Source organism: Camellia sinensis, chromosome 8, assembly GCF_055761805.1.
Source record: "Camellia sinensis isolate YWXY chromosome 8, ASM5576180v1, whole genome shotgun sequence".
In the NCBI taxonomy this organism is placed as follows: domain Eukaryota; kingdom Viridiplantae; phylum Streptophyta; class Magnoliopsida; order Ericales; family Theaceae; genus Camellia; species Camellia sinensis.
The window spans coordinates 32,295,864-32,367,952 of record NC_138968.1 but is presented as its reverse complement, the minus strand read 5'-3'; the positions used below and the strand labels follow the sequence as shown (position 1 = coordinate 32,367,952).

The 72,089-nt window shown below is 42.4% G+C and overlaps 1 long non-coding RNA gene across 1 annotated transcript; it reads left to right on the top strand.

Moving 5' to 3' along the window:
• The first annotated feature begins 39,462 nt into the window (after window positions 1–39,462).
• On the top strand, window positions 39,463–57,507 carry LOC145796507 (uncharacterized). Its single transcript, XR_014336972.1, has 4 exons — window positions 39,463–39,628; window positions 56,951–57,062; window positions 57,148–57,195; window positions 57,287–57,507. It is a non-coding gene; the product is annotated as an uncharacterized LOC145796507 (long non-coding RNA).
• The last annotated feature ends 14,582 nt before the right edge of the window (window positions 57,508–72,089 follow it).

Below are 72,089 nucleotides of genomic sequence, written 5' to 3'. Positions count from 1 at the left end.
ATTGAGCAGTGTGCTTAAAAAACCGAATACCGTGTTATGGACTGCGTGTTCAGATTGAGCGGTGTGCTATGTTATGAAAAAAAATTGTACTGCGTTATGGACGGCGTGTTGACATTGAGCAGTGTGCTAAAAAACTGAATACCGAGTTATGGACTGCGTGTTCAGATTGAGCGGTGTGCTATGTTATTAAAAACTGTATTGCGTTATGGGCTGTGTGTTCAGATTGAGCAGTATACTAAAAAAACCAAATACCGTTTTATGGATTGCGTGTTCATATTGAGGGGTGTGCTATGTTATGAAAAGAAAGTGTACTACGTTATGGACTGTGTGTTCAGATTGAGCAGTATGCTAAAAAACCGAATACCGTATTATGGGCTGTGTGTTCAGATTGAGCGATGCGCTATGTTATTAAGAAACTGTACTGCGTTATGGATTGTGCATTTAGATTGAGCAGTATGCTAAAAAACTGAATACCGTGTTATGGACTGCGTGTTCAGATTGAGTGGTGTGCTATGTTATTAAAAAAAAAGTGTATTGCGTTATGGACTATGTGCTCAGATTGAGCAATGTGCTAAAAAAAACCGAATACCGTGTTATGGACTGCATGTTCAGATTGAGCGGTGTGCTATGTTATGAAAAAAAATTGTACTGCGTTATGGACGGCGTGTTGAGATTGAGCAGTGTGCTAAAAAACCGAATACCGTGTTATGGACTGCGTGTTCAGATTGAGCAGTGTGCTATGTTATTAAAAAGTGTACTGCGTTATGGACTGTGTGTTCAGATTGAGCAGTATACTAAAAAAATCAAATACCGTGTTACGGACTTCGTGTTCAAATTGAGGGGTGTGCCATGTTATGAAAAAAAGTGTACTGCATTATGGACTGCACGTTCAGATTGAGCAGTGTGCTAAAAAATCGAATACCGTGTTATGGACTGCGTGTTCAAATTGAGCGGTGTGCTATGTTATGAAAAAAGTGTACTGCATTATGGACTGTGAGTTCAGATTGAGCTGTATGCTAAAAAAATTGAATATGGTGTTATGGACTGCTTGTTCAGATTGAGCGGTGTGCTATGTTATGAAAAAAAAGTGTACTGCGTTATGGACTGCATGTTCAGATTGAGCCGTGTGCTTAAAAAACCGAATACCGTGTTATGGACTGCGTGTTGAGATTGAGCGGTGCGCTATGTTATTAAAAAAAATTGTACTGCGTCATAGACGGCGTGTTGAGATTGAGCAGTGTGCTAAAAAACCGAATACCGAGTTATGGACTGTGTGTTCAGATTGAGCGTTGTGTTATGTTATTAAAAAGTGTACTGCGTTATGGACTGTGTGTTCAGATTGAGCAGTATACTAAAAAAACCGAATACTGTGTTATGGACTGCGTGTTCAAATTGAGGGGTGTGCTATGTTATGAAAAGAAAGTGTACTGTGTTATGGACTGCATGTTCAGATTAAGTAGTGTGCTAAAAAACCGAATACCGTGTTATGGACTGCGTGTTCAGATTGAGCGGTGTGCTATGTTATGAAGAAAGTGTACTGTGTTATGGACTGTGTGTTCAGATTGAGCTGTATGCTAAAAAAACTGAATACGGTGTTATGGACTGCTTGTTCAGATTGAGCGGTGTGCTATGTTATGAAAAAAAAGTGTACTGTGTTATGGACTGCATGTTCAGATTGAGCAGTGTGCTTAAAAAACCGAATACCGTGTTATGGACTGCGTGTTCAGATTGAGCGGTGTGCTCTGTTATGAAAAAGAATTGTACTACATTATGGACGGCGTGCTGAGATTGAGTAGTGTGCTAAAAAATCGAATACCGAGTTATGGACTGCGTGTTTAGATTGAGCGGTGTGCTATGTTATTAAAAAGTGTACTGCGTTATGGACTGTGTGTTCAGATTGAACAGTATACAAAAAAAATCGAATACCGTGTTATGGACGGCGTGTGCAAATTGAGGGGTGTGCTATGTTATGAAAATAAAGTGTATTGCGTTATAGACTGGATGTTCAGATTGAGCAGTGTGCTAAAAAACCGAATACCGTGTTATGGACTGTGTGTTCAGATTGAGCGTTGTGCTATGTTATGAGAAAAGTGTATTGCGTTATGGGCTGTGTGTTCACATTGAGCTGTATGCTAAAAAAACCGAATACGGTGTTATGGACTGCTTGTTCAGATTGAGCGGTGTGTTATGTTATGAAAAAGTGTACTACGTTATGGACTGTGCGTTCAGATTGAGTAGTGCACTTAAAAAACCGAATACCGTGTTATGGACTGCATGTTAAGATTGAGCGGTGTGCTATGTTATGAAAAAAAATTGTACTGCGTTATGGACGGCGTGTTGAGATTGAGTAGTGTGCTAAAAAACCGAATACCTTGTTATGGACTGCATGTTCTGATTGAGCGGTGTGCTATGTTTTTAAAAAGTGTACTGCGTTATGGATTGTGTGTTCAGATTGAGCAGTATGCTAACAAACCGAATACCGTGTTATGGACTGCGTGTTTAGATTGAGCGGTATGCTATGTTATGAAAAAAGTGTACTGTGTTATGGACTGGGTGTTCAGATTGAGGAGTATATTAAAAAAACCAAATACCGTCTTACGGACTGCGTGTTCAGATTGAGCGGTGTGCTATGTTGTGAGGAAAAATGTACTGCGTTATGCACTGCGTCTTCAGATTGAGCAGTGTGCTAAAAAATCGAATACCGTGTTATGGACTTCGTATTCAGATTGAACAGTGTGCTATGTTATGAAAAAAAAGTTTACTGCGTTATGGACTGCGTGTTCAGATTGAGCAGTGTGCTAAAAAACCGAATACCGTGTTATGGACTGCGTGTTCAGATTGAGCGGTGTGTTATGTTATGAAAAAAGTGTACTACGTTATGGACTGTGTGTTTAGATTGAGCAGTCTGCTAAAAAACCGAATACCGTGTTATGGACTGCGTGTTCAGATTGAGCGGTGTGCTATGTTATGAAAAAAGTGTACTGCGTTATGGTCTGTATGTTCAGATTGAGCTGCATGCTAAAAAAATGAATACCTTGTTATGAACTGCGTGTTCAGATTGAGTGGTGTGCTATGATATGAAAAAAAAGTGTACTGCGTTATGGACTGCGTGTTCAGATTGAGCAATGCGCTGAAAAACCGAATACCGTGTTATGGATTGCGTGTTCAGATTGAGCGGTGTGCTATGTTATGAAGAAAGTGTACTGCGTTATGGACTGTGTGTTCCGATTGAGCAGTATGGTAAAAAAACAGAATACCGTGTTATGGACTGCGTGTTCAGATTGAGCGATGTGGTATGTTATGAAAAAAAAGTGTACTGCGTTATGGACTGCATGTTCAAATTGAGTAGTGTGCTAAAAAATCAAATACCTTGTGATGGACTGCGTGTTCAGATTTAGCGGTGTGCTATGTTATGAAAAAAGTGTACTGCGTTATGGACTATTTGTTCAGATTGAGTAGTATGCTAAAAAAACCGAATGCCGTGTTATGGACTGCGTGTCCAGATTGAGCAGTGTGCTATGTTATGAAAAGAGAGTGTACTGCGTTACGGACTGCGCGTTCTGATTGAGCAGTGTGCTAAAAAACCGAATACCGGGTTATGGACTGCGTGTTCAGATTGAGCAGTGTGCTATGTTATGAAAAAAAAGTGTACTACGTTGTGGACTGCGTGTTTAGATTGAGCAGTGTGCTAAAGAACTGAACACCGTGTTATGGACTGCGTGTTTAGAATTAGCGGTGTGCTATGTTATAAAAAAAAGTGTACTGCATTGTGGACTTGTGTTCAGATTGTGCAGTGTGCTAAAAAGTCGAATACCGTGTTATGGACTGCGTGTTCAGATTGAGCGGTGTGCTATGTTATGAAAAAAAAGTGTACTGCGTTATGGACTGCGTGTTCAGATTGAGCAGTGTGCTAAAAAATCGAATACCGTGTTATGGACTGCGTGTTCAAATTGAGCGTTGTGCTATGTTATCAAAAAAGTGTACTGCGTTATGGACTGTGTGTTTAGATTGAGCAGTATGCTAAAAAATCGAATATTGTGTTATGGACTGCGTGTTCAGATTGAGCGGTGTACTATGTTATTAAAAAAGTGTACTGCATTATGGAATGTGTGTTCAGATTGAGCAGTATACTAAAAAAAATGAATACCTTGTTATGGACTGCGTGTTCAGATTGAGCGGTGTGCTATGTTATGAAAAAAGTGTACTGCGTTATGGACTGTGTGTTCAGATTGTGAAGTATGCTAAAAAAACTGAATACCGTGTCATGGACTGCGTGTTCAGATTTAGCGGTGTGCTATGTTATGAAAAAGTGTACTGCATTATGGACTGTGTGTTCAGATTGAGCAGTATACTAAAAAACCGAATACCGTGTTATGGGCTGCGTGTTCAGATTGAGCGGTGTGCTATGTTATTAAAAAAGCGTACTGCGTTATGGACTGTGTATTCAGATTGAGCAGTATGCTAAAAAAACCGAATACCGTGTTATGGACTGCGTGTTCAGATTGAGCGGTGTGCTATGTTATTAAAAAAAGTGTACTACGTTATGGACTGTGTGTTCAGATTGAGCAGTGTGCTTAAAAAACCGAATACCGTGTTATGGGCCGCGTGTTCAGATTGAGCGGTGTGCTATGTTATTAAAAAAGCGTACTGCGTTATGGACTGTGTATTCAGATTGAGTAGTATGCTAAAAAAACCGAATACCGTGTTATGGACTGCGTGTTCAGATTGAGCGGTGTGCTATGTTATTAAAAAAAAGTGTACTACGTTATGGACTGTGTGTTCAGATTGAGCAGTGTGCTAAAAAACTGAATACCGCGTTATGGACTACGTGTTCAGATTGAGCGGTGTGCTATGTTATGAAAAAAGTGTACTGCGTTATGGACTGTGTGTTCAGATTGAGCAGTGTGCTAAAAAAACAAAATACTGTGTTATGGACTGCGTGTTCAAATTGAGCGGTGTGCTATGTTATTAAAAAGTGTACTGCGTTATGGACAGTATGTTCAGATTGAACAGTGTGCTAAAAAACTGAATACCGTGTTATGGACTGCGTGTTTAGATTGAGCGGTGTGGTATGTTATGAAAAAAGTGTACTGCGTTATGGACTGTGTGTTTAGATTGAGCAGTGTGCTAAAAAATTGAATACCGTGTTATGGACTGCGTGTTCAGATTGAGCGGTGTGCTATTGTAGACGTCCCCGAACGCCCCGGGAGGAACGAGCTCCCGTTCTGTTCATTTGGGGTCACTACAGCTCAGGACTCTCAAATTGTCACGGTTCTAAATCTGAACCAAAGAGTCCAAATCCTTCAAATCGTTTTGAGAAACAGATTTTTGAAAAGAAGTGCCAAACATGGACTGCTTTGCCAGATACAGAGTCGCCACCTAAATGTTTTTAATGGGAAATTTAGGAAACCCTGACTCGTTGCCTAAGGTCACGTGTCCGTCATCACCAAAGTTGCCTCGGCTCGGGAACTTGGGTACGATTGGGGAAGGTCACTTCGTGAGCACCCCCGCTCGCCCGATCAAAGATCGGCCTCTACTAACCATGATATCTATTTTTGAAAACATTGTATGTTCTTATTCCAGTTATTAGCCTAGGTTACTATGTGATACGCACAGCATACAAGTATAGACTGAGTCGCCTGAATTGGAACAAAACATTTCATGTTTATTTTTTTGAAAATGGTTTGATGGTGCTATCCGCAGGTAGGCTAAGACGCGGATTTGCCACCCTCGGGTGCGCTTAGAAAATAATGGTTTTGCCACTATCTAGTGGGCTTAAAACAAACAGTTAATGATTTATTCCAATCCGGATAACCCAACCTTCACCCACAGGCATTCAGGCAGTTATATCACATAAGCAATTAGCCTCATGGTAAGCATGCTATTTATGGCAGCACTCACACGCATGCAAGGATGCTAAAGCATAAAACTTATCGGGTACTACAAGCCAAAATAGAAACTATATTAGAAATCATGCATGATCCTAAGTATACAGAAATGCCTAATGTAACAAATGCAAAAATGCAACTATAGCAGGCTCGGCTATTCTAAACATGGCATATGGAATGCTACAGCTAACATGTATTCAACTTTGAAATTGAAATACAATGCAGTTAGTATGATGCGCCGAGCCCGGTGCATGCAAAACAGATGAATGATGCAAACATGCTGTCATACTGTATGCTAATTGAAATATGCCATAATCTAACCATCATAAGCAGGTAAATAAAAGGGAAGAAAGACGTGGGGTTGGAAGACATACATCACACTCACGCACACTTATTACAATTATGCCCTCGCGCAGAGGGTCCGAATAAGTATACAGTCCCGAATAAAAGAATATTACAGTCCAAATATTACAGTCCGAATAATATACAAATTCCTAATTAATTACCAAATTAACTAAGAAAACTGTAAAACTGGCGTGCAAGCCAAGGACTGCTTTGCTTCTGATGAATGATGCATGTCTGGGTTTCCTTGCGCGGAAATCCACCGGGATGCCCCAATTAGCCTCTGTTTGGCAGTTATTCTTGGAAAGCGTGCCAGACTCCGAAAAGTTGCTGATTCTTCATTTTGCTGCAACAGAGAGCAGGAAAGGGGCATAGCAATGTATTTTCACAAATATATGCATACCTCGATCCTCGTGCCCCAATTACGCATATCGAGGCATGAGGCCGAGGAGTCGAATTGCACAATTTAATATGGGATGAATGCACATGAAAACACAACAAGACCTAACTCCATCATGGATGATCCGGAGTGTCGGTGACTGGGGAATTGAGATACGTTCCGTCACTCGGAGTACGGAACTTACCTCGTTTCCCGTGCCCGGGCTAAATCCTACCCCGAACACGATGCAATATGCATGACATGCATGAAATGCAACTAAGATACAATCCTAATATACACAATGTTATGGAATGGCATACACGCTATAAGAGGTAATACACAATCGGGCATACACAATGCTATGGATGAAATGGCACACGCCATGCAATAATGGGATGGCATACGCAATGCAATGATGGGCTTACACCAACATGAGAGAGCCTCAGCCACACTCACACAGGAGGCCGATGGATGAAAATGAAGTGCCTTGAAACGCGTGCACACGGGCACGCGAACCGAGGCAATGGCATACGCAATGCAATATGGCTAAAATGACATGTAGAATGCAACATGGACTTATACTAACATGAGAGAGCCTCAGCCGCACTCACATAAGAGGCCGATGGATGAAAATGAAGTGCCTCGAAATGCGTACACACGGGCACGTAAACCGAGGCAATGGCATACGCAATGCAATATGGCTAAAATGGCATATAGAATGCAACATGGACTTATACTAACATGAGAGAGCCTCAGCCACACTCACATAAGAGGCCGATGGATGAAAATGAAGTGCCTCGAAATGCGTACACACGGGCACGCGAGCCGAGGCAATGGCATACGCAATGCAATATGGCTAAAATGGCATGTAGAATGCAACATGGACTTATACTAACATGAGAGAGCCTCAGCCGCACTCACATAAGAGGCCGATGGATGAAAATGAAGTGCCTCGAAATGCGTGCGCACGGGCACGCAAACCGAGGCAATGGCATACGCAACGCAATATGGCTAAAATGCCATATAGAATGCAACATGGACTTATACTAACATGAGAGAGCCTCAGCCACACTCACATAAGAGGCCGATGGATGAAAATGAAGTGCCTCGAAATGCGTGCACACGGGCACGCAAACCGAGACAATGGCATACGCAATGCAATAGCATGGAAAATGATATGCAAACATGCTAATGGAATTTTAGCACTGAAATATGGGGAAAACAGCCCCGAAATGAGGCGAAAGTACACCCGATGCATGGAATAGTCCCGAAACATGGATTTTGGCACCCGAAATGGCCTATAGCTATCCAAACATGCATAATATGGACATGCAATGAATAGACAGTAGCAAGGAAGCCCCAAAATAAGAATTTTTCCAGTTCAAAGCATGGCCAAACAGCAAACATAAATAGGGCAAAACTAGTATGCAAAAATGGCCCTAAATATGAGATTATGAAGCAACTCACAGCTGCTGACTCCAAACAGGTTAGGGCCCTTCAACAACATTGAAGAGGGGCAAAAAATAAGCCACTTTAAAGAACTGTAAAAACCTCAAAAACAAACATAGATATGGCTAAGCTCTTATGCAAGAAAATGGGCCAAAAGGTGGCCAAAGAAGCAAGTGGTATATGCAAAGCCCAAACTGAAAAATGCCCTTCTACAACATTGAAGAGGGACCAAACATATGCATATTTACAGAACTGTAAAAACCCCCAAAACAAACATAGATATGGCTAAGCTCTTATGCAAGAAAATGGGCCAAAAGGTAGCCAAAGAAGCAAGTATACAAAAAATTCATCAAACAGATAGGGACCCTTAATGAAACATGACAAGGGGGTCAAAATATGGCTGTTTTTAGTTCGGACCAAAGTCCAAAAACAGCAACAGCAGGGGCTGCCAAGGCATACAAAAATGGGACAAAAAAGAGGACATAAAGGAAAGTACAACATGGAAGTCCCAAACAGTGTTGAGCCCTTCTTCAATGTTGAAGAGGGGCTTAAAATAAGCCCATTTGCAGTTTACATCAGGCTCCAAAACAGATCACACATAGGCTAGGAAAAGCATGCAAAATAATGGCATTCAAGGAGGATATTGAAGCAAGTGCAATATGGGGGCCTCAAACAGTGTTGAGCCCTTAAGAAAAAGTGAAGAAGAGCTGAAAATAAGGCCACTTTCAGTTAGGGCCGGAGCTCAAAAAAGTAGGCATATATGGCTAAGAAATGGTGCAAAAATGAGCTAGAAAAGAGGAAAAGTGGACTTACCCTTGAAGACCAATGCTTTTGTTGCTTCTTGGGACAACTTTGATGACTCTAAGCTGCTGGAATTCCTCCCCTTGCTGCTGGAATGGAGTGGTGGTGGTGGTGCTTGGTGGTGATGAAGAAATGAGGTTGAACTTAGGAGTTTTTCAAGGAAAATGAGAGAGATGGATGGAGATATGTATGTATATGCTTGAAGCAATTTTTCTAACCCTCAATACAAGAGATGGCAGCTGGTTATATGGACCAAGGAGAGGGGGAGCATGGAAGGAAAGGGTAGGGGAAAAGGACCAAGTCCTCTCCCCAAAAGGTGTCCCCCGGATGTAAATATTTCTGGGGGACAACAGCTATATAGCTGTAAAGTGCAAATTGTGAGGAACATGACCGGCCAATTTTCAAAGCTACAGGTGGCCGGCCGGCCACCCCCCCTAGCCGGCCGGCTAGGGGTCAAAAAGGTCAAGTTGATTTTCTGGCCGGCCACCACAAAAAGGTGTCCCCGAAGGTCCCCTCATCACAACCCTGTGGTTCGAATTTGAAAACTGTAAAACAGAAGAGAGAATAAGCCATTTTTAAGAGGGGTTCAAAAGGGTCAAATGGAATTTCTGGCTGGCCATATGATATTAGGATCCTCCCATGTGTGTACAATACAAATATGTGGTTTGGGGTTGAAGAAAGTGGCCCCAAGGTGTTCAACATTGGCTCGGAAGTGAGAAAAACGGGTGTCGGAGGGCGAAAATGGAATATAATTGGTTTCCAAGATAATTGCTGGCCTCCCACCCTCCAATGACCTTCCTGGTGATAAAACAGAGGTACCTGCCAAAAATGAACGAAAACCGATGCAAAACGAATGCTCGGGGGCCGAAACACGCAGTTCGGGGTCCCGAAAACTGCCTGTTAAGCATCGAAAGTGGCATTCGACCACGAAGTGGGTCTCTCAGACCTCAGTGTCCCTCAAAAGGGAGTAAATAAGATGCATGCCAAAATTTAGAGCAAACGGAGATGGTTAAGCGGTCCCGAACCGAGGCACACGGCCAACGGTCCCGAAAAACCGGAAACCGGGCTCCGAAATGGGCAAAATGACCTACAGCCACAAAATGTAGCCCACGGAAACTGAGAGATGGTCTACGGGACCTCTCCCTCCCCTCAGGAAAAGAAACAGAGAAAATCGAGTCTGGTTCACAAACCGAGGCAAGGCACAGAAGAGGGTTCGGAAATCCGGAGGCAGGGCTCACGGCCGCGATTCTAAGACTTCTGAACGAGCGCGATATGCAACATCACCAAGCGCCCAATTGGTGACGCCTGAGTCTTAAGGTCGGTCAAAAATGGGGTGTCTACAGCTATGTTATGAAAAAGTGTACTGCGTTATGGACTGTGTGTTTAGATTGAGCAGTGTGCTAAAAAAAATCCAATGATGTGTTATGGACTGCGTGTTCAGATTGAGCAGCGTTATGAGCCATGTGCGAACTAATCGAATACCGTGTTATGGACTGCGTGTTCAGATTGAGCAGTGTTATTAGCCGTGTGCCAACTAATCCAATGCTGTGTTATGGACTGAGTGTTCAGATTGAGCTGGGTTATGAGCCGTGTGCCAACTAATCCAATGATGTGTTATGGACTGCCTGTTCGGATTGAGCAACGTTATGAGCCGTGTGCCAACTAATCGAATGCTGTGTTTTGGACTGCGTGTTCAAATTGAGCAGTGTTATGAGCCGTGTGCTAACTTATCCAATGTTGTGTTATGGATTGCATGTTCAGATTGAGCAGCATTATGAGCCATGTGCCAACTAATCGAATACTGTGTTATGGACTGTGTGTTCAGATTGAGCAGTGTTATGAGCTGTGTGCCTGAGGTGTGCTGTGTGCCCAAAATGAGCCGCGTGCCAAGTTAGCAGAGTGTTGTGTATGAACTATGCGTTCGGAACGAGTGAAGTGTTATGTATGTAAATGTGCAAAAAGTGCAAAGTACATTGCAGGAAATGAAAAAGTGAAGTACGTACCTCATGCACATGATGAAATAGATGGGACTCTAGCTCTCGTTGCTGCAGGTCTGCAGGTGCTCGCCGCGCGAAGTCCATGAAGTGGTAGAAGGTGCTAGGAGGAAGGATGTGCTCCTCCGGGTTGTACTCCTCTAGGACGAACGGCCGTATCCTCGGAGGCAGCGGTATGATGTCGGGCTTATCCTCCGCATATGGAGGACCTCGGCCATACGGGATATCGTCAGCCATTTGAAGAAATCTGCAAAAGCTACAAAAACGAGCGAAATGAGCCAAAATTGCAAAAAGTCAACAAAAGTCAACTCTCGGGAAGAGAAAAATTCAACAAAGTCAACGCCCAAGAAAAGGTGCTAAACTTTGAGACAAACATACCTTAAGTGGTGAAAATGGAGAAAAAAGCTCCGAAAACAAATTCTAATCGGTTCAAAACGAAGAGAATTGAAAGTTTTCGCGAAACAACTTCGCGTGGGGCATTGGAAAACGCATATAAAGTGCAGATCTGAGAGAGAAAAGGGTCTGGGAGCAAAGGAGAATGTATTTTGGCCTTGGAGGTGTGATACAAACTGATTTGGAGTTTTGTACGTAAAGAACCGAAGCTAAAAGACCAAACTGCCCCGAAATTCTGCAAACTGGTCGGCCAGCCAGTTTTTCTGGTCGGCCGACCACTTTTATGGGCAACAACTGGTTGACCACCCTCCTGGATGATCCTCAAGGCTCCATTGTTCTCCCTATGCATTTTGGTGAAAATTGGAGTCCTCGGCCCTCGGGAAAGTACAAGAAAAGTACACTTTTCGGCTCAAGAATGTCCCTGTGGGAGCTTTAATTCAAGTCTTTAGTGCATAGCTCATCGTTACTCGTCAAGAGCAAGGTGTATCCTTTTTTAAGTACATATGACCCCTCTGAGAGGTAAATCGGAGGTTATGGTTGAATTATTCTCTTTAAGGCTTGTACTTATTTTTCATTCAAACGTGCTATTTCGTCACACTTTCCTATCCTGCATTGTTATGCCCACCACTTGTAGCATTGTTATGCACGCTACTAGGCGCTTTATTACACGCACTTTTGTTGAATTGTTATACACTTCACTTGCATTGTCCCGCATTTCACTCGCATTGTTATGCTTGTTTTATCCGCATTGTTATACTTCACACCTAGGTTGCACTGTTTTGCATCCCTTCCACATTGTTATGTGTCACACTTAGGTTGCATTGTTTTGCATTCCTCCCGCATTGCTATGTGTCACACTTAGGTTGCATTGTCATGCACCCCTCCACTTGCGTTGTCACGCACTTTTCACTTGCATTGCTATGCATGTTCCTAACGATATTGTACCTGTTGAGTTTCTTTCTTTTTCAGGCATGATATTGTATGTACGGTTTATTCGAAGCTGGCATGACCAGACGAACCCGACGGTATTGTATTCTTTGCGTAAGATGTAGCGAGAATTGTATAATTCTCTTACATCCTTTCTGCATGTAATGTAGTTTGGTTCGTATTCGCTTGCGTAAACTGTTGCATTTATTGTGTATATTTGCTTCGTTACAGCTTTCTTTGCATGATCATAAGTTATGCTCGGCTTTGTGCATATCATTTGCATCTTGCCCCAGCCTGCGGGCACATCTCTTTATTATCTTGCATGTTTGTCTAAGTCTTCGGCCTTGTAAAAAATAGGTCGTCTTTGGGCTTTGACATTCACTCCCGTCACTTGTGGATTTCGAGTTCTATCAAAGAGAGGGAACTGTAGACACTCCATTTTTGACCAACCTTAAGACTCAGACGTCATCGATTGAGCACTCGGTGATGGTGAATGTTGTACTCGTTTAGAGGTTTCGAAGTTTTGGCTGAGGGCCTTGCCTCTGGGCCTCTGAACTCTTTGTGCTTTGGCTCGATTTGTGGACCAAATCTTGTTTTCTCTTCCTGAAGGGAGGGAGAGGTCTTGTAGACCATCTCTTTGTGGTCGTGGACCACTTTTTGTGGTCATAGACCGCATTTCACGTTTGGAGACTAGTTTCCGATTTTTGGAGCCCTTGGTTGCGCGCCTTGTCTCGGGACCGCTTAACATTCTCTGTTTGGCGTGATTTTTGAACCACACCTTGTTGCCTCTGCCTAGAGGAACATTGTGGTCCGAGAGACCACTTTTGTGGTTGCATATCACTTTTGGTGCTCGTCAGCTAGTTTTCGGGGCTTTCGGCCGCGTGCTTTGCCTCCCTATCTCTCGTCTTGCATCCGTTTTGGTTTGTTTTTGGTACGAACCTTGTTTTCCTTGTTTGGAAGGTGGTACAAGGGTGGGAGACCAGTATTTCTCTTGGCCCACCACTTCTTCCTCTGCCAGCCAGTTTTCTAGATGGACAACTGGCTTTCTTGGTCTTTGGGGCATCTTTTCTGGTCGACCACCACACCACTGCATTGTTTTCATGCCTGGACTCTCTCCTACCATGGCCGACCAATTTTTGCTCTCAGAGACCACTTGAAGTGGCCGGCCGACCACTTTAAGTAGCGGGCCGACCACTTCAAGTGGTCGGCTGCGTTTTGACACATTTTTGGAGATATTTTCCTCCAGCTGGCACAGTTGGAGGACATTAGGGCCATCCTCCATACAGGTGTATAGAGGGATTGCCTCGGTGCTTAGCTTCTCCTAGAAGCTTTGCCTTTCCTCTTCTATAAGAGGGAGGCTCCGCCTCCCTCCTCCAGGTTCAGAAACTTGAGGCTAGACAGATAGATATAGTTTTGTATCTATATTGCCTTGTTTGCTTTATTTTTGTGCCTGAAAGTGTTGTTTTGTCTTGCTTTTTTGTACAAACACACACTTAAACACCTTCCTTTTTCTACTGAGGTGCTTAGGGCCTGGTTTTGGTGTTCTTGGGTGGCTTTAAGCTTGAAAAACCTGCTAGAGTTGCAGTTATAAAGAAGGTCTTCAAGGGTGAGTTTCTAACCCTTAAATCTCCATTTCTTGCTTAAGCTTTTAGCCTATCTTGCATGTTGTTTTTAGCTTAACTCTTAACTGATAAAAGTTCTATTTTCGCATGCTTTTGATCTTTGATTCAGGTCACTTTTGTGTTTGGGGTTGTTTACCCCCTCTTAGGCCTTGTTTGGCCTTGTTTTTGTACCCTTTTTGTGAGCTTCGGGACCACCTTATTTTGGCCTTCTCACCATTGAAATCCAGAGGGATTTCAGTGGTGGAGATGGTGTTTTGAGGTCCTAAATGGGAGAGGGTCATCCCCTCTCCTTGTTGTTTTGTTTACTAGCTTCATATGCCTCATGTTTGAGCACCTTTGATAAGCTTGTGTTAGCTTGTTCTTAGCATTTATTTGTCGTTATTTTGCCAAGGCATACCACTATTTTTGCTTAGTTTGGTCACTCCATGCATGGTTGATACACTTGCAGTGTAAATCACACAAACTAGCTTTATGTGCTTCATGAAATAGCATGTCATTCTAGCTTGTTTTCTTTCCATTTTAGCATGTTTTTGGTGATGTTTGGCCATGTCATGACTTTGTTTTGGTTTGGTTTGGTTGGCCCTTGCATGCTCCATGCACTTGTAGTGCATTTCCATGAATTAGCTTAACATGCATCATGTTGTTACATGTGATTTTAGCATGCTTTTGGCTTATCTCTAAGAAGACTTTGTTCATGTTTTAGCATGTTTAAGGTCTGATTTTAGTTGTTTTGGTCATGCATGACTTGCTTTGTATAGCTATGGTTCAACCTAGCTTGTTAGCTTTGTGTGTTGAGTCCTCTAGCATGCATTACTTGGCCTATTTGAATGATTTAGAATCATTCATTATGTGATTTCAGTCCATGTTTTATGGCCATGCATTCACATTTGTCACTTATTCAATGCGTTGGAGGGTTTGCCCCTTTATGTCTTAACATGAGTCATTATGTATGCCTTCATGCCTAAGCTTGCGAGCTATCATTTCAATGTGTTTTTGGGGTTATTTTGCCATGATATAACTCTGATTTTTGTTGGTTAAGTCATCCATCCTTGGTCTTGATAGGTGTAATGTAATCCACCTTATTTGCCTTGCATGCATCATGCCTTATGCCCTTCATGCTAGCACGTTTTGGCTTTCTTCTATGCATGTTTTAGACTCATTTTAACATGTACTAGGACATTTTTGGGTTGCCCTTGCCACATGCGTCATGTTTTGCATACTTGTAGTACAAGTGCTCTTGCTTACTTCAAGCTTTGGGCTCCATACCATGCTCCATTTGTGTCGTGTACATGATTTGGCATCACTTAATACTTTATTTCAGAGCTTATAGCATTGCCATGTTCCCACCTAATTCATCCTTTGAATGCCTTTAAGTGTTGTACATTGTTGTCTCTTTTATGGCCTAGTGTGTATGCTTGCATGCCTAGGTCTTTGAGCCCTCATCTTAGCATGTTTAGGTCCTTGTTTAGACCTATTTGACCTCTGTCCATGCTTAGTTCATGTATATGTGCCATGTATTGCATGCCTCCTTTGTAATCCTCTTTGCTAGCTTTAATGCTTAAAGATCACTGCATGCCATACTTGTGTTAATTAAATGATTTGGCATCATTTCTTGTCCAATTTCAGTACCCTTAGTGTTGTTACACTTCCATGCTTTTCACTCCTTGAACACTCTTGAGAGTTGTGCTCTTAGGTCTAATTGGTGAGCCAATTGGCATGCATGCATTATATTGTGTTTAGAACCTTATGATTGACTTGCATTGTGTATGCCATATAGTTGCATTGCATATTGTTGCATGCTTGTCCCTTGCACTGTGTATGCCATGTAGTTACATTGCATGTTTGCCATGTCATGTGTTGCAGTGTTGTTTGGATTAAGTGTTAATCTGGGTACGAGGAACGAGGGACGTTTCATATTTAAAGTGATGAAACGTGTCTCAATTCTTGGTCGCCGACGCTCTTGATCATGCATGATAGAGTTTTAGGCTTTATGTGTTTACTTGTGCATTCATTTTACATTGAATTGTGCAACTTCGCCTCTCGGCCATCATGCATTGAAATGCGCGATTGGTGGCCCGAGGGTCGAGAACCTACACTCCTTTGAGTTCATGACATGGTAGGGAGGGGGGGTTGTGCACACATATCTTGCAAATACATTGCCATGCCCTTTCTTGCTCTCTGTTGCAGCAAATTGCAGTTCAGCAACAACAACTGGCTGGCCAGCCAGAAAAGCTAGCTGGCTGACCACTTTTCTAGTTTTTCAACAACCAAAAGTGGTCGGCAGGTGTCTGGAGAGACCAAAAGTAGTCAGCCGCCCTCCCACAAGACTGCTAAGGTGAAGTTTCAGCTTTCTGGAGATTGGTGCAAGTTTCTGAGGACAAATGAAAATAGAGGATAATCGGGGCATCGCATTGGATTTCCGAACGAGGCGACCGAGCATGCATTCCTCTCCCTCTGAAGCTCCTGCTTTTACTGCTTTCCTTAGCTGCCATGCTTAGATAGCTAGCTTATGCTTTGGTTTGTACTTTAATTAGTTAACGCGTTAGCTATTTTAATTCATTCTGTAATAATTAGTTAACTAGGATTAGTTAATTAATTTGTTGTGTAATAATTAGTTTAATTAGCTTAGATTTACTAGATAGCTTCTTATTCGGTCTCTTCCTCGAGAGGGACAAGTGTTGTAATAAGCGTGCATGTGTGTGATGCATGTTTTCCAACCCCCATTTCTTTCTCCCTTTTACTTAACCGCTTACGATGGTTAGTTTTAGGGCATGTTTCATTAAGCATACCTTATGCTTGCATGTTTGCATCCATTCATCTGTCTTGCATGCACCGGGCTCGGCGCATCATGCTAACTACATTGTATTTCAATTTCAATTTGAATACATATACCTAGTTGCATTTCACATGACATGATTAGAATAGCTGAGCCTATTTTAATTGCATTTTCGCATGTGCTGCATTAGCCATCTTAACATGAACTAGGATCATGCATGATTTCTAACTCGTTCTTTGTTTTGGCTCGGAGTACACTGTGAGTGTTTACGCTTTAGCATACTGCATGTGTGTTAATGTTGCCATGTTAGCATGTTTGCCATGAGGCTAATTGCTTATGTGATTAACTGCCTGAATGCCTATGGGTGAAGGTTGGATGACTTGAATTGGAACAATTCATTGAAATCCGCATTTTAGCCTACTTACGAGTAGCAAACTTCAAACCATTTTCCAAACAAACGGATATGCGATGCTTCGTTCCAAATTAGGCGATCTAGTCTATACTTGTTTGATGTGCGCATCACGTAGTAAGACTAGCTAATTAATCGTAATAAGAGCACATGTGTTTTGAAAAACAAGATATCATGCTTAATACAGGCCGATCTTTGATCGACCGAGCGGGGGTGCTCATTAAATGACCTTCCCCAATCCTACCCAAGTTCCCGAGCCAAGGCAACTTTGGTGATGACGGACACGTGACCTTAGGCACGAGTCAGGGTTTCCTAAATTCTCCCAAAACAAAATATTTAGGTGGCGACTCTGTATTTGGCAAAGCAGTCCATGTTTGGCACTTTTTTTTATTTATTAAAAATCAGTTTTTCAAAAGGATTTGCCGGATTTGGACTCTTTGGTGATTTATCGGTCTCACATCGCACATTGTGAGATTAGATTCAGAACCGTGACATTTGAGTCCGAACTGTGGTAAGCCCAAATGAACAAAATAGGATCTTCCCGGGACGTTCAGGGCACGTCCACAATATCATGATTAGTAGAGGCCGATCTTCGATCGGGCGAGCAGGGGTGCTCATTTCATGACCTTCCCCTCTCATACCCAAGTTCCCGAGCTGAGGCAACTCTGGTGATGACGGACACGTGGCCTTTGGCACGAGTCAGGGTTTCCTAAATTTCTCAAAAAAACAAAATATTTAGGTGGCGACTCTGTAATCTGTCAAAGCAGTCCAGTTTTGGCATTATTTGATTCAAAATTAATTTTCCAAAATGATTTTCCGAATTGGACTCTTTCGTGTTTATCTGTCTCACATTGCACTTTGTGAGATTAGATTAAAAACGGTGACAGAAATCCGAACTGTAGGACCAATTCGGGCTCTCCGAAAGGGGTCGTGAAAAAGTCGAGCTACAATACCTTATTACAATTCCATTAGAGCAATATAGTCTTATTTACCCTCTTAAGCTCCATAGCTTTTTTAACCCAATCCTACAAAAGTTTGATTTGATCATAATTAAAACACAATTTTAATTAAAATTATTGCGTTTCTGGTTCAGACTGGACCCATTGTATGTTTTAAATCTAAGTTTCATTGTGTTTTATAGTTATTCGTATCTTGTTTCCCCATATACCTCTTTGAGTTTGTAATTGCGTTTGGAACAGGTTGGTAGCTTGTTTTTCAAATTTTTGTTGCCCAGATTTTTGTCGTTTCACTTGAGCAGTCTTTGTGAACCTCCAGTACTTTTGCAAGTCTGTAAAACTACTGGGAGTTTGTATTCTTCGCTCGAGCGAAGCTTCTTGCGCTCGAGCGACAAACTCTGTTTGCAAAACTACTGGGAGTGTGTATTTTACGTTCGAGCAGAACAACTTATTTTGTCTAGTCGCTCGAGCCACAACTCTTGTGCTCAAGCAAACTGTGCGTATATCAGTTCATAAATAGACCATTTTATATCACTTTTTCATCTCTCTCTCTCTCTCTCTAAAACATTTCAAAACCCTAATATCTCTTATTCTCTCTCTAAAACTCATTTTCAACCCTCAAATACACCATCATCCATTTGATCTCTAAACCTAGTCCCTTTGTTAAAAAGGTAGACCTCACCTAGAGCTTCGGTTTTGATCCGAACAAAGTTGGATTTCGGCGTGGTTGGAGTCTCCTCACTCTTTTTCTCGTCTTCTAGCTCGAGGTAGGGATTCTCTACACTCTTTTATGATTTTTAACTTAGCTAATTGTCTTTATAAAACAATCTCATGATTTTGGAGGATTTTGGACAAACCTAGGGTTTTGGTTTAAAATCAAAAGAGGCGTTTTTAAATGGATGTATTGCAAATGGTTGTGGGAGTGGAAATAAGGTTTAGTTGTGACAAAATTGTTGATTTCGATACTTGGAATATGTTTTGGAAGAAAATGAGGCTTTTGCCCTAATTGTCTCAAATGTTTATTTTGTATAAATAAATGGAATTGGTGTTAGAAATGTGAGATTGGGTTGGTATTGATGAGAATGGTAGATTTGGAAATGTATTATCACTCACCTCTTGAGATTTGGAAAGTTTATCTTTATGAAATATAAATTATTTGTTTAGAAATATCTGTTTTGGACTATCGGTGGAGGATAACTATGATTGTTGTAGAGATTGCATGTGAACTAGGAGAATTGCAACTATTTTCTCATTCATTTGCATTTAGCATTATTTCGCATTTATACATTGAAAATGTTTACCGTTTTGAGAAAGATAGTGAATTTGGGAAACATGAATTGTAATGTTGAACTAAGCTGGCCTAAGTATTCAAGGTGAAAGTCCTGAAAACCGCGCGTATACATGGTTGCGAATCCCGTGGATGAAATTTTTTTGAAATGACAATAGTAGTGCTTTTATAGCCTACGTTTATAGGGTCTTGGTTTATGGTTTCCTCCGAATGAAATTTTCAGGAAAGATTATATTGTTTTGAAATTCCCAGAGTGTGATTCACTGCCATATTTTCTACTGCAAAGGAAAGGATTTATGAACTATGATATTAATGTGGCATGACATGATTTTGGAAAGAGACATAAAACGTTTTAGCATGAGCATTGCATATACATTCATCTTATAGCTTTGTTAAGATTCATTTATTATGTTACTAGGCTTTGGCTCATCCTATGTGGGAAAAACATTTTAGGTACTGATGATATGCTGCCGCTAAGGCAGTAGCATGGGAGGATTTAGAACAAGAGCTCTTTTGTTGTATTCATTTTTGTATAGCCAAGGGCTATAAATGTATTGGACCTAAAGTCCACTTTTGTTGTAACCAAGAACTATCTTGGAAAGTTGTAAGCCTGTAGGGCATTTCTTTTGTGTTTAACTTTCATTTTGTTTTGTTTTGTTTTGTTTGTAACATATGCTATAGATTCAAGGCCAGACATTATGAATGTATACTGCATATGTTTCTTTTCGTAAATTCAATGAGATTTATGGAAGATAATTACTTTATTATTGTTGTCGTTTATTGATATTGTGGATGGATTATTGTGATTATTTCGGGGCGTTACAACTTGGTATCAGAGCGTATCGGGTTTGAATACTTCGGGTACGTGGGAAGTGTTTATTACCACAATGGATATGTCTCGCTTGATAGAGATATTTATATGTGTAATATGCTTACACGATAACATGCTTATGTGGCTATCCGGGTAACTGTTAAAAACAAGTACCTAACACCTCGCATAGATGATTTGTTTGACCAGTCAAAGGGGTCTTGAGATTAGGTTATCACCAGTTGATGGTAAGGGAGGAAGATATGTAGAAGACAGTATTCCATACTCGGTATGGCCATTATGAGTTCGTAGTGATGGCTTTTGCGTTGACCAATGCACCAGCCGTGTTTATGGACCTAATGAATCGAATATTCCGTGAGTTTTTAGATCACTTTGTAGTCGTCTTCTTAGGCCAAATGGTATTCGGGGGATGGATGACTGTAGATTCATCCAAGATAAAAGTAGTACAAGATTGGGAGCAACCTAAGAATGCTTTTGAGGTCCGTAGTTTCTTCGGGTTGGCCGAGTATTACCGTCGATTTGTGAAAGATTTCTCTAGGTTAGCCTCACTGTTGAGTAGACTGACGAGGAAGGGAATCAAATTTGTGTGGAATGAGACTTGTGAGAAGTCATTTCAAGAACTTAAGGTTAGACTTACCACTGCTCTAGTGTTAATTATTTCTGAGAGGGGTTTGGGCTATTTGGTGTATTATGATGCTTCACGAGAAGGTTTGGGTTATGTTTTGACGCAAGAGGGAAAGGTAGCAGCCTATGACTCATGTTAGTTAAAAACACATGAAAGAAACTATCCTATCCATGATTTAGAATTAGCAGCTGTGATCTTTGCCCGGAAGTTTTGGAGGCATTACCTTTATTGTGAGAAGTTTGAGATGTTTTCTGATCACAAGAGTCTGAAGTACCTGTTTTCACAGAAAGATCTAAATCTGAGGCAGAAGAGGTGGTTGAAATTTATGGAAGACTATAACATCAAGTTGTACTATCATCCGGGAAAGGCCAATATGGTGGCCGATGCCTTAAGTAGGAAATCTATTAGCAGTGTAGTTTGTATTTCCATCCGAGAATGCGAGATGTTGGGTATTGTTGGTGAGTTTGGCTTGCATCTTGGCAAGTCGGTTGAGTCGGCAGCTTTGATTTCAGTAGTTGTACAACCTACACTTGTGAGCTGAGTTATAGAAGCACAAAGGGGTGACCTTGAGGTAGAATCCCTTCAGGAGAAAATCTATCGTAGAAAGGTAGAGAAGGGCTTGAACGTGTATTCTGACTCGAGAGTTAGATACCTCGATCGTCTTTTCGTGTCAGAGTCTTGTCGAGAGGAAGCACTCTGAGAGTTTCACCATTCACGCCTTGCGGTGCACCCGAGAGGCACGAAGATGTATCGTGACCTTGGTCGCCAGTTTTGGTAGAAAGGAATGGAGAAGGACGTAGCCGTGTTTGTGTTGAGGTGCCTTACTTGTCAGGAAGTGAAGACTGAGCATCAGAGGCCTGCAGGTTTGTTGCAACCCTTGTTTATAGCCGAGAGGAAGTAGGAGCATGTCACGATGGATTTTGTTGTGGTTCTTCCAAGGACATAACGGGGTAATAACGCCATTTGGGTGGCAGTTGATCGATTGACCAAGTTAGCGCACTTTGTACCTATGCACACAAATGACTCAGTAGATTTTCTAGCCAACCTTTACATTAGGGACATTGTTCGGCTCCATGGGGTCTCTGTGACCATCGTTTTGGATAGAGATCCACGTTTTAAGGCTTGGTTGTGGTAGACCCTACAGAATGTCTTAGGCACGAAATTGACTTTTAGAATCGCTGTAGCTTGGTTTTCATGCTCCTTTCGAATACGATAGCCCTATAGTTCGAAGTCCCGTGGTTCTGAATCTGATTTCACAAGTGCAATGTGAAATAGATGAACACAAATGAGTCCAAATCCAGTAATTCTTTTGGAAAATCAGTTTTGAATCAAAATGCCAAAAATGGATTGCTTCGCCAGATTTCAGAGTCGCCACCTAAATATTTTTGGGTAATTTAGGAAACCCATGAATCATGCCAAAAGGCCATTAGTCCGTCATCACTAAAGTGTCTCGGCTTGGGAACTTAGGTATGAAAGGGGAAGGTCATGAATTGAGCACCCCACTCACCCGATCAAAGATCGGCCTCTACTAATCATGATGTGATTTTTATTTACGTTATATGCTCTTGTTCCGATTATTTATGCTATCTTTACTAGGTGATGCATATAAGTATAGACCAAGTCACAAAATTTGGAATGCATTGATTTTATGTTTCTTTTGAAAAACTGTTTTGAATACATGTAACTTGAGAAAACGAGCTCGCATTTACATTTAATCAAATTATTCCAACTTAAGTAGAAAGGCCTTCATCTACCGACATTCAAACAAGAATATAATTTAAGCATTTAGCCTCGTGGAATATGCTTGATATGGCAACACAAACATATACTGCAATATACTAAAGCAAGAAATGCTCACCTAGTACTCTAAGGGAAGGCAAATAAGAGAAAAATAATTAGAAGAAATGCATTCTCCTAAACGATGCAATATGACTAATGCAACGCACACATTATACAAACAAGTTTGGCTACTAGCATGGCATGTAAGTCAAATCAAGGCATGTGACAAAGCACGTATTCGATTAAGGAAGTTGAAATTGACATTTGTTAGAATGATGAGCCGAACCCTTATGCGTGCAAGACAAATGGATGCAAATCATGGAAAATGCTAAGTAAATATGATGCTACCATTATAAGCGGGTAAATAAAAGGGAGAAAGAAATGGGAGTTGAAAGACATACATAAGTATTACATATTTGCCCTCGCGTAGGAGGGTCTGAATGTTCAAGTGTCCGAATTCAAACTAGCTATTACAAATCTGAATTAAATTATGAATAAATAACTAACAATCTAACTTTCTAACTTATTACAACAATGATATTAAAACATCAATAAGTGCAACAATAACATTAAAACAATAATAAGTACAACAATAATGACGACAAGGATTCTAATAACAAGAATATGATAAGTAATTACAACGATAATAATATGAACATTAATTACAAAAACTATGCACAAGGATTGCATGCGCGTCAATGAAAACGGTTTGTAGAAACTGCTTTGTCTGCTCCCTAGGAATTTGCTCTGTTTCACCCTCAGCCACTGCCCTCTGTTTCTGCCAAAAGTACTCTATTTACCAAACATTGGAGCCCTGACCGACCCCTAATGAGCCTCGGCCAGGTCCAAACAAGGCCTTAATTTCATGCAAAAACCTGTTTTTGTGCTTTGAGGTGAAAACAGTGCAGACAGAGCCTTTTTAAGCTCTGTTTGTCCTTTCTGCTCCTCTGTCATGGAGAAACTAAAGAGGAGAACGAATTCGATTCTGAAACCTATGTTAGCAAGTTGAATGCTTGATGATTTCAAGCACGTTTATGAAAGATGACCACTCCTCCCTCCTATCATAAAGTTAGCTTAAAGAGGGAAGTAGACACACCTCAAAATTCTTCAAAATATCACGAATTGATATGTGATGACTCTTGACGCGATGGACACGGCATAATGTCCGGCCGAATCCAACCAATTTTATTCATCTTCTTTATGTCGGTTTCATTGATTTTAAGCTAATTTTATTACTTCTTTTTGACTTACCTTTCCATTCTTTAATCATTTTGTCCCAAAGTGATATTTAAGTCCACTAAATGAAGAGAAATGTCAAGCGAGAAGTGATCCTCAGCATGAAAAAGAGACTATGCCTTGACGAACGACTTCCAAAAAGATTAAGCCATTGAGCATAGGAGGTATCTTTCTCATGCCTTGAGATGGATTTTTTCTTTTGGCCTTTGGGAATCATATAGACTGGACCTTTGCTGAGTGGGTTTTTTTTTTTTTTTTTTTTTTTCTGGGATTAGATGGACTGAGATGGGTTAAGGCTTTCTGGGTCGAATTGGGCTTGGTCTTTGCTGAATTGGGTACTGCTTCTTCTTTGGCTCAAACAAACCTAGCATTAAAAACAAATGCCCCATCAGATCGGGATACCGAGTATGCTGGTCAAAATAAAGCAAGAGACAATTTTGGGCCCTGGTTCTAGTTTTGCTGAAAATTCACCCATATCAAACACAAGCCCTTGGATTTCGACCCAAATTCTTATTCTGATATGACCTCAAGTTTTGAAAAGAATCGCCTCAAGATTAAGACTCTCCAAGGATTGCATCACACACTTCCAATGATTTCACATTTTGCACAAAAGCATTCAAAACACCCCTATGAGATGTTAGGGTTTTCCTGTCTTAGTTTTGGAGTGATCTACAACTTTACTATTCAAACAAACGATATCACAACATCCTAAAAAAATGGGAGAGCATCCTGCCATAGTTTGAATGGTCGCTAGAGCTCACTACATGCACTAGGCCGATTGGTCTAAAAGGGTACCTCAGCAAGATTACCTAATATACCTCTCACACCTAACACCGGGAAGTGAAAGGCGGATCAATTGGTACAATGATAATCCAGATCCAAGGTTTGTGTTTCCAACATGGCAGGGCCCATGACCGGCCCCCCTTTTGGCAAGCTTTTTAGGCAAGCCGTCCAGGAATAGCAGATGAAAAACACAGTGACTTAAAGTAACAAATGCAAATGCAATGCAAAGAACATATAAGTGTAGATAAAATGTTATATCATGAAGTTCAAGTCAAGTTCTCTAAATCTCCAACAGAGTCACTAGAAACTGTAGCTTGCTTTTCATGCTCTTTTCGGATACGATAGCCCTACAGTTTGGACTCCCGTGGTTTTGAATTTGATTTCACAAGTGCAATGTGAAATAGATAAACACAAATGAATCCAAATTCAACAATTCTTTTGGAAAATTGATTTTGAATCAAAATGTCAAAAATAGATTGTTTTGCCAGATTTCAGAGTCGCTACCTAAATATTTTTGAAAAATTTAGAAAACCCGTGACTCGTGCCAAAAGGCCATTAGTCCGTCATCACCAAAGTGTCTCAGCTCAGGAACTTAGGCATGAGAGAGGAAGGTCATGAATTGAGCACCCTACTGTAGCTAGGCTTTTTCGCGCCCCCTTTCGGAAGTTCGAAAGAAGCCCTACAATTTGGACTCCCATGGTTCTGAATCTAATCTCACAAGTGCAATGTGAAATTGATAATCACCAAAGAGTCCAATTTCAGAAAATCATTTGCAAAATTGATTTTGAATCAAAAAATGCCATAATTGGACTGCTTTGCCAGATACAGAGTCGCCACCTAAATATTTTATTTTGAAAAAATTTAGGAAAACCACAACTTATGCCAAAGGCCACGTGTCCGTCATCACCAAGATTGTCTCGGCTCGGGAACTTAGGTACGAGAGGGGAATGCCATGAATTGAGCACCCCCACTCACCCGATCAAAGATCGGCCTCTACTAATCATGATATGAATCTTATGTACATTATATGCTCTTGTTCCAGTTTATTAGGCTAGCATTACTATGTGATGCGCACACACAAGGTATAGACCAGTTTGGCCGAATTGGAACAATTCAATTTCATGTTTGTTTTTTGAAAAGGATTTGATTTTGCCACTTAACAAAGTGGGCTTAAACGTACATTCATTGAATCATTCTAATTCAAGCAACAAGCCTTCATCCATAGACACTCAAACAGTTATAGCAATTAAGCACTTAGCCTCATGGCAAGCATGCTAGACATGGCAATCACGCTAGACATGGCAATTACTCACACTCATGCAAGTATCCTAAAGCACTAAAAACTCACCTAGTACTCCAAGCTAAAAGAGAAAATAGTTAGAAAAATGTATGATTCCTAACAATACAAGATGGCTAATGCAATGCATGCAAAAATGTAACTAAAATAGGCTCGGCTACTTAACATGTTATTTGCAACAATTTCATAGCATGCGTTTAAACATGTATTCAACGAGACATTGAAACGACGATGCAGTTAGAATGATGAACTGAGCCTCAGTGCATACAAGACAAATGAATGGATACAAACATACGATATGCTAATTGAAACGTGATGCTCCTAATCTAACCATCAAAAGCGGATAAATAAAATGGAAAAAACGTGGGGTTGGAAGACGTACACATTATTACATTATTTCGCTCTCATGAAGGAGAGTCCGAATGAATAAACTAAGCTAACTAAGGTAACTAGCTAACTAATTAAAGCTAAAGCTAATTAAGCTAATTATTACAAAATAAATAAAATAAACTAGCCAGGTTACTTAACTAGTTATTACAAAAAAAAAAAAAAAAAACAAATGAACTAACTAACTAGTTTACTAACTAATTAAAGAATTACAACACAATTGCAATTAATAATTAAATTAAGCAATTAGCTACTCCGCCTCGGGAAATGAGAGATGTGCACGCGCATGCTCGGATTCCACCCGAAAAGACCACCGTTTTGCTCTCAAATGCCTCTGTTTGCATAGTTGAACATTTCCAGAACAACTTTTCTCCATCTTACCAACACTTTGCTGAATTTTACATCAGTGGCCAGCCAACCAAAGATGAAAGTTACCGACTACCAGCCAGCTATGGAGGTGGTCTGCCGGCCACCTGTCGGCCATGGAAAGTGGTCTCCTAGCCTCTAGTGCACAGGTTCTTCTTATTACAATAGATGACAAATAGAGCACATACAGGGTATTTCAAGACTTTGTTTGCACAACCTACCCCTTATTTTCATGGAAAAATCAAAGGAGTAGCAGGTTTTGGTTCACAAACCATCAATGGATGCAATTTCATTGCATGACGGCTTGTGAAACCAAGTGTGCAAGTTTAATAAATGCAAAACAAGACACAAGCCTTCTCCCTTGCATCAATGATCAAGGGAAGAAGTTGACTTTGGAGACTTGAATCATTTCGTCACTAGCAAGTATGAAATGGTTCAAGATTCCATGTGTTCAATTAACGTCTGATTGAACACAACCAAAAATTATCTTCCTCACTTTTAGTCCTAAGTTTTAGTTACTTCTTTTAATTACCCTTCCATTCTTTAACCAATTAAGTCCATTGGTGAGTTGAGTTCTCTAAAAGAGAAGGAAGTTGTAGACACCCCATTTTTGACCGTCCTCAAGACTTCGATATGCTTGCAGGTACATCCAATGACAAGTTCGATTGCTCATCGAGTACTCAGATTCCGCAACGGAACGTCACAGGTTTGAGCTTCCCAAACCCTGCATCCTTTCTGCCCCATTTTTAGACCATGTGTTGGTCCTTTCAGCATGCTTCTTGTGGTGCACTGCCGGCGACCACTGATGGCTAACAGGACACCTTGTTTCAGCAGATTTTATGTTAGATCTTTTGAGGCAGTTGTTTTTCACTGAGCCATCCTCCATACGTGTATGGAGGAATGGAGGCCATTTCAAGCTTGTTAAACAAGCTTTGCATTGCATTGCTCTATATAAGGGGAGGCTCTTCCCCCTTTCCAGAGGTTCAGCAATTTTAGAGACAATATATCTCTCTCTGTGGAATTCTCACTCACTCACTCTCTATATTGTGCTTAATAATGTCTCAAAGTGTATTTTCTCTTCACTTTTGCACTACAGCATCGAGTTAAACACCTTCACTCTTGAGATAAGGTTCTTGGAGGTTGTATTTGAGTGGTTTCAGCTTGGTTTTGCCTCAGAAACTTGCTGTTATTGCTGTACTTCAAGGGTGAGTCTCATATCCTGTTTAAAGCTTTATTTTCATTGCTTATTTGGCCATCCTTTCATATTGTTTTAGGCCTTGCTTTCAACTACAAAAAGCTTTGTTTTCAAGTGTTTAAAATGGTTGCTTGAGGCCTCTTTGGTGTTGAAGGTGTTCTACCCTCTTGTGTGCCTTGTTTTGCTTTGCTTTGTACCATCTCTTAAGGCCTTTGAGATCATCTTTGTTTGGCCTTTTAGCCACTAAAATCCAGTGGATTTTCAGTGGTAGAAATGTGGTTTTGAGGTCCAAAATGAGAGGGGGTGGTCGCCTCTCCTCTTGTCTTGGTTGCATGCCTTGTTGGCCTAATGATTGAGCATGATTTTCTAGCATGGCATAACACTGTTGTGGCCTGGTTGGGTCACCTCATGCATGCTTTTTACACTTGTAGTGTAATCTTGCCTTTTAGCCTTACATGCTTACCATTTTGGCCTACCATTCTAGCATGTTTTGGCTCCACCCCAGCAAGTTTTTACTTATGTGTTAACATGCGTTAGCTCTGTTTTGAGGCTTCTTGGTTGTATGATGCTTGTTATGAATGCTTGTAGTGTAATAGCCTTGAATATCTCTAAGTTTTGGGGCATCTTGCATGCTTGGCTTGAGGTATTTGCATGTTTTGGCATCATTTGGCATGTTATTTCAGAGCATATAGTGTTATCACACTTCCATGTTTTTCACTGTTTAAGTGCTCTTGAGAGTTGTACCTTTATGCCTTGTTTGTGAGCCATTGCATGAGCATCATTTTCTTGCCTTTCAAACCATCATCTCAGTTCATTTTGGCCACTGTTTTGGCATGCATAAGGCCTGTTTGGGGCTTGTTTGGCCATTTGAACATTTTCTTGTATGCCTCTAGTGTAATACACTTCACTAGCTTTGATGCTTAAGCCTTTCGGCATGCATTACATGGGTTGTTTGCATGATTTTAAGTCCTTTAGCATGACATTTCAGTGCTGGAACATATGCCATTACACTCACATGTTTCACTTTCAAGGCTTTTAGAGAGTTATGCCTTATGTCTTGATCATGGGCTAATATGTATGCATGCTTGCCTAAGTTTTGGGCTACCACCTCAGTGTGTTTTTAGTCTTATTTTGCCATGATACAACTCTGTTTTTGGTTGGTTAGAGCATCCCTCATTTGCTTCTTACACTTGTAGTGTAATTATGCTCATTGGCCTAGCTTACTTGGTGTTTTGGCCTTTTATTCTAGCATATGTTGGCTATGTTCTAGCGTGTTTTTGGCCTTGTTTTGGCATGTTTTAGGACTGTTTTGAGTAATCTTGGTCCTTTGAGGCTCGCTTGATATGGCTATGGTGCAAGTGCCTTAGCTAGTCTTGAGTTTTGAGCCCTCTAGCATGCCTTATTTGAGATACTTGGATGATTTGGCATCATTTAACACTTGATTTTAGAGCATATAGCATTGCCATCTTCTCATGCATATCACTCTTTGATTGTGTTTGAGAGTTGAGCATTGTACCTTGTTGGTGGCCCAACATGTATGCATGCTTGTCTAGTCCTTTGAGCTTCAATTCCAACGTGTTTAGGCCACTATTTTGGCATGCATGAGGGTATTGGTTTAGTCCATCGAGCATTGCTTTGCATGGTTCTAGTGTTGTGTCTTTCATTAGCTTTTAATGCTTAAGTATTCTAGCATGTTGTGCATGAGTGTTTGCATGTTAGAGTCTTGCATTTCATGTCAAGATTAGCATGTTGCTTGCTTTGCATTGTGTTCAATCGGATGTCGTATTGAACATGAGGAAGATTGGTTCATTTCATACTTGAAGTGATGAAATGAGCCAATCTCTCTTGGTCTCCATTGCCTTTGATCTCTCATGATAAGGAGATAGTCTAAGTGTCTTGTTTGTCATGCATTTATTAAGTTTGTACAAATTGGATCTTTGGCCATCACGCATTGCGATGCTTGATTGATGGTCTTGGATCCAATTATGCCTCTCCCTTGATGTTTTGAGATGATATGGAAGGGCATAGTACATACATATCCTTGGGAGACCCTCCATTTCCTCTATTTTGTGCTCTATTGCAGCTTGGTGTCACAACACACCAGTGGCCGGCACCCTCTCATTGTTGGGCTGCACCTCTTCATCTGTGGCTGGCAATGTGCATCCATGGCCGGCAGGGGGGTCGCTAGCCACCATTCATGGCCGGCAGGCCACTGGTGCACTCCCCAGCACTGTTTTGGTAAGTTTCAGCAACAAGAACTGGAAGACACCTTGCAAACAGAGCCTCTAAAGAACATTCAGAGAGCTTTTCGGGGCGAGAAACCGAGTGCACGCATGTTGATTTTCCAAACAGAGCTGTGGCAGCATATTTTAAAGCTTTATTTGTTAAGTTTAATTGGCTTTGTAACTTAATTGATTTGTTTAATTAGTTAAAGTTTTGTAATAATTAATTAGCTTAGCATAGTTAATTAGTTGATTTGTAATAATTAGTTTAATTAGCGTAGCTAGTTAGCTTATTATTTGGACCCTCCGTCGAGAGGGCAAATGTTGTAATAAGGGTGGGTGTGTGTGTGCATGTCTTCCAACCCCCATTTCTTTCTCCCTTTTACTTATCAGCTTTTGATGGTTAGTTTAGGGCATGTTTCAATTAGCATACTTATGTTTTGCATGCGTGCATCATTCATTCGTCTTGCATGCACCGGGCTCAACGCATCATTCAAACTGCATTGTATTTCAATACCTATTTGAATACATGTATCAAGTGTAGTATTCATATGCCATCTTTGATAGCCGAGCCTACTTAGTTGCATTTTGCATGTGTTGTATTAGGCATTTCAAACATAGCTAGGATCATGCATTGATTTCTAACATACCTTCTGTTTTGGCTCGGAGTACACTGTAAGTGTTTATACCTTAGCATCTTGCATGTGTGTAAGTGACTGCCATGATAGCATGCTTGCCATGAGGCTACCTGCTTAAGTGTTTAACTGCATGAATGTCTATGGATGAAGGCTTCAATGCTTGAATTGGAACAATTCATCAAAATGTGCGTTTTAAGCCCACTTTGCGGAGTGGCAAAATCATGTTGTTTTCTAAGCCCACTTAAGGGTGGCAAATCCGCGTCTTAGCCTACTTGCGAGTAGCACTTTCAAACCATTCGAAAAACAAACATGAGATGTTTTGTTCCAATTCTTGCGATTGAGTCTATACTTGTATGCTTTGCGCATCACATAGTAAGTTAGCCAATAAACCGAAATAAGAACGCATGTGTTTTCAAAAACAACATATCATGATTAGTAGAGGCTGATCCTTTGATCAGGCAAGTGGGGGTACTCGTTTCATGACCTTCCCCCTTCGTAACGAAGTTCCCGAGCCGAGGAAACTTTGGTGATGACGGATACGTGGCCATAGGCACGAGTTAGGGTTTCCTAAATTTCCCAAAACAAAATATTTAGGTGGTGACTGTGAAATATGGAAAAGCAGTCCATGTTTGGCGTTTTTTGATTAAAATCGATTTTCCAAAACGATTTGCCAGGTTTGGACTCTTTGGTGATTTATTAGTCTTACATTGCACTTTGTGAGATTAGATTCAGAACCATGATAGGAGTCCGAACTGTAGTAGCTAGAACTACAATTTGCGCCCTTGCGTGCGGAGCGTAGTTTGGGCGGTCTACAGTTTCTGGCGACTCTTCTGGGGATTTAGAGAACTTGACTCGAAACTCATGATATGTAGTTTTGTCTACACTTATGTGTCTCTTTGTATTGCATTTGCATTGGTGCGCCTGGGACACCGTGTTTTCCCTCTGCTATTCTTGAACTATTTGCCGGAGGCTTGCTTAGAAAAGGGTGCCATAAGACTGACCGATTGTTGGCTCTGCCACGACGGGAACACAAACCTCGGTTTTTACTGAGGCACCCTTTTTGACCATTCGACCTAGTTGCATATCGGAAGCCATAGTGACCATTCCAAACTAGGACAGGTTGCTTACCCGATTGTAGGTTGCTTGAAACCGCTGCGTGTGCAGTGAAACCCTAGCCCCTGACAAGATAGGACAGGGAAACCCTACCCCTCCATAAGAGTGTTTTGGCTCTCACTTGCTTACTATGTGCTTTTAGAGTGTGTCTCTACAGGAATGCATGTATCAGTTTGCAAGTTTGGGTATCAGTCTGAGGACATCAATATTTGGGGGTGTTAGATTTGAGGCAGTGATTTGGGGACAACAATCAGTTTTGAGAACAGTGTGTTCAGTTTACAATGTCAACTATGTGTTGTGTTTATTTAAGCTGAAATGCTATCCATTTTTCTGGTTGTTTGTTTCCTTATTTTGCTTTATTTATCTTTTTGCAAGGTAGTATAGTATCATTGCTTCTGAAGAGGCAGTTTCCCCCAAAGCACTCTGAGTTAGAGGTAGAAGGCTTCATCGATTCGAGGATCTAGTTGACGGACAAGAAATGTTCTTTTCATTACCCCCGGTTACGAGACAGAGGGTAGTTAGGCAGAGAGTATCGATACAGTAGTCGTTGATTCAACGATCATTGTCCACCCACCAGTGAGTGGTCGGGCTGAGGTTTTGGTTTCTACCACAAAGAGAGATACACCTGTTCTGTTAGATCAGCATTTTATGGCAAGTATGGAGGACATGATGCGTCAGCTCCAAGTGACCATGCAAGCCATGCAGTGGGATGCTGCCCGCCAGGCAGAGTTTGCTGCACGTCAAGCAGAGGTTGTGGCTCAACAGACAGAGCTGATTGCCAGACTTCAGCAACAGCAGCAACCACAACAAGCTGGAGCATTTGCTTCACATCCACCCCCACCCCTGTGGACGCACCCGAACGTCCCGGGCTCTGCGCGCGAAAAAAATGACGCAGGACTCCGTTCTATTCATTGGGCTTACCACAGTTCGGACTCAAATGTCACGGTTCTGAATCTAATTTCACAATGTGCGATGTGAGACCGATAAATCACCAAAGAGTCGAAATCCGACAAATCGTTTTGGAAAACTGATTTTTAATAAAGAAGTGCCAAACATGGATTGCTTTGTCAGATACAGAGTCGCCACTTAAATATTTTATTTTGGGGGAATTTAGGAAACCCTGACTCATGCCTAAGGCCACGTGTCCATCATCACCAAAGTTGCCTCGGCTCGGGAACTTGGGTACGAAAGGGGAAGGTCATGCAATGAGCACCCCCGCTCGCCCGATCAAAGATCGGCCTGTACTAAGTATGATATCTTGTTTTCGAAAACACATGTGCTCTTTTTCCGATTAATTACCTAGTCTTACTACGTGATGCGCACAACAAACAAGTATAGACTAGATGGCCTAATTTGGAACAAAGCATAGCATATCTATTTGTTTGGAAAATGTTTGAAGTTTGCTACTCGCAAGTAGGCTAAAATGCGGATTTCAATGAATTGTTCCAATTCAAGTAATCCAACCATCACCCATAGGCATTCAGGCAGTTAATCACATAAGCAGTTAGCCTTATGGCAAGCATGCTAACATGGCAACATTAACACACATGCAGTATGCTAAAGCGTAAACTCACAGTGTACTCTGAGCCAAAACAAAGAACTAGTTAGAAATCATGCATGATCCTAGTTTATGTTAAGATGTCTAATGCAACACATGCGAATATGCAACTAAGATAGGCTCGGCTATCCTAAGATGTCATGTGAAATGTAACTTGATAACATGTTGTTAAACACGTATTCAAGTAATGTATTGAAAGTACAATGCAGTTAGTATGATGCACCGAGCCCGGTGCATGCAATACAGATGAATGGATGCACGCATGCAAGCATAAGGTATGCTAAATAAAATACGCCCTAAAACTAACCATCGTAAGCGGTTAAGTAAAAGGGAGAAATAAATGGGGATTGGAAGACATGCATCGCACACACGCACACTTATTACAACAATGTGCTCTCTCGAGGGAGGGACCAAATAAGAAGCTAACTAGCTAATCTAAGCTAATTAAACTAATTATTACACAACAAATTAATTAACTAATCCTAGTTAACTAATTACTACAGAACGAATTGAATAGCTAACGCATTAACTAATTAAAGTACAAACCAAAGCAAAAGCTAGCTATCTAAGCGTGGCAGCTAAGGAAAGCAGTAAATCAGGAGTCTCAGAGGGAGGGGAATGCATGCAAGCCCAGTCGCCTCGTTCGGAAATCCAATGCGATGCCCCGATTTGCCTCTGTTTTCATCTGTCCTCAGAAACTTGCACCAAGCTCCAGAAAGCTGAAACTCCACCTAGGGAAACCTGTGGGAGGGTGGCCGACCACTTTTGGTCTCTCCAGACACCTGCCGACCACTTTTGGTTGTTGAAAAACCAAAAAAGTGGTCGGCCAGCTAGTTTTTCAGGCTGGCCAGCCAGTTGTTGCTGCTGAACTGCAATTTGCTACAATAGAGAGCAAGAAAGGGCATGGCAATGTATTTGCAAGATATGTGTGCACAACTACCCTCCCTATCATGTCATGAACTCAAGGGAGTGTGGTTCTCGACCCTCGGGCCACTAATCGCGCATTTCAATGCATGTTGGCCGAGAGGCGAAGTTGCATAATTCAATGTAAAATGAATGCACAAGTAAGCACATAAGGCCTAAAACTTTATCATGCTAGATCAAGAGCGTCGGCGACCGAGAATTAAGACACGTTTCATCACTTCAAGTATGAAACGTCCCTCTTTTCCCATGTTTGGGCTAACACCTATTCCAAACACAATGCAACACATAAGATGGCATGCACAATGCTACTACATGGCATACACAATGCAAGAGACAGGCATGCAACAACAGTAATGCAACATGATCAAACTACCAATGCAAATGGCATGCAAACAATGCTAACACATGCATGCACAATGCAATGCTACAAGGGCAACTTAGCAATGTTAGGGACATGCATACTCAATGCAAGGAACAACTTGGCATACGCAATGCAAATAACCACATGGCATGCACAAAGCAATGTAAGATGGCATACCTAATGCAATGAAATAATATGGCATACTCAATGCAATATACATGGCATAATCAATTGACTTAAACCAACAGGGGTAGACCTCAGTCATGTCCAAATTAGTGGCCATTGGTGATGAAATTAAGGCACAAAAGGCAAGGTATGCATATACAATGCAATGGCCTATCAAAGAGGCCTAAGAGTATAACTCTCAAGAGTGCTCAAAGAGTGACAAATGTGCAAGTGTGACAACACTAAGTGCACTGATATGAGGTAAGAAATGATGCCAAATCATTCAAACAAAGCAAGTAAAGCATGCAATGGTCCTAAAGCATGAAAGCTAACAAGGAGGATTACTCTAGAGACATGCAATACATGGCACAAATGCACGAACCAACCATGGACAGAGCTTTATTAGGTCAAAACAAAGACCTAAACATGCTGAGACGAGGGCTCAAAGACCTAGGCATGCAAGCACACAAGCTAAGCCCTAGAGTAGGCAACAATGCACAACACTCAAAGACACTTAAAGAGTGAATGAAGTGGGAACATGGCAAGTCTATATGCCCTGAAATGTCATGTTAAGTAATGCCAGATCATGTACACGACACAAATGAAGCATGCAATGGTGCTCAAAGCTTGAAGCAAGCAAGGGCACTTGTACTACAACTATACAAAACATGAAGCATGTGACCAAAGCGACCCAAAATAGTCCTAGAACATGTTAAAATGAGTCTAAAACATGCATGAAAGGAAGCCAAAACAAGCTATCATGAAGGGCATAAGACATGATGCATACAAGGCAAATAAGGTGGATTACACTACACCTATTAAGACCAAGCATGGGATGACTTAAGAAACAAAAATCAGAGTTATATCATGGCGTAATAACCCCAAAAATACATCGAAATGATAGCTCGCAAGCTTAGGCATGAAGGCATACGCAATGGTTCATGTTAAGGCATAAAGGGGCAAACCCTCCAATGCATTGAAAGAGCAAAAAATGCAACTGCATGGGCATGAAACATGGACTGAAATCATATAATAAATGATGCCAAATCATTCAAACAGTCCAAGTAATGCATGCTAGTGGGCTTGATGCACAAAGCTAACAAGCTAGATTGAACCATAGCTATACAAAGCAAGTCCTGCATGACCAAGACAACACAAATTAGACCTTAAACATGCTAAAACATGAACAAAGTCTTCTTAGGGCTAAGCCAAAACCATGCTAAAATGACATGTCAAAGCATGATGCATGTTAGGCTATTTCATGGAAATGCACTACAAGTGCATGGAGCACGCAAAGGTTAACCAAACCAAACCCTAAGAGAGGTATGACATGGTAAAACAACACTAAATACATGCTGAAATGGACTCAAACCAAGCTATAATGACATGCTACTTTATGAAGCATACAAAGCTAGTTTAAGAGATTTACACTACAAGTGTATTAACCATGCATGGAGTGACCAAACCAAACAAAAACAGTGGTATGCCTCAGCAAAATAACCACAAATACAAGCTAAGATATGGCCAACATAAGCTTAACAAAGGTGCCCAAACATGAGGCATATGAAGCAAGTAAACACAATACAAGGAGAGGGGATGACCCTCTCTTATTTAAGACACCAAAACCACCTTTCCACCACAGAAAATCCTTTGGATTTCAGTGGTAGAAAGGTCATGCAAAGGCTTCAACAAAGAGCCTAAAGGGATGGCTCAAAATAAGACCTAACAAGGCCTAAGAGGGGGTAAATCACCCCAAACGAAAAAGTGACCTTAAACAACTATTTTAAGAATACAAAAACAAAACTTTTTCTAGTTAAGAGTTAAGCTTAAAAACATATGAAAGAAGGGCTAAAAGCTTAAGCAAGAAAGAGGAATTTAAAGGTCAAATGCTCACCCTTGAAGACCTCATTTACAACTGCAACTCCAGCAAGTTCTTTGAGCTTAAACCAGTCCAAGCACACCAAAAACAACCCCTTAGCACCTCAGCAACCAAAGGAAGGTGTTTGAGTGTGTGTTTGTGTGTTAAACTAAGACAAAACAACACTTTAAGGCACAAAAATGAAGCAAAGAAGGAAGTATAGATACAAGACTACATCTAACTCTTAACCCTCAAATTTTTGAACCTAGAGGAGGGAGGAGGCACTACTACAAAAATAGTTAAAGATCACACTTTGAAAAAGAAAAATATCTCACTTTTATTGCAAGTGTGATAATATTTATTTTTTATGTCACTTTTCAATTAAGTGTGATTATATATATATATATATATATATATTTAATCACACCTTCTAATTAAAATGTGATTATATATACACTACTACTTTTTAATCACACTTTTTAAATAAGTGTGATTATATATATATATATATATATTTTTTAATCACACGTTCTAATTAAAGTGTGAGTATTTATATATTTTTTAATCACACCTTCTAATTAAAGTGTGATTATATATATATATATATATTTTTTAATCACACATTCTAATTAAAGTGTGATTATATATATATATATATATATATATATTTAATCACACCTTCTAATTAAAGTGTGATTATATATACACTACTACTTTTTAATCACACTTTTTAAATAAGTGTGATTATTTATATATTTTTTAATCACACCTTCTAATTAAAGTGTGATTATATATACACTACTACTTTTTAGTCACACTTTTTAAATGAGTGTGATTATATATATATTTTTTAATCATACATTCTAATTAAAGTGTGATTATTTATATATTTTTTAATCACACCTTCTAATTAAAATGTGATTATATATACATTACTACTTTTTAAATAAATGTGATTATATATATATATATATTTAATCACACTCCCCAAATAGGTGTGTTTGTATAAAATATTTCAATTTGATTTTTATATAAAATATACAATTCCCATTTTTTTTTTTAAAAAAAAAAGGCCCCAACACCAAAACACAAATTAAAAAAAAAATTCAAAATACATTTAACTCTTTAACTACTTCTAATCAAAAGGAAATATATATCCTTTATAATTTATCCTTTATATGAAAATATATATCCTTTATAAATATATCATTTATAATTGATTAGAATGGTCCACAGATCTTTCCAAACAACAAATAAATGGCTGAGATCATTTTACACATTAGAGAGTTCCCACCCATCACGCACGCGCAACCGTTTCTTCTTTTCTTCTTCTCTCTTTTGTGATTCGCTCTCTCTCTCTCTCTCTCTCTCACACACACACTCTCTTTCTCTCTCTTAGAACGATAAACACCTCATCGGCACAACCTTTACGTCTCCTCATCTTCCCTGAATTTGGATCCTTTTCCCCAATAGACACCCACCCTCTTCGTTATAAATGGTGCTCTTCATTTCCCTTACAACCTTTTGAAACTCATTGGCTTAGGAAAGACTGCACTTTTGGTAAGGTTCTAAATCTAGAGTTTGTTTCTTTTCTTTTCTGAAACCCTTCCCTTCTTAAATTAGGGCATTTGATTAAACTATTTGGATTTCCATTCAACGATTTCTAGTTGGGGGTTTTGAATTAGGGCATTTGATTCAACGATTTCTGGTTGGGGGTTTTGATTTTTTTTTTTATTTTTAATATGGATGTATATATGTATAAGCTCAAATCAATTACAGTAGATATGTTTGTTTATATATGCTTTTGAAGGTGGCAAGCGATCGATTATGCTCAGTTGAATCACAGTACGATTACATTCTTCAATTTCTCCAAACTAGAGACCGCAGCTTCTCGTTGGAGTCGAGTCAGGTTGAATGCTTCCAAGGTCATCTGCTTCTTCCTCTTCTTCTAATTTTTTTCCCCAATTTAGTGTAATTTCTAAAAATAATTATAAAATCATCTATGGTAAAATTTTACATCGTTAATAACCAAACTCTTTTTAAAAAATTTCATGAATCTGTAATAATTTTCTTAAAATATCAATTAATCTAATAATTAAGTAGTATTATATTATTATGTGTTCAACAAAGTGACTTAAGATTATCATGTTAATTGTGTTGGGTAGGTTGGTAAGGGTTTGTCCAAAGACACCAAAGCACAGAAATTGGCCTTCCAACACTGGATTTATGTTACTAATTATATCAAATTTATATACACATCAGACGCGCATCAGTCTCTTCTCATGGTCTCATAAAAATCATATTTTAATTCGAAGTTTTTATGATAATAGATGAATTATAGATGTTCTGGAGTTGGGTCCTTTTGATGATGAGCAACCTATTTACATAAGATTGATCAATCATTAATTTAGGCTGCAAGTTATTGTACTTATTACACTACAACAAAATTGGGTTTTTACGGTTTCATATCAACGACATACAGTAAATGCAAGCCGTGGTTTTTCATTTTTAAGACTTGCTTTTTTTGCATGCCGTAAATAATTTCACAACCACGACGTGTCTATTGCGTAGGTCGTAAATGCTAATAACAATGATTTTTTTACGATTTACAATGTTAGCTGTAAATAATAAAATTTTCTATGACGTACATATGACATGCCGTAAATATATAAATTATATACGACACGCGTAAGTTAGTCATTAAACATATTTTATTTTTCACAACGAACAATTTATGTCGTAAATGGTATGACCCAAAAAAAAATTAAGCACCAAAATAAATAAAATGGGATCTGGCGCCACCAAAAAATTAAGCAAAAATTAAGAGCTAGAATTTTTTTTTTTTTTATATCAAAAAACAAACTGTTTGGCTCCTAACTGGGTTCTAAAGGAACGTGAAAGATGTAAATCAGATAATAGAAGAGAGGGAGAAGAAAGAAGAGTTCGAAAGGGAAATTGGTTCAGCGGCATCAGATTTCGATCTGGAACGGTGCACTCCCTCCAACGGTGAGACTGGTTCGGTGACGGCAACGATCGACGGCTCGAAGTGGAAGGGTTTCGTTCTTGAGGTATGTTCGGATTCCCCCACCCTTCTCTCTCTCTCTCTCTCTCTCTCTCTCTCTCTCTCACATTCACTCCATTTTATTCGGTTAGTTTCTCTGCTTACATAGTGAGAATAGTTACAAGATGAAGTGAAGAAATTGTAGGAGGAATCTGATATCAATCCATGAGACCAGAAAAACTCAGCCCTTGAGGAATTTTTTTTAATGATAAATTAGCAGAAAATCTATGATTGAAAATTCTATTTTTCTTTTTTTTTAAACTAAAATTACCAGAAATTCTTGTTAGTTTCTTTAGGTTTTGTTTTGTTTACAGTATTGAGTTGGTTAATAGTCATATGGGAATCGATCAATTAATCGAAGAGGATCTAAATCAATGTGTTTTTCACACTGTGTTATTTGAATGAATGTGTTTTTCACACTGTCTTACAAAATTGCCCTTATCCCTCACTGTCCTGCCATTGTTGCGCAACCATGGCCTGCTTCAATTGACAAAAAAAGAAAAGAAAAAAAAGATGCTATTATAGTGGGAGCAGAAGCGTTGGTCATTACTTTCTTACTCTTTTTTTTTTTTTTTCAATCTCGACCTATGTTTTAAACCACCATTAGTGTTTTTAGTGCTACTATGTAGTGTGTTGGCTTTTGGGTTCGTAGGAACTCAATTGTTTTGTGAGTTTTTTTTTTTTTTTTTTAATTTTTTAGTTTTTAGGTTCCTTGAGTCATACAAGATATAGTGTGAATGTCAAACTTTTGAGTTATGAAAAACATCTGTTATACATGATGCATAACAGTGGCATTATTTACCTTTTTTTTTCTTTTTTTGTTTTTGCTTTGTGCATTGTCAATGGAAGCAATCCTGTCCTTTTGGTTGTGCAATGTGATTATATTATATGTTAGTACATGGTCCACTATTTAAATTTTAGTATTATTATCAATTTTTTCCACTTTTAACTTTCTGGTTATTATCTCATGTGCACCAACCGCAAAACACACAAATGATGGCTGCTAGTTTTTTTTCTTTGGGGCCGCTAGAATGATGTATGAAGTGGGAAATGGCGCTTGTCATTATATGGAAATCATTTGCTTGAAAGGAATAATTACTATTGTATCTTGGACAACCATCATCATGGATTGGTAACCAAAACTAAGTAGCTTAATCCTTTGTTCGAGTAACCTTTCCATTGTTGATTCACATGAACTCCCGCTTCCAACATTGTCCTAAGATGCTCTCCTCTCTAGCTTTTGTATTTCATATTGTGTGGGTTTTAGCTCCATACACTGAAGTCTGGTTAGTCATGCACTCTTCCCTCAGTGAGCATGAATTTCAAATTTGAGGAAACCGTTCGTTGATCTCTGTGTTGGTTTCTTTAAGAACACTAATTTATTTTGTTTGTTCCCAACAGCTTGTCATTAATCATTGTGTACAACTATTTATCTTCTATTCATTCTGTTGGATCTCAATTTATTTTACATCCCAATGCTGCCTTCCTTCTCATAGGATTCATGAAAGCATGTAAAGAGCAACAGTCCAGTCTTCTTCAGCAGTTTTAAATTGATGTTTCACCAAACAACCTAATCCTATTGTTGTATTTGATCATTAGTTATTGTCAGCAAAGTGAATTTCTTGCATTTTCCTATGATGTTGTAGTTCATTAACATATTTTATACTGTTTGAACTTGAAATTTTTTTTGTCCCTCTTGTATGCTTTTTGCCAGTTGCCCATAACCCAGTTAAGATTTAAACAATTCTGGTAAAAAAAAAGTAAGTGCTTCTGATTGTTTACTTTTTTAGTTATGTGGGAGCCGAATAAATAGAGGAGTCGGAGGATGCGCACTCCAGAAATTAGATACTATTCGACTTCATATTGCGTGACCAGGATGCCGGATACGTGAGTAAAGCCGAATAGATGGAGATCAGTAGCTCCGAATGAAAGAAAAGGCAATGATCAAAAAGTAGACCCTGGCCCCAAGGATAAAAAAGAACACGTATAAATACAGGAACAACAGTTATAGAAAGGTATGTAAGAATCACTTCACAAAGACTTAGAAAGTAAGTTATCCTGAGTGTCTGAACTAACTTGTCCGTCGGAGTGCTAATTCTGGCACCCCCGACCGGAGTGCTTGTATCTTTTCAGGTGACTAGTTGAGGATTGCTAGTGTCTGCCAGGATCCGAAGAGTATTTCCAAACCACATCACCATAATTGGCACCGTCTGTGGGAATACTCAAACACATCCATGGCAGGCGTGACTGAAGATCCTTCGCTAGCCACTAACGAGACCGCACAGAGAGTTGACCTCATTCCAGCAAACTCGCTTGTACCAAAAACCATCGCGGCAAGACTTGGCTCAGACCTCTACTCTCAGACCTCTACTCATTTTCAAACCCAATGCAAACGACAATACAAGCGACCATGGCACAAGCTAGGAAAACCCAACAGAGGTTGGCCAATATCATCGCTGAGAACGAATGCCTTCGTCGCGATCTAGCCTCGGAAATAGCAAAATCCAAACAAACGGTGCCCAAGGCTTCTGAGCGACCCTTGAGGGCAGATCATCTTGAGGAGTTGGCAAAGGAGTATGGTCGAAACACCTACCCGTCCGGAGGATGCATCTCCGCTTGACACCGTTCACATGATATACAGCTTTCCAGCAGCCCGGCCATGCATACAATCCAATCACATCCAGGCCCCCAACAGCAACTCACGCCAGCAAAGCGGCCCCGAGAAATGCCAAGTATCACCTTTGACGATTCTGACTTGATCAGTGTAACACTCCCCCACATCGATTCGTTAGTTGTTGAGCTGCGCGTAAACCAGTTCACTGTCGAGCGTGTTCTTATCGACCAGGGCAGTACCTTGGAGGTTATGTATTATAAAACCTTCAGCAAACTCGGATTCAACGAGTCAGACCTGACTCTATCTCCTTATCCACTATTCGGCTTCAATGCCACTCCAGAGTACCCATTGGGAAAAATCAGCTTACCCGTTCGAGCAGGTTCTAGAACGGTGGATGTGGAATTCTTGGTCGTTAGACTGCCATCGCCGTACAATCTCATCATGGGGCGATCGTGGTTGCATACCTTGCAGGCCATCCCAAGCACCTATCATCAACTGCTACGTTTCCCAATAGAACACGGTATTGAGCAAATCCGCGGATCACAGAAATCGGCACAAGCATGTTATCTCCTTGCCGCCAGAACGCCAAAGGAACTGCAAGTAAACTCCATTGAGGTGCCCAATCGGGAGATCCTGGACGATGTTGGGTGGTATCCAAATGAGAAGGCCATGAAAGATTTGGACCGAGTTGACATTGATGGCAGCCCAAAAAAGTTCTTCATGATCGGCGCCTCTCTGAATCAGGCCAACAGGCAGTAGCTGATCTCTTTCTTGCACAACAACCTTGACGTCTTTGCGTGGACTCTGTATGAAATGCCGGGAATAGATCCGTCAGTTTCACAGCACCATTTGAATGTCGATCCGAAATGTAAGCCGATCATTCAGAAAGGCCGACGGTCAGCCGCGGAGCACATTGCCGCCGTTGTTGAGGAGGTAGACAGACTGCTTGACGCCGGGGCAATTAGAGAAGTCACTTACCCTACGTGGCTCTTCAATACAGTGGTGGTGAAGAAGAAAAATGGGACTTGGCGAGTGTGTGTCGACTTCACGGATTTGAACAAAGCTTGCCCCAAAGACTATTTTCCTCTACCCAGAATCGACCAGCTCGTCGATGCGACGGCACGCCACCAACGTATGAGCTTCTTCGACGCTTACAAAGGCTACCGTCAAATTGCCATGCATCCACATGACCAGGACAAACCTGCCTTCCTCACCCTAAGAGGAACTTATTGCTACAAAGTTATGCCCTTTGGGCTGAAGAATGCAGGGGCAACCTACCAAAGATTGGTGACCGCCATGTTCAAAGAGCAACTCGGCCACACTATGGAAGTATACATCGACGATATGGTGGTCAAGTCCAAAGAAGAATAGCGTCATATAGCCGATCTAGAAAAGACATTCAGCATCTTACGCAAATACAGAATGAAACTGAACGCTTCCAAGTGTGCGTTCGGAATCAGCTCTGGCAAATTCCTGGGTTACATCGTCAATCACCGAGGAATCGAAGCCAACCCAAGGCAAGTCACAGCAATCTTGGAACTCGGCTCCCCCCGCTCAGTAAAAGAAGTCCAAAAATTGATGGGGATGGCTGCTGCACTCAACAGGTTTATCAGCCAGTCTACAAATCGCTGCCGACAATTCTTTCAGACACTACGGCAGGGTAAGGTTTTTGAATGGTCTGCCGAATGCGAAACAGCTTTCAATGGACTCAAGACCTACCTCCGCTCAGTACCTCTCTTGACAACACCCGTCGCTGGTGACCCGCTCATCCTATATCTGGCAGTTTCCGATAGGGCCGTCAGCGTCGTACTGTTAAAAGAAGAGGAGGGGGAGCAACGGCCAGTGTATTATGTGAGCAAGGCAATGGTTGACGCCGAAACTCGCTACCTTCCGCTGGAAAAACTCATCTTAGCCCTAGTCATGGCGGCAAGAAAACTGATGCATTACTTCCAGGGACATAGCATTGGGGTGCTAACAGATTATCCCCTCCGATCAGTACTACGAAGTGCAGAAGCATCAGGACGTGTTTCAAAATGGGCTCTTGAACTCGGCCAATATGACATTCAATTTTTACCTAAAACTGCAATCAAGGGGCAGGTGTTAGCCGACTTTGTTGCCGAATTCACCGGCGAGCTCGCCAACCTCAAACCTGATGAAGCTCGACCAAAGGCTGAAGTTCTACCAAAGCCAAACTAGAGAATTTATGTCGGGGATATTTGGCAATTGTACTATGATGGATCATCTAACCAAAGGGACAGTGGCGCCAGAGTTGTAATCATGTCTCCAGACGGCGCAGTAATTGAGTCGGCTGTCAAGCTTGGCTTCGAAGCATCAAATAACGAAGTCGAATACGAAGCTCTTCTAGCCGGTCTGCAGAGTGCGCACCTTCTCGGTTCTCGGCGTCTGCTTGCGTTTTGTGATTCAAAATTGGTAATCAATCAGCTAAAAGGGGAATACGCGGCAAGAAACGACCGTATGGCGGCCTACATGAAAACGGCCAATTCCTTGCTGGCAAAATTTGACCATCACGAACTGAACCAAATAACATGCGACCAGAACACACACGCGGATGCCTTGGTGTGCCTAGCCTCCGCCATCAATTCTGAGATCAAGCGGACCATCGAAGTAGGTTTCGTCCCGGAGCTGAGCATTGGCCCTCCGAATGAAATCCATGTCAACGTTATAGAATCCGCACCAAGTTGGATGGACCCCATTGCTGCATTCCTCTCCTCTGAACAACTCCCAGAGGACAAAAAAGAAGCTCACAAGCTGCGAAATAAAGTTCTGCGATACTATCTGGATTCGTAGGGAGGGCTTTACAAAAAGTCCCTCTTTGGTCCATATTTGGAATGCGTGGACCCCGACAAAGTGGAGGGGCTTCTGACAGAGATACATGAGGGCAGTTGTGGTGCCCATTCTGGCGGATGCTCCCTGGCCCATCGAGCTATAACGCAGGGATACTATTGGCCGACAATGAGAGCTGACGTGGAAAGTTATGTAAAAAACTGCGAACAGTGCCAAAAGTTCTCCCCATTAACCCATCTGTCTGCCGAAGAGTTGAATTCTATCACCAGCCCCTGGCCATTTGCTCAGTGGGGACTTGATATCGTAGGACCATTTCCCGGGGCCCCAAGGAACAAGCGATTCTTAATTGTCACGACAGACTACTTCACAAAATGGGTCGAAGCGAAGGCTTTGACACATATACGAAATGCGGACATTGAACGCCTTGTATAGAGAGACATCATAACACGATTCGGCATTCCGAGAGCTCTCCTCTCAGACAATGGCACCCAGTTCGATTATGGCATATATCGAGAGCTATGCAGCAAATATGGCATTCGGCCTTGCTTCTCGACACCGGCCTACCCCCAAAGCAATGGTCAAGCCGAAGCCTCTAACAAATCCATCTTGGACAGCATCAAAAAGAGGCTGGAAAAAGCTAAAGGCAAATGGGTGGAAGAATTGCCGAGTGTATTGTGGGCTCATCGTACTACGCCGAGGAGATCCACTAGAGAAACACCGTTTCTCTATGCTTCGGAACCCAGGCAATCTTACCCCTGGAAATCGGCCTCCCAACTCTGAAATCGTAAGCTTTTGACACGGGCCGAAACGACATGATGCTTGCCCTGGATCTGATCCTCATTGAGGAACGAAGGGACCGCGCCCTGGCATCCATGGCATGGTACCAGTAGCAGCTCGCCAAGTCGTATAATCAGCGAGTTCAATTACGCCGATACACGCCAGGAGAGCTTGTCCTGAAGAAGGTACTTCCAGTCGACCGGAGACCGACCGATGGAAAATTGGGTCCAAACTGGGACGACCCTGTAGACACCCCATTTTTGACCGACCTTAAGACTTAGACGTCACCAATTGAGCGCTTGGTGATATTGCATAATGTGCTCGTTCAGAGTCGCGGCCGTGAGCCCCGCCTCCGGACTTCCGAACCCTTTTCTGCGCCTTGCCTCGGTTTGCGAACCAGACTCGGTTTTCTCTGTTTCTTTTCCTGAGGGGAGGGAGAGGTCCTGTAGACCATCTCTTAGTGGCCGTGGGCTACATTTTGTGGCCATAGGCCATTTTGCCCATTTCGGAGCCCGGTTTCAGGTTTTTCGGGACCGTTGGCCGTGTGCCTCGGTTCGGGACCACCTAACCATCTCCATCTGTTCTGAATTTTGGCATACATCTTATTTTTCCCCTTTTGAGGGACACTGGGGTCAGAGAGACCCACTTCGTGGCCGAATGCCACTTTCGGTGTTTAACAGGCAGTTTTCGGGGCCCCAAACTGCGCGTTTTGGCCCCCGAACATTCGTTTTGCATCAGTTTTCGTTTATTTTTGGCAGGTACCTCTGTTTCATCCCCAGGAAGGCCGTAGAGGGGTGGGAGGCCAGCAATTATTTCAGTAACCAGTTATATATCCTCCGACGCCCTCCGACGCCCGTTTTTCTCACTTCCGAGCCAATGTTGAACACCTTGGGGCCACTTTCTTCAACCCCAAACCACATATTTGTGTTGTACACACATGGGAGGATCCTAATATCATATGGCCGGCCAGAAATTCCATTTGACCCTTTTGAACCCCTCTTAAAAATGGCTTGTTCTCTCTCCTGTTTCAGAGTTTCCAATTTTGAGCCACATGGTTGTGATGAGGAGACATGGGAGGACATCCTTATGTGGTGGCCGGCCACTATTTCAACTTGACCTTTTCGACCCCTAGCCGGCCGGCTAGGGGAGGTGGCCGGCCGGCCACCTGCAAGTCCAAAAACCAGCCGGCCATGTTCCTTGCAAAAGGCACTTTACAGCTGTATAGCTGTTTCCCCCAGAAAATATCTCAATCCGGGGGATATTTTGTGGGGGAAAACTTGTCTCCTTTTTCCCCCACCTTTGCCCCTCCTTTTCTCCCTCTCCTTGGTCCTTATAACCAGCTGCCAACATTGGTATGAGGGGTTAGAAAAATTGGTCTTCAAGCCTTGATACACAAACCTCCCTCCATCTCTCTTATTTCCTTGAAAAACCTCTAAGTCCTACACCACCATTTCTTCTACACCACCAACCCCCACCCTTCCATCCTCCATTCCAGAAGTTTGAAGGTGTTCTCCAAGGCCTGAGGAGCCACAAACTCAAGCCAAGAGGCAACCAAAGTCAAGCCTTCAAGGGTAAGTAGTATTTTTCCTTTTTTGAGCTTATTTTGGTATCTTTTCTTAGCCATACGTGCTTACTGATTTGAGCTCCGGCCAAAACTGAAAGTGGCTTTATTTTGAGCTCTTTTTCACCTTTTCTTAAGGGCTCAACCCTGTTTGAGCCCCCCATCTTGCACTTGCTTCAATATCTTCCTTGAATGCCATTTTTTTGCATGCTTTGGAAGCCCATTATGCTTCCATTTTTGGGCATTTTACAAAACTAAAAATAGTCTTATTTTGAGCCCCTATTCAACATTGAAGAAGGGATCATCAGTGTTTTGGATCTCCATATGCCACTTCATGTTATATCCCTCTTTGGTCCCTTTTTCTTGCATGTTTTGGCAGCCTATTATACTTCGGTTTTTGGTCATTTTACAGAACTGAAAATAGTCTTATTTTGGCCCATTCTTCATGTTTAATTAAGGGCCTTTGGCTGTTTGATGGATATTTAGTATACTTTGTGCTTTGGCCATCTTTTGGCCCATTTTCTTGCATAAGAGCTTAGCCATATCTATGTTTGTTTTTTAGGTTTTTACAGTTCTGTAAAGTGGCTTATTTTTGTCCCCTCTTCAATGTTGTTGAAGGGCCCTAACCTGTTTGGAGTCAGCAGCTGTGAGTTGCTTCATAATCTCATATTTAGGGCCATTTTTGCATACTAGTTTTGCCCTATTTATGCTTGCTGTTTGGCCATAATTTGTACTGGTAAAATGCTTATTTTGGGGCTGCCTTGCTTCTGTCTTTTCATTCCATGTACCAATTATGCATGCTTTGTATAGCTGTAGTTCATTCTATGTGCCTAATTCTGCATTTCGGGAGAGATTTCATGCATCGGGTGTGCTTTCGCCTCGTTTCGGGGCTGTTTTCCCCCACATTTCAGTGCTGAAATTCCATTAGCATGTTGGCATATCATTTCCATGCCATTGCATTGCATATGTCATTGCTTCGGTTTGCGTGCCCGTGTGCACGCATTTCGAGGCACTTCATTTTCATCCACCGGCCTCTTATGTGAGTGTGGCTGAGGCTCTCTCATGTTAGTATAAGTCCATGTTGCATTCTATATGCCTTTTCCATGCCATTGCATTGCATATGCCATTGCCTCGGTTTGCGTGCCCGTGAGCACGCATTTCAAGGCACTTCATTTTCATCCATCGGCCTCTTATGTGAGTGTGGCTGAGGCTCTCTCATGTTAGTGTAAGTCCATGTTGCATTCTATATGCCATTTTAGCCATATTGCATTGCGTATGCCATTGCCTCGGTTTGCGTGCCCGTGTGCACGCATTTCGAGGCACTTCTTTTTATCCCTCGGCATCCTATGTGAGTGTGGCTGAGGCTCTCTCATGTTAGTGTAAGCCCATATCATATTTCCATGTCATTTGCATTGCGTATGCCATTGCCTCGGTTTGCGTGCCCGTGTGCACGCATTTCGAGGCACTTCTTTTTATCCCTCGGCATCCTATGTGAGTGTGGCTGAGGCTCTCTCATGTTAGTGTAAGCCCATATCATATTTCCATGTCATTTGCACTGCGTATGTCATTTCCTCGGTTTGCGTGCCCATGTGCACGCATTTCGAGGCATCTCATTTTCACAGCATAGTGCATACTAGGTTGTATCTTAGATCGCATTTATGCATTTCCTCGGTTTGCGTGCCTGTGTGCACGCATTTTGAGGCATCTCATTTTCACAGCATTGTACATACTAGGTTGTATCTTAGATCGCATTTGTGCATTTCTTCGGTTTGCGTGCCCGTGTGCACGCATTTTGAGACATCTCATTTTCATAGCATTGTGCATGCTAGGCTGTATCTTAGGTGCATTCATGCATATCATGCATATTGCATCGTGTTCGGGATAGAAGTTAGCTCGAACACGGGAAACGAGGTGCATTTTGTACTCCGAGTGACGGAACGTGTCTCAATTCCCTAGTCACCGACACTCCGGATCATCCATGATGGAGTTAGGTTCTTGTTGTGTTTATATGTGCATTCATCCCATATTAAATTGTGCAATTCGACTCCTCGGCCATCATGCCTCGATATGCGTGATTGGTGGCACGAGGATCGAGGTATGCATATATTTGTGAAAATACATTGCTATGCCCCTTTCCTGCTCTCTGTTGCAGCAAAATGAAGAATCAGCAACTTTTCGGAGTCTGGCACGCTTTCCAAGAATAACTGCTAAACAGAGGCTAATTGGGGCATCGTCATGGATTTCCGCACAAGGGCAACCCGGGCATGCATCATTCATCAGAGTCAAGGCAGTCCCTGGCTTGCATGCCAGTTTATCTATTTTCTTAGTTAATTTGTTAATTAATTAGAAATTTGTATATTATTTGGACTGTAATATTTATTTGGACTGTAATATTCTTTTATTCGGGACTGTATATTTATTCGGACCCTCTGTACGAGGGCATAATTGTAATAAGTGTGAGTGTGTGTGTTGTATGTCTTCCAACCCCACGTCTTTCTCCCTTTTATTTACCTGCTTATGATGGTTAGATTAGGGCATATTTCAATTAGCATACAGTATGACAGCATGTTTTGCATCATTCATCTGTTTTGCATGCACCGAGCTCGGCGCATCATACTAACTGCATTGTATTTTCAATTCCAAATTGAATACATGTTAGCTATAGCATTTCATATGTCATGTTTAGAATAGCCGAGCCTGCTACAGCTGCATTTTTGCATGTGTTGCATTAGGCATTTCTGTATACTTAGGATTCATGCATGATTTCTAATGAGCTTTTGTTTTGGCTTGGAGTACCCGGTGAGCTTTATGCTTTAGCATCCTTGCATGCGTGTGAGTGAATGCCATGAATAGCATGCTTACCATGAGGCTAATTGCTTATGTGATATAACTGCCTGAATGCCTATGGGTGAAGGTTGGGTTACTTGGAGTGGAACAAATCATCAACTGTGAGTTTTAAGCCCACTAGATAGTGGCAAAACCATCTTTTCTAAGCCCACCTGTGGGTGGCTAAATCTGCATTTTAAGCCTACTTGCGAGTAGCAAACCATCTTTCAAAAAACAAGCATGAAATGTTTTGTTCCAATTCGGGCGACCCAGTCTATACTTATATGCTGTGCGCATCATCTAGTAACCTAGGCTAATAACCGGATTAAGAACACACAAAGTTTTCAAAAATAGATATCATGGTTAGTAGAGGCCGATCTTTGATTGGGCGAGCGGGGGTGCTCACGAAGTGACCTTCCCCAATCGTACCCAAGTTCCCGAGCCGAGGCAACTTTGGTGATGACGGACACGTGGCCTTTGGCACCGAGTCAGGGTTTCCTAAATTTCCCATTAAAAAAAAACATTTAGGTGGCGACTCTGTATCTGGCAAAGCAGTCCATGTTTGGCACTTCTTTTCAAAAATCTGTTTCTCAAAACGATTTGCCGGATTTGGACTCTTTGGTTCAGACTTAGAACCGTGACAAATTTTAGAGTCCTGAGCTGTAGTGACCCCAATAATGAACAGAACGGGACTCACCCTCCCGGGGCCTTCGGGGACGTCTACAGACCCCTATCAGATAGAATCCATCGTAGGGACAGGGACATATCGGCTCTCAGACATGTCAGGAAGAAGCCTGCCACGGCCTTGGAGTTCAACACATTTACGTAAATTCTATCATTGACCCGACTTGTGGGCTTGATACTTGTACATATTCCACCTTTCCAATACAAAGTTTCATGCTTTTGCCAGCCCACTCCTAAGCCTTGATTAATTAGGGCCGTAGGGCCGACCAAGCCTATTAGGGCCGACTAAAGTCTTCGGATTCGGAGCACCCTTCGTGGATATCACGATTGGCCAAATTAAAGTCTCTGGATTCGGAGCCCCTTTCGGTGCATGACACCTTAGGGCCGATTAAAGTCTCCAGATTTGGAGCGCCCTTCGTGAATATCACGATTGGCCAAACTAAAGTCTTCGGATTCAGAGCCCCTTTCGGTGCATGACACTATAGGGCCGATTAAGTCTCCGGATTCGGAGCCCCTTTTGGTGCATGGCACCATAGGGCCGATTAAGTCTCCAGATTCAGAGCCCCTTCTGGTGCATGACACCTTAGAGCCGATTAAAGTCTCTGGATACAGAGCGCCCTTCGTGGATATCACGATTGGCCAAATTAAAGTCTCTGGATTCGGAGCCCCTTTCGGTGCATGACACCATAGCGCTGATAAAGTCTCCGGATTTGGAGCCCCTTTCGGTGTATGACACCATAGGGACGATAAAGTCTCCGGATTCGGAGCGCCCTTCGTGGATATCACAATTGGCCAAATTAAAGTCTTCAGATTCGGAGCCCCTTTCAGTGCATGACACCATAGGGTCGATTAAAGTCTTCGGATTCGGAGCGCCCTTCATGGATATCACGATTGGCCAAATTAAAGTCTCCGGATTCAGAGCCCCTTTCGGTGCATGACACCTTAGGGCCGATTAAAGTCTCCGGATTCAAAGCGGCCTTCGTGGATATCACGATTGGCCAAATTAGTCTCCAGATTCGGAGCCCCTTTCGGTGCATGACACCATAGGGCTGATTAAGTCTCTAGATTCAGCGCCCCTTTCGTTGCATGACACCTTACGGCTGATCAAGTCTCCGGATTCGGAGCCCCTATCGGTGCACGACACCTTAGGGCCGAATACATATTCACAGAATCGTTCTTAATTCAAGCCGGTCAATACATGTTTAAATATTTACACCACTAGCAGAAAGTTGAAATAATATGATTAATTAAACACAACATTTCAAGACCGAATACAAACGTTGAAAATAAAAGAAATTCAATTTATTCGGTGTGAAGTCTATTCATTCGGCACCCTCATCGTCGCTCTTCTCAATTTTGAAATCGAAATAAGGAAAGTAGTGGCGATGATACAGGGGCGAGGCCGAATCAATGCCCACGGCTTCGAGAGCTTCCTCGGTTTGAAGGGCCTTGATCCAGCCGTGCTTGAATCCACGATTTTCACATCGGCAGACCTCCTCGGCAAAGTCTCATTTGGTCTTCTCTATCCCGACCTTCAGGCCATCCTGAAACCCCTTTTCATAACCCGAGGTTTGTTGGGTCACTCTCTCAACGACCAATTTAGATTGACCGACCGCCACCGACGTGCTCGTTTGAACATTCTTCAGCTCTCGAAGCTCACGCTCAACCTTTTTCGCGCGAATCTCCAGACTGCGATTCCTTTCGTCCCTTTTCTCACTCTCACATTGCGCTTCTCGCAGACGCATGCCGACTTCGTGAGTAGTATATAGTCCTTTCACGGCCCCATGTATGTCGTCTCGAAATACTTCAAAATCTTGACGTCCGACCATCGATTGTTGGACTTCCGGCGGGAAGATCTGTCGAGCGAACTCAACTGCTACACCTGGGTCTTTAATGATAGAATCTGCCTCCGTCATTGGTCTATTCCTCACAAAAATCACAAAACTCAACGGTCGTGGCATCGCATCAGGCTCGATTCTCGGTCGCGGGCGCGGAGAATTTCCCCATTGTTGCTTGTCCGTTCGGGGCGATACGCTTCGACGACTAAGGAGCTGCTATGTTTCCCAATCCTTGGACATTCTTCTTCCCGTACGCATAGGCTCGCTACTGCGACTCATTGCGGCGTCTAATTCAACCAATCTTCATCCCTCCCAAGTTTCCTGAATGGAAATAAGTAGGGCCTCTGGCGTGCACCCGCGCCACTTATCCTTCAATGTATGCAGCTCTCCTGAGGCAACGTTAGTAATCCCAAACGTCAAAAGTCGGATGACAATTGTCCAGCCCACGAGTTCCGTGACTCGGCTTCCCAACTCCAAAAGCTCGCGCCCGGGCCAAGGCGAGGGCAGATTCACTAATCTGGTCGGCCATGTTTTCAAGAGCAAGCGCCGATCAATGTGTGCCTCAGCCAGCCCACGAGTTACGCCATTCGGCTTCTCAAGCTCGCGCCCTGGCTAAGGCAAGGGCAGATTTATTAATCTGGTCCACCATGTTTTCAAGCGCAAGCGCCGATCAATGTGTGCCTCAGCCAGCCCACGAGTTACGCCATTCGGCTTCTCAAGCTCGCGCCCTGGCTAAGGCGAGGGCAGACTCACTAATCTAGTCGGCCATGTTTTTAAGCGCAAGCGCCGATCAATGTGTGCCTCAGCCAGCCCACCAGTTACGCCATTCGGCTTCCCAAACTCGTGCCTTGGCTAAGGCAAGGGTAGATCTGATCGGCCGAATACCTAAGCTAAGCAGCCGATCTAACCATAACCGAAAGCAGTAACATTCATCAACAACATCTTCCTTAGCCAGTTGAGCACAACTCTGGAAATTTTATATACTCAAGTTACCAAACAGAAAGCTACAAGATAAAAAATACTAAATTAAAATCGTAAAAATAAATTCAAAAAACAAACACTGACTATTGCAAAAGATGAAAATACTAAATTAAGACTGTAAAAATACATGCGACATCCTAAAAACTGTCAGTCGGCCGGATCAACCATCGAAATCAAACTCCAATGGCTCAACATCCACTTGCTCATATGGTATTGGCACAATCAATGAAGCGTCAACAGCAGCAAGGGCTTTGTGCCAACCATGTTTGAATCCCCGATTTTTAAACTTGGGGACTTGGTTCACGTACTCGGCGAGCCCAGCATTTTTCCCGACCTCGAATACTTTGGAAGACTCCGATTCGGCTGATTCCTTCGTCGTCTTCATTTCGGCCAACTCAGCCTCTAGTTTGGAGATCGCTTTTTGGGCCAACTTGAGCGCATCTTCGCTCACGTCCGCCTTCCTCTCGGCATCCGACCTCAATTGATCCGTGCAACGAGCCTTCTCCATCTCGGCATCGGTCCTTGAGGCTTCCTTGTCCGCCCTCAACGCTTCGACCTTGGCCCTTCTCCTCTGGCCTTCAACTTCCTCGCGTAAATGACCAATCTGCTTGACGGCGTCGCGATGGCGACAGCCGATATCGACTATCCATCCGATGGCCTGAAAAAAAGAATTTAGAACCATAACTTCAACAGTATTTGGATTAAGTGAAGCTAAGTTCGAATATGTACCAAAAGTGCCAATTGGGCGGCCAGTGCTATCGCATCTAGATTCGTTTCCATCCGAAAAGCCTCCTTGTCAGACGGTAAAGACACAGACGTAGCCAAGCTGAATGCGACCTCTAGATCTTTAAGCGCTGAAGCATCAGAAGAAACCAGCACATTTTTTATCATCGGCTGAATGACAAAAGGAACGATCACGTCCAATCCCTCTAATCGAGGACGTTTGCCATGTTCTTCTACGTCGGCTTCAAACTCGGTGGAGCGTTTCTCTGCCTCGACTTCTTGGCCGGCCTGCACGATCAAGGTAGATTCGGCATCCCTATTTTCCGCCGTCTCCACCTCAATAACATGGAATGACTCTGATTCGCCAGCAGGCAGGGAAAATTGAGATGTGGTGGCGGGTGGTGCTTCAGACGGAAGGACCTCCGCTTTTCGTTGCGTAGCCAACCTTTCTGCATTCGCCTTCTTGGCAAGTTTTGTCAGGCTTAACCCAGTCATGTCTTCAGGGTTTACAGCGGGAATATCCTCTAAACCGTGAAAAACGCCGTCAAGCGAAAGATCCCCTCGGCCTGAAGCAGATGGAGGATCGGCCGAATTCAATACCGCGTCAGATTCGGTTTCAGACTGATCTGATTCAGTAACATTAGCTACACCCTGCTTCGAATCCGACCCTCCAAAACCAACCTGCCTCAAGTTTTTGAAGTCGGACAAAATGAGAGCGATGAGAGAATCTTCACCCTCCAGAATCGGGATACTTTCTGCCGCCGAGAAGGTCGTATATGTCGGCTCGTAACGAAGCAGAATGTGGGCCGCCCTGCCTTGTTTCTGAAGACTTCGATGGTCGAAATATTTGAGTGCGACTTCGATATCCGGAAGAATGGCGCCGTCAGTTGAAGATAGAATTTTCTTCAAATTTCTCCCTACACAAGCCAAGCCGTAACATTTCAAAAAAGAGGCTTTACAACAAAAACGAACAAATGATAAAAGCGAGAAAGCAATCAGCCACCTGGCTCACCCTTTCATCTAGGAATAGGGTCGGCGTGATCCTTCCCTTTGCCAAATTCCCAGTTACCCTGGACAACGACCATAACATCATCAACTCATTTTCCAGAACTAGAAAGCATAGTTATCAACTGATGGTCGACATCCTTGGCCCTAAGGAAGAAACGTCTGTGCCGACCAGAAGACTTAGCCAAGGCATAACAATGCCGGATGGCTGGAATGCCAAGGTTAATTCTTAGGCGGCGGTTGAGTGCTATAACCCCCATTATGACTCTAAAGAAATTCACATTAGGTTGGGAAGAGATCAAACCCCTATGGCGAAACACAGCCCTAAGAAACGGGTGAAGGGGGAAACGGACTCTACTCTCTGCAATTGACAAACTAGGAAAGACAATCGTGGTTTCATCCTCTCTCTCCATATCAAGAGTGTCGTTTGCCACAAGCGACAAACGGACATCATCAGGAATAGAGAAATGGCGTTTAAAGCCAGCAATACGATCTGACGAAAGGAAGTCTTTTAAATGTTTCGCCATATCCTAGTCTATGAGAATATGCTAAGGAAGGAATAAATCAGAAAGAGTCCTCGAAGCAAGGGAGGAGAGAACTTACAAAGGAAGAAGAGGATATTGGAGGAGAGTTTCGGGGACGATCCAGAAGGCAATCCAGCGATGAGCATCATAAAATGTACACTGGAAAGGACCACGAAATTTTAAATCGCAATAAATAGACACGTACGAGGGGGCGGGGAGTCGACACGACAATCGAAAGGGGTACGCTTAGATGTCCGCAGGATGAGGCCAATCGCTGAATTTTGGCTCCGACTTTTAGGAATTCAAAACCAAGCACTCCAGCCAACTGTCGTCGGTGAAATGCTTGGGGGGCAATTGTGGGAGCCGAATAAATAGAAGAGTCGGAGGATGCGCGCTCCAGAAATTAGATACTATCCGGCTTCATACTGCGTGACCAGGACGCCGAATACGTGAGTAAAGCCGAATAGATGGAGATCAGTAGCTCCGAATGAAAGAAAGGGCAACGATCAAAAAGTAGGCCCTGGTCCCGAGGATCAAAAAGAACAGGTATAAATACAGGAACAACGGTTATAGAAAGGTATGTAAGAATCACTTTACAAAGACTTAGAAAGTAAGTTATCCTGAGTGTCTGAACTAACTTGTCCGTCGGAGTGCTAATTCCGGCACCCACGACCGGAGTGCTTGTATCTTTTTAGGTGACTAGCTGAGGATCGCTAGCGTCTCCCAGGATCCGAAGAGTATTTCCAAACCACATCACCACAAGTTATTTTCTCAGTTATATGGTGTACATGTATGCATTGAACTGTTGAAATTTCCTGTGTCAATAACAACATAGTTCATGTTTGCTTAGTTATCAACATATTGGTATTCTTGTGCAACACAAAATTTATTTGCTACTGTTACAAAGCCATTAGCTACATCTATGAAAATATTCATGCTTCCGTTTTCATGTAATCGGATGTAGTTAGTTAATTATTGGAATTCAAATCAGGTTAGAAGAGAAACTCACCAATATAGAATCAGAGAATAAGGTCCTTCGTCAGCAGGATGCCTCCATGGCACCTAATAAGATCCTCTCAGGACGCTCCAGATCAATTCTTCAGGTTCTCCCAGAAATCAATCTTCTTCAAATCATGAACTAATGTTGTGGATGTTTTATGAAATTTTCATGTTTTCATCTATTGGCAGAGAGGTGGTGAGAGTGGTCATTTGTTTGTGGATACAAAGACAACTTAGGTAAATTTTCATGTTTTATGAAATTTTCATGTTTTCATCAAGCCTTTTGTTAAACATGCATTTTTGTTGATTGCTGTTAAAAATGCCTTAGGATCTGCATAGCCCTTCATTAAACCAAAGGGATCTTTCAGAAGTAGAGGACAAACAACAAAAATCTCTTAATGAGAAACAGCAAGAGAATCAAGAGCTTCTTATCCAATGTATTGGACAACACCTAGGCTTCGCAGGGAACAGACCAATTGTTGCTTGTATCATCTACAAATGCCTTCTACGATGGAGATCTTTTGAAGTTGAGCGGACTAGTGTGTTTGACCGAATCATTCGGACCATAGGCCATCCTATCAAGGTTTGAATAATCTAATCCTATATGCTACTAGTCTGTCTTGTTTTCGCTTTTTGTCATAATTGGCTTCTCATAACTAAGTATTATTATTTGGATTAAAGACCCAGCATAACAATGACATCTTAGTCTATTGGTTGTCCAATTCCTCGTCTCTTCTTCTGCTACTCCAGTGTACATTGAAAGCAAGTGGTGCCGCTAGAATGGACGCCGTCGATTATCCTCGGCTACTCTGTTTGGAAGGATGACACAGGTGATTTAAAGTTCCCATTTGAATTTTCATGTTCTGTCATCAAATAAAGTTTTAGTCCTTTCGTTAGTTCAGGTGTTTGCTATTATTTTTATGTACAGAATTTCCGAGGAACTCCGTAAGGAGTTAATCTTTCCTTTGTGAATGGTAGCCTGACTGGTGGAGCAGAAGCTTTACACCAAGTTGAAGCCAAATACCCAGCTTTGCTTCTTAAGCAGCAACTTACAGCATTTGTAGAAAAGATTTATGGAATGATTCGAGATAACCTTAAGAAAGAGATTTCTCCATTGCTTGGGTTGTGCATCCAGTTAATTGAATCTGTTGGGTAATATGAGTCATTCATCTGCCCAGGTAAGAAATACTTCTTTACATATTTTTGGTCAATTCTCAGATCATGTCATTGTAGTTAATATACATTAATGGATCAAATTGATGGTTCTCATCACACACATACTCATTTAGTGTATGCTAATGCTTGAAATGGTGTGTGGCCTTGCTACATTCGAGGAGGTTTCTTCTATAACAAATATATGATGCACATCCGCAATCATTGCATTAACAACATGAATGATCGAAATTGGATTTTTTTTTCTTTATTTATTTATTTTGACTATGATAGAATTTCCTTGTTTTTAAGAAAAGGATTAAGAAGGTTTTTTTTCTTTATATGATAGAATTTCCTTGTTTTTATTATCAATTGACTTGAAGCTTCTTTGTTGACTCATTTATTTGGTATATTTTAATTTTTATTAGCAATGCCAAACATTATTTAGTTTTGTTATTTTAGTTAAAAACCTTCTTAATCCTTTTCTTTTTTCCTTTTATTTTTTTCCCTTCAGCTCATTTGATACATGCTTATGGTTCCTTGAGTAACACAATTTTCTGCAGAATTCCAATCTTATAACATATTTCTAGATATTCTGTCACTAGTTCACCATCATTCTTGAAAAATTCTCGTCACACTTTTTCTGATCTACCTCGTAAGAAAACCAACGGAGCTAATTTTGAAAACAGAGAAACCTTTTAATGTTGAATACTTAATCACTACATCATATGAAGCTTGATTGTGGGGAATAACTTGCCAAAATATATTTAGTTTATGCTTTTCTTTCCTGTCTCAATCATCTAAAAATATTCTTTGCATACCTTCTGTTAAACATGGCGTTTTGCTTTTCACCCCTTGTTCACTTGGAATCTCACAACTACTTGGTAAAATTTAATTTAATTTTTGAATTTTTCTTCAGCAACCACTAAGGTTTTGGCTTCAGAACTCCCAAAGCACTGGAACAAAAAATGCACTGTCTTATATCCTTCTTCAGCAAAAGCTAGCACTGAGATTAGTATGTGCAATGTTTCTGATTTTATGATGGCCTTTTCTTGTCAACTGAGTGTTTTTCCATTGCAGCGTTTATTCGATGTATTACCAGAGGACTGCAGACTTGATTTCACTTCATTCTGGTTTGTATTTCTTCTTTATTAAAAAGACTACTAAAATTCAATTAAATCATATGACCTTTTTGGTTGCTTTGAATATCTAAAGAAAATAAAGGTAAAACCTTGGGTTTATATACATAAATTTGTTCTGCTTCTTGACAGCTTTTAGAAAACAATTGGAGCATTGGTAGAAAATTCAAAAAATTATTCCTCTTCTAGAGTCTCCAGAATTGATTACATCCTATATATGGTTTTTAAGGAAGTGGTTGTTTGGAAGAAAAAGTTTGTCTACCAAGAGAAGAACCAAGAAATAGAAAAGGCTCCAGGGGAATTTAGGAAAGCCATAAAAGAATTGGCAAACAGTGATGGTTTTATTTCTTGTTCTACTTTTGTGATGCAGATAATCAAAATGAATAGAAAAGTGTGGTCTTCGTGATAAACAACTTTGTTAGATGGGCCAGGTTATTGTGACATTGCAATTCTTAAATTTGCCTTGATTTTGTTACTATTATTGACAAAGATAATTCTTGTACAAATTATGTATTTCTTAAATTTGCATCAAGTAATTGTTTTGGTTATGTACATTGTCTTAATTAGAGCATATTAGAGAAAATAATTCATGTAGCCCACTTGATTAAGACACAAGGATAGGCTTGGTTTGGTATATGCATTATCTTATTTATACTTGAGTCTTTTATCAATACAAAGCTTAACTTTGTGTTTCTTTGTTTGAATAGGTATTCATATATTTAGTGCAGAAATACAACCATAAGGAGATGATTTACCACAAGTATTTTATACCCATTATATATATATATATATATATATATATATTTGCTTCTCTCCCAGCATTGGTTTCACCATGTTGAGCATTTAGCAATGTACTTGCATAGTAATTAGTATCATTTATTTATTTGGATATGATAATGGTTGGTTTGCCTTTTCTCAATTTGATTCTAAAAGGTGGATTTCCGTTATTAAATTCAATAACAAATGCTAATGTTGTAATTCAAATAGTTCTTTCTATTTGCTTAATTTTCTGTAAATGTACTTGTTCAAGTTTTTAGATGACTAGATTCAGTTGTGGGTAATAAAAAAATACTGACTTCACCAAGGTTATAATGACATAATCGCAGTTTTTTTTTCTTTTATTTATTTAATTTTAATTTCAAATTAGTTGGTGTAAGAGGAGCTAATTTAAGCCCACTAAATTATTTAGGCCTAATAGTCCAAGATCGGTAGGTTCGAATTTATCGCAAGTCCAAGATTGGTGGGCCCAGATTTATCGCCATCAAACGGGCCGAATCGCTCTAAGCCTCGAAAAGGTTCGGATCCACGAACTTAGAGACTTATTCGGGCCCAGACTCGAAAGGGTATTGAGCAAGCCTGGAGATCCGAGGCACTCGGACTCGAAAGGGTTCGGATCCACGAACCTAGAGATCCGAAGCACTTGACTTCGAACGGATTCAGACGTAATCTAGAAGTCACTCCGTTAATGAGTCCCAGAACACTTGCGGGCTCGGAGCTTTCCGGGATCTACGCACTAGAACCATGGACGTAATGGAGTTCGAACAAAGGACCCAATCCCGAGGACGGTGAGTGGAGATAAATTCACTCTTCGGTTAAACTAGCCTATACTCGGGTCGAGGTGGCACGATCTAGGGGGTCCCTGAGACTCGGCAATATTTGCGGCAGGGTGTTCTCTTGAACTACCCCTGACCCTTATGCGGCAGGATGTCCTCTAGGACTACCCTTGACCCCTTGGGATGATTGGGGATCATTGGTTAGGTGTGGCTAAGAAGAAGGGTTTGCCAAGAGGTTGATCTCCTCTTTGGGGTTTTCCTCATTCTCGGAGAGGTCACTTCCTCGTACAAGGTGGTTAGAGAGAATATTCCCCATGTGCCTTGCTGTAGACGTCCCCGAACGCCCCGGGAGGATGAGTCCCGTTCTGTTCATTTGGGGTTACTACAGTTCGGACTCGACTTGTGTCACGGTTCATAATCTGAACCAAAGAGTCCAAATCTGGCAAATCGTTTTGAGAAACAGATTTTTGAAAAAGTAGTGCCAAACATGGACTGCTTTTCCAGATACAGAGTCGCCACCTAAATATTTTTAAAATGGGGAAATTTAGGAAACCCTGACTCGGTGCCGAAGGCCGCATGTCCGTCATCATCGGAGTTGTCTCGGCTCGGGAGCTTGGGTACGATCGGGGAAGGTCAGCTATGAGCACCCCCTTTCGCCCGGTCCGAAGACCGGCCTCTACTAACCATGATATCCAATTTTGAAAACGCTGTGTGTTCTTAAACCAATTATTAGCCTAGAACTACTATGTTATGAGCGCAGCAAACAAGTATAGACTAGATTGCCTAATTTGGAAAGAGACATTGCATATCCGTTCGTTTTGAAAATGCTTTGGAATTTGCTACTCGCAAGTAGGCTAAAACACGGATTTCAATGAGTTCTTCCAACTCAAACAATCCAACCTTCACCCACAGGCATTCAAAACAGTTTAACACATAAGCATCTAGCCGCATGGCAAGCATACTGTCATGTTAACATTCACACACATGCGAGATGCTAAAGCGGAAATACTTACATCATACTCCGTGCCAAAACAAAGAACTTGTTAGCAAACATGTTAAGTGCCTAATGCATCGCATACAAAGTGTTGTTAGAATAGGCTCGGCTATCCTAAACATGTCATGTGAAAATGCACAATTATCACGTATTCAGTTTGGGAATTGAAGTATTGATGCAATTAGCGTGATGTACCGAGCCTAATGCATGCAATACAAAAGCATGGATGCACACATGCATAGCATGAGGTATGCTAAATTAAACGTGCCCTAACACTAACCATTAAAGCGGGTAAGTAAAAGGGAAGAAAGAAGTGAGGTTGGAAGACATACACACCACCCACACACACTTATTACAGACTTGCCCTCGCTCGGAGGGACCGAATAAATATTACAAATTAATTAACTACGCAAGCTAATTAATATTACAAATTAACTAATTTAATTAACAAATTAAATAAATTAATTAAAATAGGAAAACGCCTCGGGAAGCGCGCCACCATGCATGGGCTGCCTCTGTTTTCCTTCCTTTCCTCCTCTGGAGGCTGTCAAAGCCTCAGGACTGATCCCATGGACAGAGAGGATCACCACCGGCTGATTGAGATTGCCACCGGTAGTGTGGTATGGCCATCGGCACAAAATTGAATCTGTCGGCAGAGAAATTGTTGCCAGTCGGCACATTACACTGCCGGTCGGTAGAGTATTCCTGCAGAACCTGCAACTCACAGCAACAGAGGGCAAGGCAAAGCATGGCAGCACAATTCAAAGCATGTATGCACCAACCATGTCTCTTATTATTGTAATGACTCAAAGGGACATGTGCCTCGGTTCCCGGACCACCAATCACGCATTTCCATGCATGATGGCCCAAAGAACCAAGTATGCAACTTTGATTTCAAATGTATGCAAACCAATCAAACAAAACTCCCAATCCCTATCACCCAAGTCAAGGGACAAGGAATGCATGCAAGATGCAATGCAACCTAGGCATACAAGCTAAGGATGCAACATGGCATGGCAAGGCACTCATGCAAGCATACAAGCATACATATGGCAATGCAAACTAATGCTAAGATGGTCTTATACATGAATTAGGCAGCTCTAATAAGGCCTAAAACAGTGGCCATAATGACCAAAACAAGAAGCCAAAACACATGCACACATACATATGATGGAAGGCCTACACTTAGGCACAATTTAAACAACCCTTAAGCACACTTGAAAGGGATAAACAAGAGCAATTAGCATGCAACATAAGCATTGAAATCATGCTAATACAACCCTCAAGGATCATTTAAATGGCATTCAAATGACTTAAAACGAAAGCATGAATAAGCACCAAAACATGGAGCATTGCTACACAAGCTTATAAGGCATTAAAGAGGCATGCAAGGCAATCAAACAAGCATGGGAATGGGACTGAAATGGCATATAGAATGGTCCCAAATCACCAAAACAATGCAAAGATGCCATGCTACACACGCACATACTCAAGGCCAACAAGCCCAAATACAAAGGAGCTATATAATGCATGTTAAAATCAACCCAAACGACTATGGACAGAGCTAAAACATGGCAAGATATGCACAAAATCTTCACAAGACTAAGCCTAAAACATGCTCCAAAACCAACCTAAGATCATGTTATATTATGGATATATAAGCATGAAAAACAAACCAAACATGCTCAACACACACTCAAGCATAGGCTTCCTTAAGAGGCCAAAACATGCCCTTTTCAAGGACAACAAGGAGAGGGGGTGGCCCTCTCCTTCTTGGGACTTCAAGGCATCATCTTCACCACTGAAATCCCTCAAGATTTCAGTGGTGAAGAGACCTCAACACCAAAATCCCGGAGCTAGCACAAAATGGCTCAAAATGAGGCCTTTTGAGGCCTAAGGGTGGTCAACAACCCTCAAACAACAAAACACTCTTAATAAACAATAAAGAGGGCCTAAAAAAAGAACTTTTTTATGTTATACAATAATCACAAAAACAGCTCTAAGATAGGTATAAAATCAATGCAAAAATGGGGGAAAAAGGGACTAGAATCTCACCCTTGAAGACCCCTTTACAAATGGTGCTCCAATGGCCTCCTTGAGCTTGAATCCAATACCAAAACTTCAAAACAAACTCTTTAGAACCTCAACTCCAAGAGGAAGGTGAAACACTAGGTGTTTGTGTGCAATAGTAAGACACAAAGCACCTAGTGAACAAAAGAGAGGGAAAGAGAGATAGAGTGTGTATCCAACTCTAACCCTAGAACTCAAACCCTAACAATGGCTGTTCTTGCTCTCAAAAAATCCTAAGTCTTCTAACCAAGCCTCTTCTTTTTTTGCCTTAGAGAGAGCCTCTCTCTATATTGTCTTGTAAAGCTTACAAGACAAGCTTTGCAAGAGGGAGATCCCTCCATACACGTGTATGGAGGGGAGCAAAAGCAAGACATCTGTCTAAAAATATCTGCAAAAGCAGATGAACAGCAATCGGCCGGCCAAAAATGCCATCTTGGCCAAAAAGAGTGCCGGTCGGCAACAAATAATGCTGACCGGCAACAAATAGTGCCGGCCGGCAAACTACATTGCCGGTGGTAGCAAACACCAGCCGGTGGCCTCTAGCCACTGCCGGTGGTGGGTGGGGATGGTCTACAAGCCCCACCTTGCCTCTCAAGGGCAAAACAAAAGTGTTTGGTGCAAAACCAGACACTAAACAGTCGAGTTCGGGGATCCTGAAGCAAGGCGCGCGAGCCGAGACTTCCGGGAACTCCAAACGAACACAAACATGGATAATCACCGAGTGTTCAAACGGTGACGTCTAGGTCTTGAGGACGGTCAAAAATGGGGTGTCTACAGTTGCCCCTCTTTGACAGAACTCGAAAGTCATAACAATGACGGGAGTGAATGTCAAAGCCCAGAGACGACCCATTTTTGACAAGGCCGAAGACTTAGACAAACATGCAAGACAAACAAGGTATGCGCCCGAAGGCAGGGGCAAAATGCAAGACAATGCACAGAGCCGAGCATAACTTATGATCATGCAAAGAAAGCTGTAATGAAGCAAACATGCGACAGTTTTAAGCTAGCATACCAAACTACACTACAATGCAGAAAGGATGTAAGAGAATTATGGAATTCTCAATACGTCTCACTCGGAGGATACAATACCTGTACGGCTCGTCTGGTTGCACCAGCCTCAAATGAACCGTACATACAATATCGTGCCTGCAAAGAAAACAAACTTAACAGGTACAATATCGTTAGCAACATGCATGACAATGCAAAATGGATGCAAGACGATATGCAATATATACAAAACAATGTATAAATAATGCAAATGAAGATGCAATGTATTTGAGACAATGCAAGCTACATGCAAAGCATTTGGATCATGATCTAATCACGAACGGTTCGAAACCACACCTATGTCAAATAGATTGATGGAGGTAACGAGTCTGTCTACCATAGAACGGTCAACTGAACTATGAGTATTGTAGACAGACGCAAGAACAAGTATTGGGTGGAATTGACATAAGTGGGGAAACGACCCGCTGGAGAAAAGACTACGATTCTAATGCCGGATGCAAAAATTACACTACAATGTAATGGATGGATATGGCACGCAGGCCAAACCAAATCTTGCCTAGGAAAGGCATGTACACATACAAGCCATGTGTAACACAGAAAAGGTGCCGCAACCCTCAACCAACATATCAGCGTGGAATCGGCGCGATACACATGCAGAACTGTGTTTTAACATGAAAAGTAAGGACACATACCAAACCAAGCTCAACCTGGAAAGGCGCAAGCCATAGGTGGAAGGTGATGCAATGAATGCATGCAAGCTACAATGCAATATCTACAAATATGCAATGGAGTGGATATTTACAACATGCATGACAATGCAATGCAATGCGACCTACTGGGGAAAATGCAATGGATGCATGCGAGCTACAATGGAAATGCATGACAATGCACTATGATGCAATGACTATGATTGCAACTTTCCCTATCTTACCAACAGGGTGATATACTAGGTTGGTTCAGTATCCAGAACTGAGGCGTAGACATGCCGCCTCAACCTATGGGGCTTCCAAACAGATTTCAAGACGAGGGTAAACCCCTGGGTATTTAAACCAGACTTTAGTCTCGGAACTCCCGAACCTTTGCGTTCTAGGCATAAGCCGTTCGAACTCTAGTTTCAACCGTCCCAGTTGGTCTTCTAGGAACTCATCGCAAACACAGACAGGTGGCTTTACCAGACCACCGAAAGTCGTTCGGGCACGACAAACACCGAAGGAATTGCACCTTCAGAGGATTTAAGGTCTCCTAGACCGGAATGCAAAATGTATGCATGACAATGCATGTTTTTGTTTGTTTGTTTTTTTTTTTGAAATGCAAATGATGTATGAAATGCATGTTGCATGGAATGCGCGACAACACGCGGCTTAAGATATGTACAAAGCAATAGTGTGTACACCAATGCACTAAAGGTCTTGCACCTTCCAAGGATTTAAGGTCTCCTAGACCGTACGTGTTTAAGGTCTCGCCAGACCATGCATGTTTAAGGTCTCGCCAGACCACGGGGGTATTTACAAGACGCGTGACAATGCGCTGAAGGTTTCGCACCTCCAAAGGATTTAAGGTCTCCTAGACCGTGCGTGTTTAAGGTCTCGCTAGACCGCTAAATACCTGTCCGGTTCGTCTGGTCGCTCCAGCCTCAAATGAACCGTACATACGATATCGTTCCTGAAAAGAAAACAAACTTAACAGGTACAATATTGTTAGCAATATGCATGACAATGCAAGAATGAGGTACGCATGCCGTATGGAATGTAAGTTGATGCAAATGGACTTATATGCCAAATAAAAAAAATGTGCACATCAATGCACCGGAGGTTTCGCACCTCCCAAGGATTTAAGGTCTCGCCAGACCGTACGTGTTTAAGGTCTCGCCAGACCGCGTATTGCACGATGGTATGATGCGCAAAATAGCGCTATGCGTTAGGCAACGCGAGTGCACAGGACAGTGCGATGGAATGCATGCAAAATGCAATGAGATGCGCAAAATAGCGCGAAATGGATACATGCAAGATGCAAGTGAGGTGCACAAAACAGTGCGATGCGCAAAACAACGCGATAATTTTGAAATGCACAAAATAGTGCGATGTGTAGAACAGCGCGAACAATTTCGAAATGTACAAAACAGTGCGATGCGCAAAACAGCGCGATTGAAATACAATGCACAAAACAGCGCGACAATTTTGAAATGCACAAAACAGTGCGATGCGCATAACAGCGCGAACAATTTCGAAATGCTCAAAACAGTGCGATGCGCAGAACAGCGCGCGGTTTGAAATGCACAAAACAGTGCGATGCGCAGAACAGCGCGAACAATTTTGAAATGCACAAAACAGTGCAATGCGCAGAACAACGCGAGGTTTGAAATGCACAAAACAGTGCGATGCGCATAACAGCACGAATAATTTCGAAATGCACAAAACAGTGCGATGCGCAGAACAGCGCGAACAATTTCGAAATGCACAAAACAGTGCCATGCGCAGAACAGCGCGAGGTTTGAAATGCATAAAACAGTGCGACGGTTTGAAATGCACAAAACAGTGCGATGACAAGTGTGACACGCTTGCCACACGGAATGTAAATGGGCTTAAATGCGCAACAACGCACGTATTCCAGAATGCATGGCGATGCATGGAATGGAAATGCAATGATGATGCATGAGAAATGTGCACGACAATGCAAAGGGGTGCGTGTTGTAACGCATGTAACACGTGCATAACAATGCGAATGTGTGGCGCACGACAGCGCGATGCAATGCACAGAAGTAGTGTGATGAACTCGTGCAACACACACATGGGGTAACTTTGAATTTAAAAGGATACAAAAAGGATACACCTTGCACGAATTCGAGCGCCACGCACTGAAGGCACGGTCTGCGGTCAGAACGGAGGCGGGTTGAGCGTCGGAGATGCACTTTCTTGCACTTTCTTGAGCTGTGAAGACCAAAAACAACTCAAATGGCCTAAACAAGGCTGTGGGAACCCCACCGGCTGAAAGATGAGGCCACCGGCTGGCCATCGGCACAAAAACAATTCTATCGGCACAAAAAAGTGCCGGCCGGCACAAAACATTGCCGACCGGCAAACAGTTGTTGGTGCGGGGCAGTTTTGACTTTTCACCTTGGGTGTTATAAAATAGGGTTTGAAAACCCTATTCCTCACTTCTCCACCGCCGAAAACCTTCACACTCTCTCTCTAGAGCGTTTTTCCTTCCCCGTTTCTCCGTTTCTTCGCGTTCTACGCCCGTTTCGTCGTCGGATTCGCGTTTCTCTTCGCGTTTCGGACGTTTTCAACCGATCACATTTCCGTTTCGGTGCCTCGTTTGGCGTTCTCGCCTTTTCAGGGTTTGTTCCCTTCACTTTCCTCTTCATTTCCGTGCCTTTTCACATTCCGGCCTTCCCGGCCATTTCCGACCTTCTCGGGAGTTGACTTTCCGGTTGACTCTTCGTATTCCGACCCGATTTTCCTTTTCCGGGCCATTTTCACATCATTCTCTACATGGCGGACGACATTCCACGTGGCGGGACTCCCCCGGACCACGAGATGGATCCCGGGGTCGAGCTCTTACCACTGAGCGAGCGCCCGTTCGACCCGGCGACCTACCGGCCGGCGATCCATGTTCTGCCCCCAGACGACCTGCGTCAGTTCCGGAGCTTTGAGAGGCATGTGGCGCCTGAGCTACTGCTGCGTGAGCCTACCTCCCACCTTTCATTCGGCACTTCCGAGGTAACTCCCTTCTTTCTGCTTTACTTTCTGCAATGTAGGATACAAAACTGCCATAGTTAGTTGTATTCTCTAACTGCTGAAATCTGATACGCCGTAGACCGTAGTTGACTGTAAACATACATACAACTGATATCTGTTTGAGACTGACACATGCACACACACTGCACTAGCCCTGAATCACCCAAACACACGGAACACACTGTATTTCACTGCATACACATTGGCACCCAGTATTTGTCTGAATCTGTCAAACTTGCACACATGCCACATCTGTTCTGAAACACCCAAACACTCTGACACAGCACACGTATTTCACTGCAAGCACACCGGCACCCGGTATTTGCCTGAATCTGAAAAACTTGCATACAGGCCATATCTGTCCTTTCAAAACTGCATTTTGAATGTTGTCTTGCAATTGTCATTTTCTGTTTGCAGGAGGGTTCCCATACCATTCGCGGGTATGGGAATACTGGTGCACGGGAGTGGTATGATGAGCTCCCTGATGCGGTCCAACGCATCGTGAACCGGGCGGGCTTCGGCACCTTCTGCCGAGGGCTCTCTAGGTTGTCCACATGCAGACCTCTTCTTGCTGCTTTGGCGGAGAGGTGGTGGGACACCACCGATGCTTTCCACTTTTCTGCTGCAGGGGACATGACGATGACCCCTTATGACTTCTCGATGCTCACAGGCATCGGGGTAGGGGGTGATCCGATCCCCTTCGACACCGACATGGATGAGTGGACCGCCGCTCAGGTCCATCTACTGGGGGAGGCCCCACCACTAGCTCGTCCAGGTTTCGTCCGATACTCCTGGTTCGAGGTCCAGTTTTGGGTCCAGCCCGCATTGGAGGAGGAGGCGCAGATGACCCCGGAGGACGAGGAGAGGTATGCTCGCGGCTTCCTCATGTTCCTGTTCGGGACTACCATCTTCGCCGACCGGGAGAACACCGTGCCTCTCTGTCTTCTCAGCGCACTGGTGGACGTCCGGGACATCTTGCACTATGACTGGGGTGGCGTTGCTCTGGCCACTCTCTATGGGTACATGAGCTCGGCTTCTCGCGGCAGCGGCCAGCTGCTTGGAGGCTACTGGCAGGCTTGGGAGGTATACTTCTTCTCCGCTTTTCATTTCTGTCCGATATTCTCTGTACTCTGTACACTGCACCCACTGTAATCTGCTTTACACTCGCTGTATACTGTACACATGGCACACCCATACATTCTGTTTTACACTGACTGTACACTGCTCACACTGTACACTGCACACAATACACTGTACAACACACGGCTCTGCCATTTCTGCTTCATTCTGTGTATCCTGCTTTATCTGATGGTCATACTGACATCTGTTTTGCAGCTGTGGGTTTACGCCTACTTCCCTAGGCTTGCACCCGTACCAGTCGCGGAGCCTCCTCCGGCTGTCCCGTTCTCGAGTCGCTTCGACGGGAGATGCACCCGGAGACCACGGGAGACATTCGGCTTCTTCCGCCGATATTTTGACACCATCACCCCGGCCGAGGTATGTTTTATTTTCAGTTTATTTAGCTTCGCTTTCCCACTGCATATTTCAATAACAGTAGATAACAAACTGTCTGTCACTTTCAGATCACTTGGCGGCCATGGGCTTCCTTGCCGTCGGCGATGCGGGGTCGGTTCCCTGGTGCTGAGGAGACCTCGCGTTTCCGGATTCTGCTTGAGGACCCGGTCTGTCGGGCTTGGTACCTGGGGGAGCGTTTTCTACGCCAGACCCGTGGGTTACCTGAGCAGATAGTCCCGGCTCACCCTCCTGCAGAGATGAGGGAGACCGAGGGGCTTACCACTGAGCAGCTGGATGATTACTCCATCGGCTGGGAGGAGGCCGTCTTCCGAGGCACCGGCGACTATCAGGAGTACGTGCGGACGTACCTGATGCGCCCCCTGGGTGGTCATCGAGCAGAGGGGGCCAGGCCTGTAGCATCGGCGGCTGGGGCCAGAGCGGGAGCAGGGGTTGGATCTTCGAGGAGGGCCCGGGTCCGTGGTAGGGATGGAGCGCAGGGAGGACGGGGAGCTGGCTGGCCTGCCCTACCAGCTGTACTGACTTTCCAGGGGCAGGATGGGTCGACCTATCAGATCCCCTTCGCCCCTGCACCGGCTGGTCATGAGTTCATTGACGTCCCTGACTTACCTCCAGTATGTTCTACTGCATTTTGTACAGTTATTTCATTTCAGTTTACTTGATATTCCACAGAATATTGATGCGTCTGATACTTTTGCAGGCTTCTTCGGGGTACACCCGTCAGTCGTTGGCGATGAATGCCTCGATGATGGGGATGCTCCAGCAGACTTTTGACCTCCTAGCCGTCTACAGCATACCGGTATGTTCTTCTGACATTGGCCTCAAACCATTCATACACTGCTTTACATAATCTGATTCATGGCACAACACCCGATACACTGATCTCACAGCATCTGACACACTGCATACACTGCATTCTGCACCGTACCCTGCGATGATAAACTGCTCACAGCATTCACTCACTGTACACACACACTGCATTCTGCGCTGTTAAACTGCTCACGGCATTCATACACTGTACTCATATACTGCATTCTGCACTGATAAACTGTCTACAGTATACTGATGCATTTCACTTTTGTGTACCTTTTCAGCCTCCTTTCCAGATTCCCATGGCAGGAGGTGCTCCAGCTGGGCCTTCTGTCCCTGCCCGGGGGAGAGATGAGGAGGGCCGGATGTTTCCCCGTACCAGGGGAGGGCGTACTCACGTCGGGAGTAGCTCGCGAGCTCCAGTCCCGGATGGTGATGACGACGAGGAGTCAGAGGCGGGGGCCGAGGCGGAGTCAGAGTCATCAGAGGAAGAGACCGGAGATGGTTCTAGCTCGGGCTCTAACGACGATGCTGATGATGCTCCTGGACCCTCGTCCAAGAAGAGGACTAGGACAGACTGACGGCCCCTCGGAGTGCTTGACACAGATGCAGATTTTTGCTATCTTTTCTTTCTTTCTTGTACTTTTCTTTTGTTGGTAGGTAGATTACCTTGTACTGCCGCAGGCAGATTTTTGCTTCCAAACCTTGTACATTTGAAAAGATAGTTAAATGAAACGGACTTTTTATCTGAAAAAGTGTTTACATTTACACATTTCATGCATTGCATCGCATCTCATCATGTTACACCTCAATGTGAATGAAATTGATTGGTTATCTGAAAATTGAACACTTGCACTGTAATAATCAGATAACTAAAACAGCCAACAGCAAAATAACCCAAGCAGCCCACTGCCTGATTCTGGACACACAGCCCTTGCTTTACTGGGGATTAATCTGCATACAGCTCATAACACAACATTCGATTCATTCTGCACACGGCGATTCTCAAACAAACAGCCCAATTCGACAGGACGGACCTCAAAGATGGAACCGGTTGGAGTCGAAACACGTTCAAATGTAGAGAATGGCACAGCATTCTGAGCATAAATGATTTTTGAAATCGAATGAGGGTTTT